Source organism: Malania oleifera, chromosome 8, assembly GCF_029873635.1.
Source record: "Malania oleifera isolate guangnan ecotype guangnan chromosome 8, ASM2987363v1, whole genome shotgun sequence".
Lineage (NCBI taxonomy): Eukaryota > Viridiplantae > Streptophyta > Magnoliopsida > Santalales > Ximeniaceae > Malania > Malania oleifera.
Window position 1 is genome coordinate 60,290,140 of NC_080424.1, and position 72,089 is coordinate 60,362,228.

Sequence of the window (72,089 nt, forward strand, 5' to 3'; positions counted from 1 at the left end):
TCAACAAGATGTGATAACAAGTATGCTCAAGAGTGTTCTAATCAAGCTATATCTTTGAAACAAGTTATATCAAATCTCAATAACAAATCAGAGTTCCAAAGATGCTAATCAAATATTCAAACTAACTCAAAATATTTTCCTTCAATGAAATAAGCACAAGAGTAGTTTGAAAATACTATACCTTTGAAAAATATTTGCACAAAATCAAAGCTATAGGAATCTTGCAATGACAATGCAAAGATCCTTAAGCTTGTTAGTTTATCCCAATACAAGACTTATAATATTCAAATTTTTGGGATAAACTCCCCAAAATCAATATCAATAATCAACCAAAGCAAAGGGAGTATTAGTAATATGTAATAAGCACTAGCACAATCAATAAGCTCTCACAATGCTAAGATGTATCAAGGGAATGAAGATATGAGAGTATTTGAGTAAATTAGGATTTTGAAATAGAGAGGATTTTTGCTAATGATGTTCTTAATCTTGTTGCTAATCCACCCAAATGAGGTCCTATATATAGGGAATTATTAGGAATTTTTTAAAAAACATTGGAAAAATTAACCCTATTTAAAGAATTTTAACCTCGGTAAATAATTTGCAACCCGAGAGGTTTTAGGTGGCTGAACTTTAGTTTGATCACCCGAATAGACTTAGCTTAAAAAGCCATTTTTAATGGTTTGGGTGCCCAAGTTCAAGTTCGGTTGGCTGAATAAAATTCAGAATCTTCTGTCCACGATTCAGGTGCCTGAATCTAAGTTCGGTTACTCAAATACAGGTATTCAGTCGCTCGAGGCCTGTTTTGAACTAAAATGTTTGATAGCTTGAGTTGGTGAAAAGTGTCCTTTTAAGGGTTCGGTCACCCAAGAGAGATATGATCATTTCTGGTTTGGTCGCCCAAAACCAAGTCAACCCGCTGACTTCTCAGCCTTTCGGGCGCCCGAAGTGTTTTAAACACAACGGGTTCGGTTGCCTGACATCTCACAAATTTGCCTATTAAGTTCATTTTCACTCCAATTAATTCCCCTAATATGTTAAGTGATTTTGGGAACATCTAATGTGCTTGTGCATGGACCTAAAGTCTTTCTAGGTTCATTTGAGGACATTAAAAAAATCTGGCGTCAATCGATCGAAGGGTGCCCTAAGGTCATTCGGTCCCTATGGTTAATCTACTGTCATTTTGAGCTTACAATAAACCTACATGCATGACATGCAGAGATTATTACATACTGATATAACTTATTACAGACCAAAATATCATAAATGCAGTTACAAATGAAGCATAAGCAGGTCTTCTTCTTTTGCCCTTCATTTTCCCTTTGAATATGTCAGGAGTATGATCTTTAAGACTTTCAGGCTTCCATCAATCCTTTCTTATGTGTGTGGGCTGAATTAATGACCTATTCAATTACTAGGCACACACATTAGTAATATGCAGTTTATCATAATCAAAACCAGAGATCGGACTCAAAAAGTCAATAGTATGTTTATGTGAGAGTATATGCCAAGAGATGATATATGGATATGCCAAATAATGAATATCTAAACTCCCTTCAAATTGTAATTGATTTGCAAATTAAGGAGAGTGAAGATGATGCTCTCTTTTTGAAATAATCAAGCAAACACAAATGAATGAAAGTACGTAAAATGTGCTTGAAATTTGAGAGTATGTAAGCAATAAGAGTATAAAAAATCTTAGAGAGAAGTTTTTCTAATCAAAATGCTAATCTTTACTGGATTTGAACAAATGAACTTGTATTTATAAACTTGGCCGAAATTATAGCCGTTGGGGACATGCTGGGTATTTTGGAAAAATATTAATTGAGTTTAATTAAAAATAATCTAGTTTAATCTCGGTTAAAATTCGAGCAACCTGAGAGGTTCGGTCGACCGGTTTGCTTAGTTCGGTCGACCAGAGTATATTTAAACTAAGGAGATGGTCAACCAAGCTTGAGGCGATTTTAGAACCTGTGAGGTTCGATCAACCAGATCAAGTTCAGTTGACCGAACTTCATGTGTTCGGTCGACAAGGCCATTTTTCTTCTTCAAGTACGGTCGACCAGGGCATTGGGATTTCCCATGTGCTAGTTTGGTCGACTAGGGCTTTGCAGTTCATTTTATGGATGGTCAACCAAGTGGTCAACTTTTTGACCCTTGGGAGGTTCGGTCAACCGAAGGTTCTCAGTGTGTTCAGGTACGATCGACCAAAGGTTCTCAGTGTGTTTAGGACCGAACACGTGAAATTTGTGCATTTGATTTCTAACCTTCTTTTGAAGTTACCCCTACTAATATGGATATTACATCTAAGATATGTGGGGGTTTTTTCATGTAATATATTGGGTCCTATGGCCAGTCTAAGGTAATTGAACTTTTTAATTAGTCCCAAATGTAACAACCTTCTTAATTTCTATATATATATATATATATATATATATATATATATATATATATTTCCATAATATAATAAAACCGATATAACACATCCAGCAGATCACGATCAACCTAAACCTGTGGGTACTAAGGATACATCAGAGATATAATACAGAAGCCTAAGCAACAGGAAACATAAAATCATATACATCCCCATGCATTATCTAACGCAATACCAGAGTTGTTATATTCATTATATACATCTCAAAACAGTCAAAAACCAGTCCTTGGGTCATTTCCCACAAGACCATCCAACCCTACCAAAATACGTACGCTTCAGAAAGGGCAGACCAACTGTAACTATCTCAGTGGAGCTTTATCCGCTCTCCTATCAAAGGTTCCTAAAATGATCATATAATTAGGGGTGAGACACCTCTCAGTAAGGCAAATGAACTAATACTAGTGTGTGGAAACATGAGCTTTTCTATGATATACATATAATCATATACATAAACATAACTAGTATAACTGTATATATCATTTTTGGGAAAAACATGTATAATCATAGCATAGCAGAACATACAGAATTTCTTTTAGCATAATCCATCTCATACAATAATAATAATAATAAGAAAACAACTCTAGTAGGTTAGCTGGCTGTTGTCATGTATTACCCCCACATGACTGGGTTGTGTACCCTACCAAAATACATACGCTTCAGAAAGGGCAGACCAACTGTAACTATCTCAGCGGAACTTTATCCGCTCTCCTATCAAGGGTTCCTAAAATGATCATATAATTAGGGGTGAGACACCTCTCAGTAAGGAAAATGAACTAATACTAGTGTGTGGAAACTTGAGCTTTCTGTGATATACATATAATCATATACATAAACAAAACCAGTAAAACTGTATATATCATTTCTGGGAAAAACATGTATAATCATAGCATAGTAGAACATACAGAATTTCTTTTAGCATAATCCATCTCATACAATAATAATAATAATAAGAAAACAACTCTGGTAGGTTAGCTGGCTGTTGTCATGTATTACCCCCACATGACTGGGTTGTGTGGCCCAAAGGCGGGACTTGACAATGATTGGTCGACCACTACCAAGTCAAAAGTATAGTCTATAAGTCTGATGGGTCTGCTAGACCTGGTCCGTACACCAGGGGCATCCACACTTCTTAAAACCACATCAACTATCCATCCTCACGCTACTCCGTACAGCAGCGTTAACACAATATCATGCTGATCATGAACACATAGCAGCGATATCGTGCAAGTGCTAGCCTAAACCAAGCCAACCAGGTTCTGATAACATATAACATATAATCAAACTATGATACATGGATATGTCATATGATTAACTTCCAAATCAATATCATCGCATCATTTTGTATATTTATATATCATGAAAATCATCAGCACGTACGCCGGCATTTCATATTTTACCATGGCTCGACCCGTACATTGGCAAATCATATCCATAGCTTGGCCCATACATCGACAAACCATATCCATAGCTAGGCCTGTACGCCAGCAAATCATATCCATAACTCGGCCCATACGCCAGCAAATCATATCGATAGTTCGGCCTGTACGCCAGCAAATCATATCCATAATATCATCATGTTCCTTGAAAAAAATAATTTATCATAAATTCTACTTATGCCACACGGAATGGGTTTTACAAATAATCTGAATATCTCTTCAGTTTTAGCAGTATTTTCCAACATAATACATATTTGTATACATACATTTTTATGAAATCAAATGCTATAAGATTGTACTTATATTTTGATAAACATCTAGCTTAGTTTATCCCCTTACCTGATTCTTGAAAAACCCCTAGGAAAAACACTCCTGCACCCACAGGGTTCCCCATTCAACACCCTGAAAATGATATTCCCCAAAACTAGACTTTAGTATTTCTACGCGTACTACGCTTCCTACAACTGTCAAGAAGTCAAATATTAAGTAGAAAGCCTTACCCTGGATTTGGGATGGATTCCAAACTAGCCCCTCCAACGATCCACTGCGGCAAAAATGCAGAGAACTTCCCCAGGAGAGTCATGGTGGCCTCGGATCGTTGAATCGGTAAAAGATCAGCCCGAAATCCTAGATAGAAAGAGGGAAAATTGAAAGGAGAGAGAGAGAGAGAATTTCTGCGGCCAAAATGAGCTGAAAAAATGTGTTTAGGCTACTTATACTATGGCATTCGTCGATGAGCCACGTCATCTCGTTGACGAGGTCATGAAGACAATTTGTTGACGAACTCAATCCTTATCGATGAAATTCAGAAATGCCCAAAACATCCTCTCAGCACTTTCTCATTGACGAATCACCACCTCGTCAAAGAGCCCCTCTTGTTCTCTCATCGACGAATTCCCTATATTCGTCGATGAGGACTTGTTTAATTATTCTATTAATTCCTTTTTTCACTCCTTCTTCCATTATTTAATTATTAATGTTTGGGTCACTACATTCTCCCCTACTTATAAAAATTTCATCCTCGAAATTTGTCATTCATCATCCCTTAAAAGCAAAAGGGTTTACTTATCTTATTACTTACCCTCACTTATGGCGGAGGAATACCATGGTTACATTCCGAATTTTGGGAGATAACATACACAAAAGAAATCTCCCCCAAAACTAAAATGCTACTTACTAAATATTACATGTACCGGCAAAAGAAATATTATCTAACTACTTAAATTTCTTGAAATAATTGTCGATACTTCTGCTTTATGCACTCCTCGGATTCCCAAGAAGCTTCTTCCACTGTGTGATTCTTCCATAAAACTTTTACCAAAGGAATCTTCTTATTCTGTAACTCCTGCACTTTCCTATCCAAGATCCGTACTGGTACCTCCTCATACATTAGTGAGTCACTGAACTCTAATCCGCCATAACTGATAATATGAGAAGGGTTAGGGACATATTTCCTCAACATAGAAACGTGGAATGCGTCGTGCATCCCGGATAATACAGGTGGCAATGCTAACTTGTAGGCAATCGACCCCACTTTATTTAGAATCTCAAATGGACTGATAAACTTAGGGCTAAGTTTACCTTTCCTCCCGAATCTCATAGCCCCTTTCAACGGAGCTATCTTCATAAATACATGATCACCGATGTCAAACTGCAATTTCCTATGGCCGGTATCAGCGTAACTTTTCTGTCGGCTTTGAGCTGCACTGATTCTATCTTTGTTAAGCCAAACCTTATCACGCTTGCTGAACAAGCTCCGGTCCCACAATTCGCAACTCACCCACTTCATCTCAAAATAAAGGAGAATGATATCTCCTACCATACAATGCTTTAAATGGTGCTATGCCAATGCTGGTCTAATAACTATTATTATACGCAAACTCCACTTGCGGCATGAACTGAGTTCAACTACCCCCAAAATCTAATACGCACGCTCGGAACATATCCTCTAATATCTGTATCCTCCTCTCAGTCTGCCCATCTAACTGAGGATGGAATGTCGTACTAAACAATAACTGAGACCCTAGAGCTTCCTGCAAGCTCCTCCAAAAATGTGATGTAAAGCGTGGGTCTCGATTTGACACAATAGATACTAGCAACCTATGTGAACGAACTATATCCTGAATGTAAATCTCCGCCAACCTGTTGAGGGAGTAGCTGATTTTGATAGGTAAAAAGTGGGCAGTCTTAGTCAAATGGTCAACAATCACCCAAATGGAATTCTAGTCGTGCAGCGCCATCGGCAGTCTTGACACAAAAACCATAGATATATGATCCCACTTCCACTTTAGGATAAATAACGGCTGCAACTATCCTGCCGGCCTCTAGTGCTTAGCTTTTACCTGCTGGCATGTTAAACACTAGGCTACATACTCAGCAATCTCTTTCTTCATACCACTCCACCAGTACGACTCTCGCTGATCCCTATACATCTTCGTACTTCCAGGATGAACCGTATACAATGATCCGTGGGGCCCCTCTAAAATAGTCTTCCTGATCTCAGTAATAGCAGGAACGCATAATCTAGAATGGAACCGCAAAGCACTATCATCTGCAATATTGAATTCCTCCCCCTGACCACTCTGCATTCTGTCCATCACCTCTACTAATTCTGGGTCTTCTTTTTAAGTAGCTTTAATTAATTTCCGCAGAGTAGGTTGCACTACAAAACTGGCGATACATACCTGAGGATCATTTCCAACTAATTCGATGTCGAGTCTCTCCAGATCCATCATAGTCGGATATTGGATCTCCATAGCCGCCAACATTGATTCCCTAGTTTTCCTACCCTACGCATCAGCTACCACGTTAGCCTTCCCTAAGTGATAACTAATAGTGCAATAGAAATACTTAGTAAGTTCCAACCACCTTCTCTGCCTCATATTCAGTTCCCTTTAAGTGAAAAAGTACTTTAAACTCTTGTGGTCAGAAAAGATCTCACGTCGCTCGCCATATAGGTAATGCTTCCAAATCTTCAACGCGTGTACTACTGCAGCCAATTCAAGATCATGAGTAGGGTAGTTCTTTTCATATTCTTTTAACTGTCTGGAAGCATACGCCACCACCCTGCCATGCTGCATCAATACATAACCAAGTCCTTTCAAGGACGCATCACTGTAAATGACATAACCCTCACCCCCTGACGGAATGACCTATACTGGTGCTGTGACTAACCTCTGCTTCAATTCTTGAAAACTTTGCTCACAATTGTCGTCCCACTCAAATATGACATTCTTCCTAGTCGGTCATGTCAGAGGCCCTGACAATGCTGAGAATCCCTCAACGAAATGACGGTAATACCTAGCTAGCCCCAAGAAACTCCTGATCTCCTGGACATCCCTCAGTCTAAAACAATTCACTACGGCCTCAACCTTACTAGAATCCACAAAAACACCATCTTCAGAAATAACATGCCCCAAAAACATGACCTTCTCAATCCAGAATTCACATTTACTGAACTTGGAGTACAACTTCTTTTCCCTGAGTGTCTGCAAAACCTGCCTCAAGTGCATCTCATACTCTTCATAACTCTTCGAATAAACCAGTACATCATTAATGAAAATAATAATGAATTGGTCTAAGTATTGGTGGAAGACTCTATTCATCAAGTCCATAAATATCGTAGGAGCATTCGTCAAACCAAACGACATAACAAGAAATTTGAAATGCCCGTACTTGGTCCTAAAGGCTATCTTTGAGACGCCTTCTTCTTTCACTTTCACTTGATGGTAGCCAGTTCTGAGGTAAATTTTCGAATACACCCGTGTACCCTAAAACTGGTCAAACCAATCATCTATACGGGGCAAAGGATACTTGTTCTTGATTGTCACCTTAATAATATCCCTATAATCGATACATATCCTCATAGTCCCATCCTTCTTCTTCACGAATAGAACTGGAGCTCCCCACGGAGATACACTAGGCCATATAAAGCCTTTATCGAGAAAATCTTGCAGCTGATTCTTCAATTTTTCCAACTCCGCTGGTGCCATTTGGTACGCTACTTTAGAAATCAGTTTTGTACCTAGAAGTAGATCTATAGGAAAATCTACCTCACGATTAGGCGGCAAACCTGGTAATTCATTTGGAAAAATATCTGTAAACTCCTTTACTACAAGCGTGCTAACAAGTTTCAATTCATTCTCTGACATCTCCTTCACAAAAGCCACAAACCCCTGATAACTGCTCAGCAGTAGTCTCCTTACCTGAACAACTGAAATTAACTGGGGCAAAGATTGCACTCGCGACCCTGCAAACCTGAATTTTGCTCTTCCTGGAGGTGTGAATATCACTTCTCGTGAATGACAATCTATTCTGGCAAAATTAGCTGCTAACCAATCCATGCCGAAGATTACATCGAACCCATGTATGTCTAGCACTATCAGATCAGTAGACAAAATTTCCCCTTGAATATCAACTAGCCATTCCCTGAGTACCTTATTACACCTCACTACTGACCCAGTCGGTGTAGATGCCAACAACTCAGTGTCTAACAACTGTGTTTTTGCCCCACATAGTCTAGCGCACTCCAAAGACACAAACGAGTGTGTGGCTCCTGAATCAAACAATGCAATAACTCTAAAAGAAAGCATACTAACCATACATGTCACCACGTCACCGGCCATCTCACCATCATCCGGCGTTAGAGCGAACACTCTAGTTGGAGCTATATTCCTCTTCTGGCCCCCATGTGGTGCCTGGTAGCCTCCCCGGTATAGTCTAGGAATAGGAGTTGCATCTGGTGGTGTAGGGCAGTCTCGCACCATATGCCCCGGTCCACTACAGCGATAGTAGACAACTCCACCTGCTCGACACTCTCCCTAGTGTCTCATTCCACAAGTCTGACAGACAAGAGGACCTTGCACTGCCCACACCTCGCATCCTCCAGTCTCCGACCTCCATCCTCTTCCATGGTTTCTACTCCTCCATTGATTCTGTTTATGACCCTGCCAGTAGCCTGAAGATGCAGATCTCTTCCTTTGTCCCTGCTCCCCTGCATCCAAATGCTCACCAATCTCTACTAAGGTTGCGCTATCAACTAACTCGGCAAAATCCTAGATCCGTAGCACTACCACCTGCTTAAATATGCTTCACCTCAAGCCTCTTTCAAACTGTCTCGCTTTCTTCACCTCATCAGGGACAATATACGAAGCAAAATAAGAGAGCTCTATAAATCGTGCCGCATACTGTTGAACCGATAACTATCCCTACTTCAGACTCAAGAACTCTTCTACTTTAACTTCCCTGAAAGTAGTTGGAAAATATTTATTCGAAGAAAAATTCTTTAAACTGATCCCAAGTCATGGCTATACGCATCGTCCTTTACTGCTCTAGAAGTCTCACAGCAGTCCACCACATCTTAGCCTCCCCCGTCAGTTTATAGGTGGCGAAGAGGACCCTCTCTTTTTTAGTACACTACAACACGACCAAGACTTTCTCGGTCTCTTGCATTCTGTTCTCGGTGGCAATAGGATTGACTCCTCCTGAGAATGCTGGAGGATTCATCTTCGTAAACTTCTCTATAGAACACCCATGGCCTGTAGATGGACCACCCTGCTCTCTAGAGCTCCTAGCGATCTCAGCCATAACGTACTGAGCCACACTGCATAGTACTGCGTTAGAGCCAGTCCCACCTACACTTGGGGGCCCTGCCCCATCATTGTCGCTCGCATGGGCACTACCTCCTCCTGGATCCATCCTGAAAAACAACAAACATAACTTAGAAATCCTATACTTTTAGCTTACACACCTAACATAGTTCTCCATTTTAACTTCCTCAACTCATTCCTAACCCCAGTTCTACATTCTAGGAACACAACCCGAAAATAGTTTACTATGGTTTTCCTGAAATTGTCACCCCAGGAAAAACATGGAAACCACCATCGAAGTCCTACCTTTAGATTGTAGAACAAAACCTTAAATTATTTTCCTAGACTTTGGTATCGTTTCTGCTGCATTCTAAAGTCTACAGAACCTAGCAACCTAGGCTCTGATACCAAATAGTAACGACCTGCTTAATTTTCATATATATATATATATATATATATTCCATAATATAATAAAACCGGTAAAACACATCTAGAAAATCACAATCAACCTGAACTCGTGGGTACTAGGGAAACATTAGAGATATAATACGGAAGCCTAAGCAGCAGAAAACATAAAATCATATACATCCCCACGTATTATCTAACACAATACCAAAGTTACTATATTCATTATATACATCTCAAAACACTCAAAGACTAGTCCTAGGGTCGTTTCCCACAAGACCATCCAACCCTACCAAAATACATACCCTTCAGAAAGGGTAGACGAGCTGTAACTATCTCAGCGAAACTTTATCCGCTCTCCTATCAAAGGCTCTTGAAATGATCATATAATTAGGGGTGAGACACCTCTTAATAAAGGGAAATAAACTAATACTAGTGTGCGGCAACATGAGCTTTCCTATGATCGACATATAATTATATACATAAACATACAAGATTTCTTTAAGCATAATCCATCTCATACAATAATAATAATAATAATAAGAAAACAACCCTAGTAGGTTAGCTGGCTGTTGTCATGTATTACCCCCATATGACTGGGTTGTGTGGCCCAAAGGCGAGACCTGACAATGGTTGGTCGACCACTACCAAGTCAAAAGTATAGTTTGTAAGTCCGATGGGTCTGCTAGACCTGGTCCGTACACCAGGGGCATTCACACTTCTTAAAACCACATCGACTATCCGTCCTCACGCTACTCCGTACAGCAGTGTTAACACAATATCATGTTGATCATGAAGACATAGCAGCGGTACCATGCAAGTGCTAGCCTAAACCAAGTCAACCAGGTTCTGATAACATATAACATATAATCAAACTGTGATACATGGATATTTCATATTATTAACTGCCAAATTAATATCATCGTATCATTTTGTATATTTATATATCATGAAAATCATCGGCCCGTACGCTGGCATTTCATATTTTACTATAGCTCAGTCCCAAGAGGGGGGTGAATTGGATTTTAAAAAATTTCTCTTAATTCCTTTTAAGACTTCTTAAGCTCTTTTATTTCTTTTAACCAATTATTGACTTGTTTGTTTAATTTGTCAATCACACAAGAACTTAATTTCTTTTATACAATCAACAACACAACTATTTAAACAATCAAGTAATCAATCAATCAATCAACCAAACCAATTATCGAAAACACGATATTCAAACCAAGATATATAAGATACAAGATTTCAGCTCTTGTTTATTTGCAACCTTGAAAATATGAAAGTTTGATTCAAGCCCTGTGGTTAATTGCAATCCTTTTGATAATGAATTAGCTTTTTCAAAGTGATTTTTAACAAAACATTCACACTCTTCCCAAAATTCAGAATTCAAATAAACTCTTAGTAAATTTATCTTTGTGTGTTAACCAAGTAACGTACTCTGTTGATTAAGGTGTAATCCCAAAAGGGGGGGTGAATTGGGTATTTTAAAAAATTCTTTGAACCTATTTACCACGTAATCCCTATTTGTATTTTTAACAAATCAATTTTTGGGATTTATGACTGAATTAAATTTATTTAATTAATGAGTTTCTTTTACCCAATTAATTGTGTGTAAAGTAATTCAACATCTACATGCAATGGAAATAATATAATATAATGCGGAAAGTAAAGAGTTAAGGGAAGAGAGGACAAATGCAATTTTTACGAGGTTCGGCCAACTCGACCTACTTCCTCGCCTTGAGTAACCCACTCAAGGATTTCAATAAAATCTTTGCTCCTTAAATTGGGACAGAACTTCCCTTACAATCCGCTGCTTACAAGAGGTACAACTCCCTCCTACTCCACTGCTTACAAGAGGTACAACTTCCTCCTAATCCGCTGTTTGCAAGAGGTATAGCTTCCTCCTCACACCCGGTTCACAAACCGAACCGTGAATACAATGAATTTTGTAAAACACTCAAAATTGCTTCCAATAAAAGCTGATGAGTACAATTCAAATTCCTGATACATTAACATATGATTAAACTTGAAGCTCAGAATGTATGAAACGATACAATCGTTTATGTATGATATGCTTCAATACACAAATCCCTTTTTATCAAAAACTCCCAAGTAAAGATATATTTGAAATGCTTTGGAGTGTATTAGGGTTCTAGTTCACTTTGTAAAGATGCAAAAATATATCTAATGTGAACTTATCAAAAGCTTTATCTTGAATATTTTATTAATCAAATCAAAAACTTTCTTTCAAATATTCAATCACAACACGATCTTTGTAAAATGCAAATATATATATGATATGTATTCCAAAGATCAAAAACCCAATGTCGTATCTTTTAGTAAAATATCCCTCAATAATAAATCCTTATGAACACTAAGGATATTCAAATAAGTAGATTTGTAATATTAAAAATATCAAGTCTTTGAATGGAAAAACTCACTTGAACACAAAGTATTCAATCAATAGTTTAAAGCTCTTTTCAAGTGATAGTCTTATCAAAGGGATTTAATATATGCATTCTCAAGATCAATTTCTTAACCAATATTTAAAAGTAGATCTTACAATGATAAGCTCAATGAAAAATTTATATATACTCTTGAATCAAAAAATATTCAACTTATAGCTAAAAACTTTCTCAAGTAATGATCTTGTCAAAAGCAATATTTATATGTATATGCACACTCAAGATCAATCTTTCTAATGATATTCAATAACAATTGATGAGATGAGAAACTCTTGAAAATATTAACTTGAATGACCAAACCTCAATACCAAGTTGCAATCAAAATGAACAAGAGAGATCCCTTTTTGGTTTTCTGAGTTGATTTGCCTAAGGAAGATGAATATAGGTTGAAGTGCAGGCAATCGTACAGCTTTACGCTCAGATTTCTTAACTTTCTTTCAAACAAAGTTCTCTTCTCTTCTCTTTGATCTTGGCTTTCTTTTTCATTGCGTACTAGGGTTTAGATATTCAGTGTATATAGTGTCTTACCCTTAGAATTGATCTCAACTGTTGGATCAAAAGATAACTCGCATGTTTGCTCAACAAAAAATTACATTTTTAATCTTTCCCGCAAGTTCAGATGACTGAGGTCAAGGGCCCAGATGACTGAAGTCATTTTTATCTTTCGAAAAAATAGCTTGGACACAGGGTTAGACGACTAAGGTCAAGGGTCAGACGACCGAAGTGTCGAGTTCAGACGACCAAGGTCAAGGTTCAGTCATCTGAGGTGCTTCTGCCAGTTTCTGTTTTTCACCCAAAAATCTTCAGACGACTGAGCTTATTCTTCAAACGTCTAAGGAAATTCTTCAGTCAACCGAACTTAAAGTTCAGTCATCTGAAGTTCCCAATTTTTGCATATTTACTTTCCAATTCAAAAATCTATTTTGCTTTCTTTCTTGGTTCTTTTATAAAAACATTTTCCAAGGTTTTGACATTATTTTTAAGTCCAAGAATGTCCCCTAATGTTGTTCATGAAATGCGTGAGTCCTAAAGTCATTCTAAGGTATATGTTGAGCCTCAAATTAAATCATACAAAAATGTAAATACATAAGGTCTAAGTACCCATTCCCAAGATGTTCTTGAACTTTGCCGCTTGCACCTTGATTCTCATGGATCTTGCCAAGATATGTATGCTTTACTTTAAGGTTTCCATGACTCGTAATCCTTGCGTGCATGCTTAATATAGTTCCTATTCACAAACTCAATGTACATATCAAATACCAAGTGATTTGTCATTATCAAAACCGGATTGGACTTGTAGAGTCAACATACTCCCTTATGGTTTTTGCAAAGTATGGTTTAACCATCGTACTCCCTTTCGATTTCCGCAACCTAAATCAAAATTAGACTTTAAGTTTACTTGATTTCCAAATATACGTAGTATATATGATTAAGAAATTAAATCATCCACGCGATTTATATATACTGAAAATAAAGAATAAGGGAAAGAGAGAATGAGACCGGGATTTTTACGAGGTTCGGCTTATACCTAGCCTACGTCCTTGCCTTTGGCAAACCACCCAAGGATTACTAAAATTAGTTTCTTTTCCGGGTGGAACAACACCGTTTACACACTCCTTCAGTAGGCTAGAGCCCGCCTCTCCAAGTGATATCCCCTCACTCGGTCACTCCTTCGATTTGGCTAGAGTCTGCCTCTCCAAACGATATACCCTCGTTCGGTCCAACAATTCAACACTCGTATCATCAATCAATATACTAAAGAGATTTGAAACAAGATGTACAAGAATTGCTCCTAAAAGAGCTAATTAGTACAATTCAAAACTATATACATCAATGAAATTCACAATATGAAATTCAGATTGAAGCTCTAAAAGTATTTCACCATATGATTCTTTTAATGGATGAAAGAATTAGTAGTTATAGCACAATATCAGTGAGTAGAATCAACAAGAACTCAGTAAGCTTCATGTAATTTGAGAGCAAGAAAAAGCTTTGAGAATTTAAGAACAATTGAGAGAGATTTTGAATGCTGAATTGAATTCTTGGGTGAAAAAACAATTAAACTCGGGTGTATTTATAGATGTAGAAAAGTATCTAACTTGTTCCCTAAGTTTACTTGGAGTAGGGTCCAAGATTTAAATAAGTTTGAGCCTCAAGTAATTGAATATTTGAAAATATGTCCATTATGTTTTTTTTAATTTTGTCGCGTGACTGTTGACTATGAGGACTCTGGCAATCGCATGTCAGTGTATTACACATATAAAATGCACAAGCAGTAAGATGGCAGTCGCCTGTTAACAAGGGAGTCAAGCGTCTATCACTCAACAACTAGGTTTTTAAATATGACAAGATAGTAACAGACGACTGTCAAAACACAATCAGTCGTATCAAGTTGCACTGACAGTCGCTTGTCAAGTTCTAGACAAATGACTGTCATGTTTCTGTCTGTTTATTTAAAACTTTTTAACATGGTAGTTGACTGTCCACGTGCAGTCAGTCGCCTATCAAACAATTTTTTCTTGTTTTAAAATATTTTTGTTCTCTCTCTTTTTTGCTTATTCAATCTTGAAATATCAATTTGTTTTTCCTTAAAAAATAGGTTCTAAGACTTAAAAACTAAGGTCTCTAAGTCTCGTTTACCTAATGAGCTTCAAAATGAAAAGTCATACTTGAAGTACTTACAAAGCTTGTTCTAAAAACTTATTTTGACTCTCCTTTACTTTGAGTTCTCTTTGTCGCTGATCTTTGATCTTTCAATCTTCTTTGAGCTTTCATTATGGATCATTACTTGATATGGGCCTTCCATGTTCCTTTGATCCTTGTGAGCTTTCAAGATATGTCATTTTGAGGTCTAAGCTTCATTTGATCTTTGAGCTTTCCATGTTGATCACTTAAGTTTTCATTCTTGAAGCTTTTTCTTTAATATCAATACTCTCATGATCTTCAAGTTTTAATACATACCTTAAGCTTGATATAATCATCCTTCTTTAAAGTACAAGCTTTCATGAATTCTTTAACCTTGCATTCATCATTGAGTCTTGAAAAGACATTACTAAATAAAGCATGTTAAGTTCTACTTGTTTGTTAGCATCAAAACAAGATGTTAAGCGTTGTAAGGCCAACGATCTTCCCATTTTTGATAATGACAAACAAGAAGCAAAAATTGGAGTGAGCCTTAAAAAGACTCCTCCTTTCAATAAGCATTATCTTAACAATATTCGCAAGATCAATTTTAATTTCAAAAACTCTTTTACAATCATGCTCATCACTTCATTCAAGTTCAAGTTTATCAATCAATATCAAATACTTCTCCTCATTTTGATATATGTTCATGCTTAATTTTTGCTTAAAACTTGTCCCCCTTTTGACATTGATCAAAAAGAGAAAAATGATTAAGTTCAAATAAAATCATATTCAGAGCATATCATCAAACATGCATATCAAACATATGTACACACTTAATTAATTATTTTTCAATATAGCATGTGTAGTGTGTTTTAATAGTCATGAATATGAGTTGTAACATCTTTACTAATAGCTTTTTCCCCCTTTGACATTATTCAAGATACCAATTTAAAATTTAACTCATGATATCAATTTAAAATTTTTATTAATTTATGATACCAATTGATTAATAGGGAAACAATCATAATAGATGAAATAAGTCATAACACTCCCCTTGAATTCAATACATTCAGTTTTGTTACCAATTATGCTTTTATCATCCCATGTTTCAAAACATTGATTTACATCATGTATCAAATATCAATATCATGCCAATATCATCAATGTCATACTATGCTCATAGATATAATCATACTTGTTATGCTAAAAAAAAAAAACAAAATTTAACTTTTAGATTGTGATACCAAGTAAGTTTTTAAATTTTGATATCAATTAAAATATTCATGGATACCAAAGTACTTTATACATACCAAAGTCATTGTCACATCATGCATAGCTCATGGATACCAATATAACTATTATATCTTTCATAGCTCATAGATATCAATATAAAGAACAGTAAGTTTTATCCATATGATTCATTAATAACATGCATGGTTAAGAATTAATCTCATATCAAAATTCATGTTTATGCTCAATAATCTCATGCTCAAATTTTTCAACATAGTGAGCCATAAATTTTCAATATTAGTCAAGTCAAGTCAAGTCATACATATGTAGCATATAGCATATCATATAGTTATGTAAGCATGTAGCATATAGGCTTTCATTCTCAAATATTTTTTTCTTAATCAAGGTACTTATGTAATAAGCTCAATTTGATATTTTCTTAATATTTTCTTAAGTTAAGCCTTGTAAAAATCATCCTATGATTTTGGTCAACAATGTTATTTGTGTTTGTTATAAAAAGCCCTTAAACTCATCTTTAAGTTTTTCTATTTCAACTAGTTCGTTTGTTGATCATGAATTAAGTTACTTTCTCAATTTTTAAAGGGGAATGACTTAATCCATGGAGTTTTTCATTTATGAACTAGTCTTTCATCTTGGTACTCATGCTTTCTTGGGTCCAATTGGTCAAATAAAGGATGTTTCCTTAATTCTCCATACTTGTTTAGTTTTCGCACCCTTTCTCTTAAATGGACATTCAAACTTTATATGCCTCTTTTTCTTACATTAATAGCATGTGGTGTTAGTGTAGGCATTAGAAGATGTGCTAGCATAATGTTTGGATGCTTTTGAAAAATAACCCATGTAAAGATTCTTTTTCTTTTTATTTTCAAGCCCATTAAATCCAATGCCTTCGTTGTTTAACGACATTCTTTGTGAGCCTATCATTTTGTCAAAGTTTTCCTTTCCTTTTGTGAAGTTGTAAATGATCTTTTCTTTATCTTCAATTTGATTTTTGAGATCATTTATCTCAATATCTTTCTTGTTATCAACCTTCTTTAGTGATTTCTCTAATTCTTGAGATAATTTTCTAATTTTATCCTTTAATTTAGAAATATATATATATATATATATATATATATATCTCATATTCCATAGAGGATAAGGATCGAAGGTCTTCTATCATCTTTTCATTCTTGTTTTCTAATTTCTTGATTTTCAAGTCTTTTTCTTTTTCAGTAAGATTTTTAACTTCTAATTCTTTTATTGCAGCGTCATACTTATTTTCTATTTTCTTGAATTTTGAATCTTTATCATTTTCAGCAATCTTACTTGATTCTAACTCTTTCATTATTCCATCGATCTTGTTTTTTAATGATGTGTTTTGTTTAGTTACTTTGATTAACATCTTATGTACTTTGAATAAATCATTTTATAATTCATCATAAGATGACATACACTCATCATTGGATTCATTTGATGAATCACCATAAGAATTATTTAAGGATTTGGATGAGGAGGTTTCCTCATCGTCCCATGCCATTAAGCAGGTATAAGCAACCTTCTGGTCACTTGTATCATATTCTAAACTACTTGTACTATCCCAAATAGTAGCTTTCATTGCTTTTTTATTTTTCTTTTTAGACTCTTTCTTTAGTAATGGACATTCCAGTTTTATATGTCCAACTTTGTTGCAATTATAACACGTAGGAGTTTTATTTTTAGATTTCTTTTTACTAATATCTTCTTCTTCTGATTCAGAGTCTTGGTTTCTTCCTTTGAATTTGTTTTTCCTTCTAAGGATTTTTGCAAGTTTCTTAGATATGAAGGGTAGTTCATCTTTATCCATTTCTTCTTCACTACTAGAGTTTTCTTTTGAGACTTTAAAGGCTATTGATTCTTGGGCTTTGGTTTTTCCACTCCTTTCATTCATTGTCATTTCATATGTGAGGAGAGAACCTATAAGTTCATCTAAAGAAGTATTTTTCAAATTTCTTCCTTCGGTTATTACAGTAGCTTTAGATTCCCATATAAGTGGAAGACCTCTAAATATTTTTCTAATCATTTCATAGTATAAGTTTTTCCTAAGGGATTTAGGAAATTTATTATGTGGGTGAACCTAGTGTACATGTTAGTTATAGATTCATCTGGATTCATCTTAAAAGTTTCATATTCACTTGTAAGCATATCAATCTTATTATCCCTAACATCTATAGTGCCTTCATAAGTGACTTCTAGCTTATCCCATATTTCCTTAGCTGATTTGCAAGTCATTACTCTATTAAATTCATTAGCATCTAAAACATAATATAAAGCATTCATGACACTAGAATTAACTTGCAGCATCTTATGATCTAAGTCTGTCATATCATTTTTCTCCTTAGGAACTTGTTTTCCTTCTACTAGTTTAAAGGGAATTAGGTCACCATCTATGACAATCTCCCAAGCTTTCCAATTCATAGTTTTAAGATAGATTTGCATTCATTTTTTTTCCAAAAAGTGTAGTTATGTCCACAAAAGATAGGATGCCAAGTTGAAAATTGTCCCTCTCCGAAGGGAGCTACGCCTATATAAGCCATTAAGATTTTTTTTATAGCTACCAATTAAGATTTGCTATAACCCCGCTCTGATACCAATTGGAAACTAAGGTGTAGTCCCAAGAGGGGGGTGAATTGGATTTTAAAAATTTCTCTTAATTCCTTTTAAGACTTCTTAAGCTCTTTTATTTCTTTTAACCAATTATTGACTTGTTTGTTTAATTTGTCAATCACACAAGAACTTAATTTCTTTTATACAAACAACAACACAACTATTTAAACAATCAAGTAATCAATCAATCAACCAAACCAATTATCCAAAACACAATATTCAAACCAAGAAATATAAGATGCAAGATTTCAGCTCTTATTTATTTGCAGCCTTGAAAATATGAAGGTTTGATTCAAGCCTTGTGGTTAATTGCAATCCTTTTGGTAATGAATTAGCTTTCTCAAAGTAATTTTTAACAAAACATTCACACTCTTCCCAAAATTTAGAATTCAAATAAACTCTTAGTAAATTTATCTTTGGGTGTTAACGAAGTATTGTACTCCTTTATGGTTTCCGCAAAGTATGACTTAACCAATATACTCTCTTTCAATTTCTGCAACCTAAATCAAAATTAAACTTTAAATTTACTTGATTTCCAAATATACGTAGTATATATGATTAAGAAATTAAATCATCCACGCAATTTATATGTACTGAAAATAAAGAATAAGGGAAAGAGAGAATGAGACTGGGATTTTTATGAGGTTCAGCTTATACCCAGCCTACGTCCTCACCTTTGGCAAAACACTAAAGGATTACTAATATCAGTTCCTTTTCTGGGTGAAACAACACCATTTACACACTCCTTCAGTAGGCTAAAGCCCACCTCTCCAAATGATATCCCCTCACTCGGTTACTCCTTCAATTAGGCTAGAGCTTGCCTCTCCAAACGATATAACCCTCATTCGGTCCAACGATTCAACACTCGAACCTTCAGTCAATCTACTAAAGAGATTTGAAACAAGATGTACAAGAATTGCTCCTAAAAGAGTTGATTAGTACAGTTCAAAACTATATACTTCAATGTAATTCACAATATGAAATTCATATTGAAGCTCTAGAAGTATTTCACCGTATGATTCTTTCAATGGATGAAAGAATTAGTAGTTGTAGCACAATATCAGTGAGTAGAATCAGCAAGAACTCAGTAAGCTTCGTGCAATTTGAGAGAAAGAAAGAGCTTTGAGAATTTAAGAACAATTGAGAGAGATTTTGAAAGCTGAATTGAATTCTTGGGTGAAAAATCAATTTAACTTGGGTGTATTTATAGATGTAGAAAAGTACCTAGCTTGTTCCCCAAGTTTACTTAGAGTAGGGTCCACGATTTAAATAAGTTTGAGCCTCAAGTAATTGAATATTTCAAAATATGTCTGTTATGTTTTTTCAAATTTTGCCGCGTGATAGTTGATTGTGAGGACTCTGGCAGTCGCCTGTCAGTGTATTACACGTATAAAATGCACAAGTAGTAAGATGGCAGTCGCTTGTCAATAGGGGAGTCAGGTGTCTGTCACTGAACAACTGGGTTTTTAAATATAACCAGACGGTGACAGACGACTTTCAAACCACAGTCAGTCATTACAAGTTGCACTGACAGTTGCCTATCAAGTTCTAGATAGCTGACTATCATGTTTCTGTCTATTTATTTAAAACCTTTTAACATGGTAGTTGATTATCCACGTGCAGTCAGTCGCCTATCAAGCAATTTTTTCTTGTTTTAAAATATTTTTGTTCTCTCTCTTCTTTGCTTATTCAATCTTGAAATATCAATTTGTTTTTCCTTTAAATATGTTCTAAGACTTAAAAACTAAGGTCTCTAAGTCTCGTTTGCCTAATGAGCTTCAAAATGAAAAGTCATACTTGAATCATACTTGAAGTACTTACAAAGCTAGTTCTAAAAACTTATTTTGACTCTTCTTTGCTTTGAGTTCTCTTTGTTACTGATCTTCGATCTTTCAATCTTCTTTGAGCTTTCATTATGGATCATTATTTGATATGGGCCTTCCATGTTCCTTGATCCTTGTGAGCTTTCAAGATATGTCATTTTGAGGTCTAAGCTTCATTTGATCTTTGAGCTTTCCATGTTGATCACTTGAGCTTTCATTCTTGAAGCTTTTTCTTTAATATCAAAACTCTCATGATCTTCAATTTTTAATACATACCTTAAGCTTGATATAATCATCCCTCTTTGAAGTACAAGCTTTCATGAATTCTTTAACCTTGCATTCATCATTGAGTCCTGAAAAGACATTACTAAACAAAGCATGTTAAGTTCTACTTGTTTGTTAGCATCAAAACAGGATGTTAAGCCTTGTAAGGCCAATATAAAGCATTAAGATTTAAATAACTGAGGAATACACCTTTGTCCATCGGAAGTAGATTTTCTAGAGCATGCTTCTAAGATTTTATTCAAATGTAGATGATCTTTATTATTCATCTAAGAAATACAAGGTTAAAAAAAATTCTTATTGTAATCCTTAAATAGGCTAGTTAAGCCCTTAACCTTTACTCTGGACATTTTAGAGGAATGATATCTTTTTGGATTTATGTGGAGACTAATGCCCGATTCAAGCAAATGTTGTTTCATTCATTTCTAGTCCAAATCAAGCATGATATCTCATCCCTTGAACTATAGCCAAATACTTTCATATATTAACCAATCAACAATGATATATATAGTTAAAAGATCATATTGGATTTATCATTTGAATTTTTCATATTGGCTTAATTCTCTAAAGTCCTCAATATTGTAAATGTGTATACTGGGGTTTGACATTTTGAGCACTATCCACCATTCACGTACTTAGTCATCACTATCCCTTTTTCTTTTAATTCTTATTAAATAACTATTCCCAACATCTAAGGAAGAACTATCCTAAGAATTATGTAATTCTTTTTTGTACCCATTCTTCCTTGGGTCCTAAGGGGTTTGTTTTCTTAACAACCCATACTAGCTTCCTATCTTTTCCTCTAGCACCTCTAAATTAGCAAATGTAACGAATGCACTCTTTTCTTTCATAATATAAGCATATTTTGTTTGAGGGATTTGGTTTGTTAATCCTATTTTTATAAAAATAATTATGACCATAGGATTTAGAGGAGGAACCCGAATCCTTTTTGAAAAAGCTGTTTCTTTTAACTCATTGGGATTTATTGGAGTTATCCTTTTCACTAGTAAATTTGGAAATTACTTTAGAATAATCTTCTACCTTTCTTTTTAAGCTAGTGATTTTCACATCCTTTTCCTCTTCAAGAGTGACATAAGATTCTTTTAAACTTTTTAATTCCTTTTCCAAGCTTTCATTTTTATTTTTCAAAATTGTGTTCTTTTTAGACATCTTAACCAGAGTCTTATAAACCTTTAATAAATCTTTATGAAAAACTTGAAGTTTTTCATAAGAAGACATGCTTTCATCACAAGAGTCATCACATGATTCATCACAAGATTTATCACGGGAATTATTACATGAATCATTAAATGAGGTAGACTAAGAGATGTGTACCTCTTTATCGACTAATGCTATTAAGCAACAATTTGCCTCTTCTTCATCACTTGAGCTTGAATCATTCCAAGTGGTAGCCTTCTTCTCTTTGGTTCCTTCATAAGTCATTTCTAACTCTTCCCAAATTTCCTTAGCACTTTGACAAGTCATGATCCTATTAAATTCATTAGTATCTAAAGCATAATACAATATATTCATGGCACTAAAATTAATTTGCATTAATCAATGTGGTTTTCATTCATCGCATTTTCTAGTTTGGGAATTTCTATATCATTTACAATTTTCATTGGCACATAATTCCCTTGAGCAATTACTCTCCAAGCTCTCCAATCCATTGCTTTGATAAAAATACTCATTCTTTGTTTCCAAGCGGTATAATTTACACCACAAAACATTGGAGGTCTTGTAGAGGTTTGTCCCAAAAAAACGAGGATACGCCAATATATTCCATTGAATTTTTATACAAAAATGGTTAAGCTTATTGTAACCAAACTCTAATACCAATTGTTAGAAATGGTTTAGTCCCAAGAGGTGGGGGGGGGTGAATTGGGTGTTTAAAAAATTTTATGCAAATGCTTAATAATTTTAATCACAATTTAGGCACGTGATCTAAGTGAGCAAACACAATCAATATTCACAACAAATATGAACAAATGTAAATGTGCTTAATTTAAAAAGATTGTGTGCGTTTTAAATATGTAAAAGCAATCTCAATATATAATCGTAAAAGTGCGGAAATTAAAAAGTATAGGGAAGAGAGAACAACACCGGGATTTTTACAACGTTTGGCTATACCCGCCTACGTCCTTTTCTTAAGAAAACCACTTGAGGATTTCCACTATCTGCTCCTTTCAACAAGGTGTAGCTTCCTCTACAATCCCTCCTTCACTCATGCGGAGATACCCTTACAATCCCTTCTTCACTTGGGCGAAGATACCCATACAATCCCTTCTTCACTTGGGCGAAGATACCCATACAATCCCTCCTTCTAGGCAGAGATACCTCTCCAAGCAATATCTCCTTGCTTGGCACGACTCAAACCTGAATCGTGAAAGTAGAATGAAGAAATAAAGGTTGTACAATGAATGCTCCTCAAATGAGTGAATACGTACAACAAACGTAGCAAGCTAATACATTCTCAATATGATTATGAAATGAAGCTCAAAGAGTATCTAGAAGGTCAGCACTTGAAAGATAAACAAGGAATTTTCAAAGTGCTTGAAAATATTTTTCAAATAAGGCTAAAAAACTTTGGATTTGTGTAATAGATGTATATGTCTTTCCTTCTCTTGCTGAAACAAGTTAAAAGCCTTGTATTTACAGCCAAAATGGCCTATTAGCTGTGTTATGGCCATCAGGGGTTGAAAATAAACAATTATTTTGAAAACTAGTTGTTTTTCAGCTATTATGGTGCTTTTTCCGAGAGGTTTCATTGACCAAGGCATAGATCTAGTCAACTAGATCCTGGATTCGCGATTTTTGGTCGCCCGAATTCTAGGTTTTCTACTGCATATTCCTTTCATTATTTCAAGCATAACTTTTTGTAGAAAAACTATAAATGGGACGTTCTTGAAATCAAAAGAAAGTTAAGTGAAATCCCACAACTTTCTTGATGAACTCTTTTTAATATGAGAACTGATTTGTTGAGAAAATCGCTCATCAATGCGGCGATAGAAACATGAAGGGAATTTTGAAAAACTTGTTTTGGGGTTTTCATTCCAAATATGATTTTAACACTTTGAAATAATTTTTGCACATTTGTAAAATTATTTTCAACACTTTGAAACAATTTTTTTACATCTTAAAAAAAATTTTCAATGGAATATAGAGTGCCTAGGGTCCAACTAAGGTCACCTATGAGCTTCTTCACATAATCAATGAAAGTGTACTTACATAGGTCCTATTTGCAAAATACATGAAATAGATTCATTAAATTCTTCAAGCCTGGACTTCATGAGCTCCATAAATATATTCATAGTCTTCAAGCTTGGTCTTAATATGCTCAATGTTCATAGCTAGATATCATCATCTTATACACTTCATGGCTCTCCAATTTGCATTTGTTATTGTGCTTAATACCTTAATACATGTGTAAACACTTAGTAGCACAATTAGATGTCTTTGTTTGTCATTATCAAAACGGGATGAAACCTACAAAAGCCAACATAACCTTCATTTAGTATATCTTCTATTGTTGCTACCAAGAGCAACTATGATGAGTGTTGTTCAAGGATGAAGTCCTCACTAGGTCATGTTTATCATATTTTTTCCTTTTATATTCAAAAAAAATCCAAATGGATATTATTCTTCCCAAAACTGAGTGAATTAGAAAATGGTAGAAATAGCTAGAAAAGATTTGAAGAAAGATAAAAGAAGTAATAAGAGAGAGGGAGATAAGGATAAAATGGCACTACGCTATTTAGCAATAGGATAATTGTATTTGTAAATTGAATTGATTGAAAAATATCCCCTTTACAAAATAAATTACACATATTTATATCTCTCTAGATAAAACCTACATTAATTCTATGGTTAGCAATCATAAATTCAAGATATTAATTGAAGTCATAAAAAAAAAACATTAATCATAAGTTCAATAAAGGTCCCTTTACAATTGAAATTACATATATTTATACCCTTTCTGGGTCAAACTTGCATTAACTTTACAGTTACAAATCATAAATCTAGGACAATAATCCTAATCATAAAAAACATTAATAATGAGTTCAAAAAGTTTGTAAACACTAAGGAAACTAATTATTATAATTGACTTATCCCATTTGGTCTCGCTTGGCCCCCTTGTAATTCCGCAGACATTTGTGCAATAAGTGGTTCACCTCTTAATTTTCTGTCTACCATGTGGGCGATGGTTGAGCCACTATCACCATATTCCAATTCCATGTAGTCTTGTAGCCTTTCTAGGCTATTCTTCAAAATATATTTTTTCTGCATTCAAATATATTAGAAATAGAATATCTCATTATATTATAATCAAGTTACCTAATATACACTTGTCAATGGCCTTTTTTCTCTAGCTTTGACCATGTTATCATATCCAATTTGTTTGTCATGCTTAAATGTAAAATACTAATTTTATATCTAAAATGCCAGAAAGAAATCATCCAATGTTGATGTCTTTGATTACATAGTCGCCTTGGAGTCGAGATACTCCCGTTTGGGGTTAATAGAGTTGCTTCCCCCCCCCGCCCCCAAAAAAATTTCCACCTAAGATGTTTTTGTCTTATTTAGTTTCTCTTGTATTCTCTGCTCGTCTCCAATTGTCAACATCTCATCCAAGTTTTATTTTTGTGCTTGAGTTATAAATTCACCAATATCTGTTGGAGGTTTCTTGCCTAGTGACACTAAGAACTCCCTATGATGAAGTGTTATTGTGAGGATTGGTGTAATCCCAAGAGGGGACTGAATTGGATTTTTAAAAACTTTAGCAAATAATTTTACCAAATTTGTTGACTTTATAGGTCACGCCCGGTTTTGATAATGACAAATACTCATTATATCTAATGGGTGTTTGAGGTTATGTGCAGGAACTCAATTTGACAGATCATAATGCACATGGAGAGAGTGAAGATTGAAGACCAAAATTCTATTGAAGAATCAATATTTTATACATTGTAATATATTTCATTCATGTAAAGGGTTTGTAATAGTAATTAGGGCTTTTGGTTTGTAATAATATCACACATATCACATGCATGGTCTAATAGGTAAGCTCAAATTGAATCATAAATAAAATTGGACTTAGAAAAGATCTTAGGACACTCACACACTCACTTGTATGTGTTAGACACTTGAATAGGGTGATTGTTGGATGAAACAAAACTGAAATGCACAAAATGTGCACCTTCGGTCAACCGGCACCTCATGTGTATTTTGCCCCCAGTCGATCGAACCTGGTCTGGGTCAACAAGTTGACCACGGCTCGGTCGACCGACCTATGTAGTTCATTCTGGCCCCGGTCGACCGAATCTGGTCTGGGTCAACAAGTTGACCACAACTCGGTCGACCAAACTATGTAGTTCATTTGGCCTCAGTCGACCGAACCTATTAGGAAGTCAACATTTTGACCTCTTGATCAACCGAGTTCCCACGTGTGGGAACCCAACAGTCTGGTCGACCAACCAGTTTAGTTGAAAATGACCCTAGTCGACCAAACCTCTGAAATATTGAAAAATCACCTAGGAAATACATGTCCAGTTGACCGAACAAGCAATTCATTTTTGGCCCGGTCAATCGAACCCCAAGAACTTGGGTCGACCGAACTTATCCTAGTTTACCGGTGTTCTCAGGTTGGACTTATTTTTTTATCATGGTTAACTCGGTAAAATAGGTTTAAAATAATTTAAAATCAATAAATTTTTTCTAATTATTCCAACCATGTCCCTAACGATTATAATTCAAGGGAAGTCTATATATACCCCTTCATTTGGAATAATTAGGAACTGGATCAGCCAACTTGATTAAGAAATTCTCTCTCAAGCTCAAAATTCCTACTACTCATTTTCACACTCCATTCACTCATACTTACCTTCTCCCATTGCCTAAACTCTTCGCAAGTTTAGTTTGAGTGATTATTAGAAAGGTTTGCTCTCCTTGATTTACTCGTGTGATATGATTTTCTTGAGAGCCAAACCTAAGTGTTCTTAGGGGACTTCGTTAATAAGTCTCTCCCAAGAAGACTTGTATTAAACTTCTGAGTATTATATATTTGTTGTAATATCTTGGGAAATTTGTATTTGTTTTTGGATTGCAAAAACTCTCTCAAAACATTATCAAATATCTTGGGTGATTTATCTTGACACACTTTTGAAAGGATATTTGTTTATATGATATTAATCTTTGTTGCAATATTCATTGACTTACATATCATTTGCTGAATACAAAGATTAAATATCTTTTGCAAACCAAGCATATACATTGTCTGATATTTACATGATTGAGACATTCTGCTGATTGGAATATTTAAGTCTTGATTGACATCTTTGTTTGAGCACGCTGATTGAATATCTTGTGATATAAAGATTATACGGGTTCCCACTTTCACGCACTAATTACATTGATAACAAATATATTTGAGAGTTGATATATTAAACCACACTGAGTTTAAATATTAAATTATTTTGTGGTGTATGTGATTGAGTGTATCTGGGTACATATCTGCTTTACACGAAAGCACAATCACTGTACCAATATTCTTTAATTGTAAAATCTGAATGTTTCCAGGCGTGGCCTGAGGGGGCGGTAATCCAACCCGGTAAGGATTGGTTGTAAAGGTTGAGGTTAACCTTGTGCTAATTGACTTGGTATGTTAGGTGCCGCTCCACCCGCTTAAGTGAGCAAATCATAGTGGTAATCCTTGTGTTTGTTAGCCGAGGCGGGGACGTAGGCAATTGGTCAAACCTCGATAACATTTCTGCGTGTCACCTTTACTTTATAGCTTTCTGGTGCATGTGTTCTTAATTAAACCGCTTTATTTAATTTATGGTATATATTTGTATTACTTGCACTATATTGACCATAGGGTTGTGAATATACCATTGTCAGGATACTTACCTAGGGATTAAATTTTAAAAGTACCAATTCACCCCCCCTCTTAGGATCACAGTAAAGCTAACACGATTCACAAACAATATCTCAATCAAAATAAAAGTGTGTATGTAAAACAATTACAACAATAAATATACAACCATAGACATGCAGAAATATAAAGAGTATAGGGAAAGAGAGAATGACACCGAGAATTTTACGAGGTTCAGCTATCCCCACCCACATCCTCGCCTCGAGCAAACCACCCGAGGATTTCCACTATAACACTCCTTTAAACCGGGTAGAGCCACCACTTACACACTCCTTATACGTGGAGCCACCTCTTCGAGCAATATCCCCTCACTTGGTCCACTCTTTAGAGGTGGAGCCACCTCTCCAAATGATATCCTCTCTCTTGGCTCACTCCTTATAGACGGAGCCACTTCTCCAAATGATATGCTCTCGTTTGGCACCGCTCACAACCCGAACCACAAATGCAAATTATTTGAAAAATAATTTTGTGTACAAAGAATGCTTCTTCAAGAGTTGATTAGTAAAATTAAAAACTTTCTATATGCACTCTTCAAATGATTATAAATATGGCGCGGTAGAGTTTTGGTATTCCTCTCAAAAAAATATTTTTCAAGCAAATGAGAGTAAGGAAAATGATTTTCTTAAGATTGACCTTTGAAATATCAAATGCAAGAAGGCTTTCAAGCAATATATATGAGTGTGAATATACGCTCAAACCTTTTCTAGAATAACCCAAAATATTTTCTTTAAAAGAGTTTTCAAAAAGAAAGTAGGAGAAATATGAATTTGATCTTCAAAATGGGTTTGAAATATGAGTAAGAATCAAAGAATATGTAGATAAGCTTTCAAAATAATTCTCTAGCCTTCTCCAAGTGAAATAGCTTGGTATTTATTGGCAAATTTAGAATATAGCCGTTTTATGGCTGTTGGGAAAGAAAATAATAGTTTATTTTGAAACTAGTCGTTTTTTGACCGTTGGCGTTCAGTTCTTGACGCAAATTGTTGACGAGTCATACCCATTCGTTGATGAGTCACCCTGAGTCGTCGACGAATCACCCTTATTCATCAATGAGTCACCTGGGCTAAGAACTCGTTATGGCTATTAGTCAACGATTCAATGCCATTCGTCAACGATTGGCCTGGGCAGAAACTCGATTAGGCTACTGGTTTACATTAGTCGACGATTCCCCTATTTTTTTTTTTTATACCAATGAGCCTTCTTTTAATTCAATAAACATTTCAAACCTTTTGTATAAGCTTAACTTTTCAAGTAAAAGATTTTCCATGAAAAAATTGAGTTCCTAGGGTCAATCTGAGGTTATATAAGAGTTTCAATTCAAATCAAATGATATGCATGCACAATTCAAACCTAATAACATTACAACTGAAAAACATAAGGTCTTCATGCTTTGCTCTTCGGTTTCCATGGAATGCACCAAGATATATGAGTGTGTAAGTGTTTTATGGCATCCATTTGCATCGGTCATTTGTGTTCTGAAACTTAAGCATGTTCATTCACTTAATGCATAAATAAGATGCTATGATTTGTCATTATCAAAATGGGATAGGATTAAAAAAGTCAACAGTTATTATTGAAGTTGCAACAACCACATGCATGGTCCAAATTTTTTACTTCTATAGTAGCATGAATAAACCAATGCATAAACTCCTTCAATGACTATTTCTCACCTTGGACCATAGATATGAAGTGGGCTAAGGTTTTGACTATCTTTTAGATTATAATGAAGTGACCCAAAAATCGTTGTTGCAAGTATGCAAAAGTTTCAATTTTGACCTTGGTTTTAATATTCGATACCAAAATCAAACATGCCCTTTCAATGTTACCGCAAAGGCTCTACACATAATAGCATTTCACGCACCCTGCAATTGGACTCACTTCTTGAGCATATCCAAATATCTACTAGATCTAAGGTACCATAATGCTTTTCTAAACTTGACATCTTTAATTTTGAAGGCAAAGGAATCTCCATCACCTCCTTAATGAAGGGAGGGTTTAAAACCCTCAAAGATTGCTTTTCTGTTGATGATTGATCTTGGACTTCTTTCATCATTTGCTCGAGTTGATCATCAATCTTCTTGAAATTTTCTTCAAACACCAAAGAACGATATTCATTGATATCAACCTAGTCAACCATCCTTTTTTGCATGTCTTGATTTTTGGGCTATATTTTTGCTCTGCATGGATTTCTTTTCCTTCCAGTGATATAACCAAAGGGGGTGATTTTCGATTCAGTGCTACTGAGAAACCTTTCTTTTGCTGCAAAATTTCCTCCAAGCATTTCCTTCATCTTCCTTTGAAAAGCTAAAAATTGTTCCATCAAAACTATTTTCTTTTGTGGTGAAATGCTAGGCTATGACAATTTGATTGATACAAAATTTAGAATAACTAGAATAGGAATTATGAGAGACCACCAAGATATTGTGTTGGGGCTATAGTTCTTCTAGCCCCACGGTAGACTCCCAACTATTGCTACTACAATTTGTTGTATGGATCTGCAACCTCGATTCCCTGGAAAGAGAGTACGAAGAGTTTGGAGGACCTAAGATACTCTGGGGGATCTCTATGATGGTTGACATAGGATTAAAGAAGTATGAAGAAGTAAACAACAATTGAGAATGTGTGTTATTATAGAACACTTTTGGTATTTAATACCAAGCACCCTTAATTCAAAGAGTATTACAAGGGTTACACTCTTTTATTTTCATACTTTACTAGGTTACGAGCCTTTTATTGTCCCCTCTTTATTTCAAGAGTTAACACATTTTAGGTTACATCCTTAATTTTAAGATGACTTTTAAATTTCCTTATTTTGAATATTATTTTATTCTTCATCACGGTATGACTAGATATTACTAATCACCTAACAAAGCAAGTTAAGCAAGAAGAGAGTGAAGTGCTCAAGGAGTTATAACATGTCTTGCTATCTTGCTAAATTGAGTTAGCGCAACAAAAGAGATTTTTAGTCTTTCCCAATATAGCATTAATATTAAAGCAAAAAAATGCTCCGATTTTGTCTAATAGCTATGCCATTTCATATTTCTAACCAAAGATATTTAGCTTGGAGTCTTCAAAGTCATAAGGTAAATAGCACAATAAAGTATTTTACTTAGCAATTTTGCTATAAATATTTTTAATTTATTAATAATTTATTATTTTAAATATAATAATAACGTGTAATAATACTATTTTATAGTGGTATATGTGTATCCAATTAGCTAAAATAGTGAGTGCAATTTGATTGTAAAAATAAGATTTTTGTGACATAAATATTTAAATAATAAGACATAAATATTTTTTTATATTTTTCAAACCAAGTAATATGCATGTAAATTCACATTAATGCTAATAATAATTATTTTAAATAACATTAATTTACCAAAAATAAGCCAAAAAAAAAAAACACTTCTTAACATGTTTTATAATTATTTTGTCCTATTTTTTTTACTAATAATTTTGGGTCTTTTCAATTTTTTATCTTCGAGGTGGAGGCAAACTAATATTTTTAGTAGGGATGGTGTAACAACCCAAAGAATAATGATAATTAAATAATGAAAAGGGAGAGAAATGGAAACAGAAACAAAAGGAGGCAGTAGCATTCATCGACAACATTGTATTTTGGATATAATAACCCAAGAAAATTTCCAAGCACTTGTCGACGAATACAGGGGTTTCGTTGACGAGAGTTTTTTAGGATATCGTTGACGAGAAGATAGCGAGAGAGGATTTTTGGGAAGTTTGAAATTCATCGACGAGGGTGCAGATTCATCGACGAACTTTCTATAGGACTCGACGACGAACTTTCTATAGGACTTGACGACGAACTTTCTATAGGACTCGTCGACGAGGTGACGTGGCTTGTCGACAAATCCCACAATATAAATAGCCCTAAACTCAATTTAATCACAAAAAAAATCAATGCAACTTTCCTCTCTCTCCTACGACCTCTCCTCCATCTCTCTTCGATTTCGGCCTTGTCAATCGCTAGATTGATGATCTGAGGCCACCACGACACTCTTGGAAAAGTTCTCTCCAAGTTTACCAGGGCAGATCGTCTGTAGGATCGAGTTGAATTTCTTCCCAAAATTAGGGTAAGACCTTTTATTTAGTTTTTGGCCTTCTAACAGTTGTAAGAAATGATGGAGGCAAAGAAATAATGATATTCTGTTCTGACGAATGTTGTTTTTAGGGTGTTGAATAGGAAGCCCTGTGGGTGTTATATCAGTATACCATAGGGGCTTTCAAGTAGTAAGGTAAGGAAAGTATGCTATGTTAAGAAACTCTTTTACGGTTTTAACATTAATTATATATTTTTATCAAATTATTATTCAGATTAAATATATATATACTGTTTCCAGAACTTGATAATATTAATATGTATTTGTGTGGCTTGAGTGGATAACCGAACAGTGCTATATTTATAGAATTTGTGAATACCATGTTTATAGTTATTAATAGAAATACCTGGATATTTGCATGTTATAGAATGACGAATCTTTCAGTGTACAATATACTTAGAAATATGCATTTTCAGTAATTTCTGAATAACATGTCTATTAGTTCCATAACGCCCCAATAAATAGATATTCAGACAGCAGTTCAGTTATACTGAAATCAGATTTTCAATCAGTTTATTTAGAATTTCAGATAAATTTTATGGGGTTATGGTTAATTTTAGAAACCACAGTAAAAATAGTATATTACAGATATCAGTTACCTATATAGTATCAGACCCTGATGGATCAGATAGCAGAGCACGGTACCGTAGCTACAGATATTCAGTTTAGAGTGCAACCACTTTACTCAGACAGTAAGTGGTATGAGGTCGATCGTGCTCACGTCGAGACAGGCTCTCCATCAGATATGGATTGAGGGGGTTGATCAGACTGTCGGAGTTCAGTTGACTTACCCTGGTCGGCTAGCCAGGATAGGTCTCGCCTTTAGGCCGCACAACCCTGTCATGAGAGTTTAAATCATGACATACAGCCATCCAGGGAAATTTCTCAGATATTATGAGTACTATTAGACTTTCAGAAATAGTAGTATTAATATGAAAAGTACTTTTATATAGATTGACATGTTCAGTTATGTAGTTAATGGTTTTATTATACGTTATCTAATATCAGCATTTTTAGATTCAATTATTCATATTATTCTTAAATCAGATTTTTTTTTACCAAACTATAGCTCAATAGCCACACCTTAGTAATAACATGTTTCGTTTTACCGAGCGTTGACTCATCCCAGTGTTGAATTGTTTTTCAGGTGAACCAGCTAGGCGAGCGGAGCAGGCTCGTAGGTAGAGGGGCTTGTACTGCCCTTTTTGAGAGTGAGTATTTTTGGGTAGCATGTTTTTGTAAACCCTTGGTATCAGTAAGGGTAGTTTTGGGAAAACAGTGGTAATTGTATATTGTGGGTTGGTTTGACACTTTGGTATTATATTATATGTGGATTTATTTTATACGATTGACTTTCTGCTATTTAGGTTATTGATTGAATTTAAAATTACGCAAAACTATTTTATTTTATTAGCAGGTCGTTTCAGATGGTCCTTTAATTTATTACCTTTTTATTTTTTAAATTTAGCACATTATAATATTTTATTACAGGTGCAATATTGTTCAATCATTCAAAATTGTAAGAACAACTTGATTCTAAAAATAAGATTTCCATAAGAATAACATTCTTATAAAACTTATCATGAGGGAAGCGTGGGAATGAGATGTCCACATTTTGTAAAAATCTTATTTTCCATAAATGTTAAAATATCTAAGATTACAATACTTAAATAAACATGAAAATGAAATATTATGAGCATTATATTTTGAAAATATTAAAAAAATTTAGTGAGATAAAATAAATATATGAATAATCAAATATAAATAATTTTCTAATGTTTTTCGAAACAAATAATATGCATATAATTTACACTTACGTTATAGTAGTATTTGAAAATATGATTTTGAATTTGTCCAAATTTGAAAGAAACTTAATATGACTTTATACATACCTTGCATTTGGAAACATATAATTTAAACTTTAAATTTAGATTCCAATAAATTTGCATAAAATGTAATATAAAATTTTATTGAATTTATTCTCAATCCACACAAATTCAAATTACATCTATGCTCCCAAGCCCTATCTCCTTACATTTGAGAACATATAATTGGGCTTAGATTTAAATTTATGAAAATTTGGACAAAATATTATTAGGGCAAAAGATACTTATATTTCTTGAAATTTGAAAAAAAACAAAGAACTCTTCTGAAAATTCAAAAATGCCAGAAACCTCCTCTGAAGATTAAAAAATGCCACGGATTCTCTTAACGTTTACAAAAAATACACAAACTTCCCTTTAAATTTTTTTTTTTCGCAAAAATATAAGAAAATATTTCTTTTTAACAAATCTTAGAGGGGGTCCTTGGTTTTTTTAAAACGAAAATTTGAAACGATAAGGGAAATTATTATTATTATTATTATTATTATTATTATTATTGTCAAATTTCAAGGGAGGCTAGTATCTTTTACCCTATAATATATACAAAATGTTTTGCAAATCTACATAAATCTAAATTTAAGGTTTAAAATCACACTTTTAAATTCTACTTATGTTTTGTTTAAGTAAAAATTACAATACAAAAACTATGCCCCAAACATTAATAATAAGTATTTTAAAAAACATTAATTTACCAAAAATAAGCTAAGAAAAAACACTTCCTAACATGTTAATTTGTCTTACTCTTTATTTACAAAAACATTCTGAGTGGAGTGAAAATAATATTTTTACTAGGGACAACTCTCAATTTATTTAAAACTTTTTTATTTTTAAATTTTCAAAATTTCAACCTATTAATTATATTTGAAATAACCAAAGGTGGGGATTTCCTGATCTGGATGACATGGCGAAATATGAGTGGCTGAGCCGAAGCGAGGGGCAACGGCTACCCAAGGCATTTTAATAATGGGTGCGCTGTAGTAGACACGCTCCTAAGTGACAGGACAAGGACAAAGAAAATGCAAATGCATCATCAGAATTTGAATTCAGCCGCCATTCTCGTTTTGATTTGAGGTCTCGATCGATCGGATTAGGGTTTCCTTCTCGAGGGGGTTTTGCTTTTCTTTGCGCAAGAACTAATCCGAACGACAGATCCTGTTTCTCGCCGAGAGAGATGAAGCGGTCCGCAAGAGCTGAATCCTCAAATCGTAAGCAACAAAATGCCAAGAGAGTTGAGGAGCTGGAGCAAGAGAAGAAATCTTTGCAGGTTCTTCTTTTATGTTCCTAATGTTGTTTTGTTTTGTGATCTGAACCGCATTTTGTTTTTCCTTTACCCTTTTCATTTCGATTGCTGCACAAAAAAAAAAAAAAAAAAAAAGAAGGGCGTGGAGGGTACCGCAAAATTTTGGATCTGATGTGGTATTTGTTTCCGAGAATAAATGACCTGATAAGCTCAGTTATTCTAGCTTGACGCATCAGGTATGGTTATCTGTTGACTCATGTTTTCTTTTGTCTCAAGCAGTGGAAGATCTTAGGTTTAGATTCTTGGTTTTCTTTTCTTTTCGCGCCCATTTTTTTGCTTCCAAACAGTCCGACACTATTTTTCTTACTTTTCCTGTGAACTGGCAGAAAGAAGTTGATGAGCTGAGGCACAAATTTGCAAATATGTCAGTCCCTTCTGATGGTGGAGCTCAAAATCTGGAAGATGGTTATCTTGAAAAATTGAATAAACTTGAAGCGCAGGTAAATCTCGAGGTTACTTTTTTCAATTACAATAGCATGTTCGATGACTCTGTTCTGCCTTATAGGTTTTGGAGTTGAGGAAGAAACTGGAAACTCAGTCTCAACTCTTAAAGCAAAAGCAAGCAAGCGATGAGGCAGCAAAACGGTTGCAAGTTGAGATTTGGAGGATTAGGTCTCAAAAGGTATCTTCTTGAGGTGGATGAAACCTCGTTGAGTCGATTTATATTTTCTTCTCTTGATGCAAATTTGCATGCTTTAGGCTCAACTGCAGCGTAAGATCAAGGAAGACTCTGTGCAGTTCAGATCATGGAAGGCATTACAGCAAAAAGAAGTTCTTCAGGTGTTGCATCATTTATTGGAACTAATGCATATTTTCGGATTTGATTTATTGTTGTATTGAGTAAAGTTTTGAAGGCGCTGCAAATTAATTATATCTCTTCGATGCTTCTGTTTTGGGTATTGCGTTCTTCATCTTTATCAATTGCTTCAAGTTTTATGTTTGATTTTTTTACACTTTTCTCTCTTAAATTTGGGACATCTTTGACATGTTTGGTTGCACGCATGCAGAGACATGAGTGTGCAAAAATATTATCTGTTTGCAATTTTTTTTAAAATCTGTCTTGACCTAATGTTTCCGTATTTGTTACATCTTTGCACAGGTGATCATGCTTGCTTTTGGAGCATGCTATTATTATTTTCATTTTTTATTTATTTACCTTTTTGGTTATCACAGGCATTAAGAATCATTTGATCATTTGAGCACTTCTTTTTGTATTTATAAAAAAGTAATGGCATTTATTTTATTTTTTATTTTGATCATTTGAGCATTTTGTTTTTCTCTTTAAGTTATACAATCCCCTTTTTTTTGGTGTGTGTGTTTTGAAAAAGGAATGGAAAAATCAACAATTTTAATGTTCTAGATTAGATTTTCATGAAGTTTGATTGGACTATAAGGTGTCTTTGTAGATGTTGCAAGATTGTGTGGCCAGAATAATCTTTCTATGATTCCTGGCATTTCCATTTTCACTAATTAAACTTTATCGAACCACTTGCTTTTCCTGATTGGCATATGTCTTGTTTTGTATTTATTTATACTTTCATTATGGCTTTGTGTTCTTTATCTGAAATACAATTTTCCTTCAATCAGCTTAAAAAAGAAGGAAGGAGGACCAACTATGGGATGCAAAAGCTTTTTGCTTTAAACCAGAGGCAGAAGATGGTAACTTAGATTCACGCTTCCCATTTTTATTGAATATTCTATTTTTTAAAAAGAAAAAATAAATAAATAACTTCTGTAGTTTTGTTAAAGGTTTTGCTGCGAAAGACAAAAGAAGCTTCAATGGCTACAAAATGGCTTAAAGAGCTATTGGCATCTCGAAAGGCTTCATCATGTAAGATTTTATTTTTTAGGGAGTGATTATAATTTCAAATCACCGATTTTATGTTTTTTCCCTTGTGCAGGTGGTAGCAATGCTAATGATTCCAGACTTCAGGTATTTACCTCTATGGATTTGGTTGTTATGTGCTACGGTGTTTGATTTTTATGTTATTGGTGTTATGCAAAATGCTTCCAAAAAATTCCAAAATGCTATCAGTTCACTGCAATTGACAAATAAAATCTAGAAATCCCAATAATTATATGTCAATCTTGAAGTTTTGTGACTTCTGCATAAAATGTGTTGGTTCCCATAGTTTGATTTGGGGTCTAGAAATAGTCTGACTATGAATGACACTTTAACTTCGCAAATTTAAAAAAAAAAAAAAAAAAAAAAAAAATCTCCATGAAGTTATGAAAAAATACAGAAAATAGAATGCTGTTTTTAATGTGGGATACTTCAGTCTTCTGAATTAAGATTTAAGGCAAACCATTATGTAATGTATTTTTTGAGTCCTTATATTCATAAAAAAGTTACAAATTTTGGATTAGATGCCACGAAATAGTTGTAGTTGTTGCATTTTGTGTATGTATACAAACTAAGTTGTGGGATTTTGGGACAATCCTTGCTTTTCATATATTATTATTGTATATTGATAAGCAACTGTTGCAGGCAATTGAGCAGAGGGTTGAAATCACAGAACGTTTAAACAAAGTACGTTTTGAATGTGAGCGTCAAATGGAAGAGTAAGTCCCATAATTTATTTGCCTATTTTTTGCATAATTTTCATTGTAGTTTTTCAAATTTCAGCATCAATCCTGCTAGTGATAAATAGAGTTGATACACAAAGCTGTAATGCATTTCTAATTGGTATTCATGTGTAGAATTGAATTGAATCAGGTAAGCTCTTTAGATGAAGAGAGACAGTCACTCTTGAGTTGAGCCTTTTGGATATGATGGTTTTAACCAACTTCTAATTAAAAAGAGAAGAGAAAGGTTATGGCTAGAGTTAGACTTTCTATTTTTTTTTTATCAGTAAAGTGTAAATGTATTAATCAAATAGGTATGTACAATTATACACTGGGCATACCAGGCCAAGGGGAGCCAAGCCTCATCACAATTGCAAAGCAATAAAGTCAATCAAGCTACACCAAACCTGGGCATACCCAGGGGCCAATAGGGCCAATAGGCCATACAACCAAATATCTAAGTACATCAAAATACCAAAAGGCTACACCATATCCACCCAACTCTACATTCACTCAAACTGCAAGAGATGGGGGAATTTGTCATAGAGAATCCTGAACGTATGAGTCTGGATAAGTTTAATTATAGCTTCCGGAGAAACAGTACAGTCTTCAAATTTCCTCTTGTTTTGAAAATGCCAAATGAAGTACACCATATTAGCAAGGCATACCTGCTTGGCTGTTGCTTGTATTCCAGTACCCTTAGCCTCCTTGTGCAACCATTTAAGGCCTGCTTTGATTGTTGTCATCGCCCAAGTCATTCCCAACCAGGCCTTCAAGGAACTCCAAACAGCATTTGACACTCTGCATTTAAACAGTAGATGGTCTAGAGTTTCATTTTCTGCACTACAAAAACAACAAAGCTGATTATCATTAGTAGGTAGTTTGCCTTTAGCACTTAGCCACAGAATAAAGGAGTACTTAGGAGTACACCCAGCTTTCCAAACCACAAAGTACCAGGGAACCTCCCCACTTTTAACCCTCCAGAACTGATAGGCCATTGAGCAGTTCCACTGATAACCCGAAGCCCACTGTCTGAGCAGATTCTCAGCTTCCCTTTGATCACTATACTATTGAAGCAGCAAATCCTTCATGTTTAGGACAAGCCTCCCAAATTCCCCCAACCCTCAAGTAAAAATGATTCACCCATTTGGACCACAGGGAGTCCTTTTTTTCATGAACATTCCAGAGTGCTTTAGAGAGTAAGGCCCTGCTCCAGATATTTAAATCAAAAACACCCAGCCCTCCTTCTTTCTTTGGCAAACAAACCTCTTTCCAGGCTACAGAGGGTCTCCTTTTACCACCCCAAAGGAAAGCTCGACATAGTTTGATAATAGGATTCAAAACAGCTTTTAGGGATAGGAAAAATGGCAAGCCAAAAACTTTCAACACCCTGAACCACTGAGTTGATCAACTCCAATTTACCAGCAAATGAAATTGTCTTACCAGGCCATGGGGCAAAGAGACCTGCAAGCTTGTTAATCAGAGGGGAAAAATGCATGGAGTTCAGCCTAGTTGAGGCCAGGGGAATACCCAAGTACCGAAAGGGAAACTCCCTTTCAGAAAACCCTGTAGCAATTTTAATATCAGACAAATCAGGATCCCTAATGCTAGCATGAAATAAATTAGACTTGAGACTGTTAACATTAAGACTTGAGCAATCCGAAAATTTGCTAATGCAATCCATTACAAGTTTAACTGATCTTAAGTCACCTCTAGAGAAAAGAACAAGATCGTCAGCAAAAGCCAAATGTGTAATCTTCAACTCACCACATTTTGGATGGAATTTGAAATCTGAATTATTTGCAAGGGCCATAAGCAGTCTTGAGAGATACTCCAAACAAATCACAAAAAGTAAAGGAGACAAGGGGTCCCTTTGTCTAAAGACCCTTCCTTCCTTAAAAAAAACCATGAAACCCACCATTCAAGGATAGTGAAAATGATATGGTTGACACACATTCCATCACCCAATTAACAAAGGAACTGGGAAAGTTAAGGTGCATCATCATGTCTTTAAGAAAACCCCAAGAGACTGAATCATAGGCCTTTTTTAAATCAATTTTCAACATGCATCTTGGAGAAATCCTCTTCCTTGCATACTTTCTTACCAATTCTTGGACCAGATAGATATTTTCTATCATACTTCTTTGACTCACAAAACCAGACTGAGCTGGGTTTATAAGCACATTGAGCCATGGCTTAATCCTATTAGCCAAGATTTTAGCAATGACCTTGTAAACCACATTGCAACATGAAATTGGCCTGAAGTCATGCACCGATGAGGCATGGTTTGACTTAGCAACAAGAGCAACAACAGTGTGGTTAATCTGCTTCAACAGTTTACCTCTGTTAAAAAATTCCTTCACAGTATCAGAGAACTCCCTCCCCACAATATTCGAAGCATTCTTAAAGAAACCAGAAGAAAACCCATCTTGTAAACCACATTGCAACATGAAATTGGCCTGAAGTCATGCACCGATGAGGCATGGTTTGACTTAGCAACAAGAGCAATAACAGTGTGGTTAATCTGCTTCAACAGTTTACCTCTGTTAAAAAATTCCTTCACAGCATCAGAGAACTCCCTCCCCACAATATTCCAAGCATTCTTAAAGAAACCAGAAGAAAGCCCATCTGGACCAGTGGATCTCTCCTCCCCAATACTGAATAACACCTCTTTAATTTCTTCATTTGTTACTGCAGTAAGCATCTGATTTGCCTGCTCATCACTCAAAACCTTGCGTCTTGCAATAAGCTGGGGTTCAAGAGGAGCACAAACCCCTTCTATGCCAAGCAACCCTTTATAAAATGAGAGAAATTCCTCCACAACCTGCAGTGGAGAAGTAGTTCTATCCTCATTCTCTTTTAAAATGGAAGCAATAAAATTTCTACTCGTGTGATGAGTGAAAAAAGGAGGTGTTCTTATCACAGTCTTTGAGGTATTTACTCTTGGCTTGTTGAGCCAAGAAAGACCTATTGGCTTCAGCAAGCTTGCCAGCCACTTCCTTCTTAATGGTCAACAGATTCTGCAACTCAACATCTTCTGGGTTGTCATGAAGCTTCTGCTGTAAATCCAAAAGGACAGCATTGGCCTTTTCGGATCTGGCAGAAATGTGAGAGAAGTGCTGAGCATTCAGAAGCCTTAAAGGCTTTTTTAAAGTTTTCAGCTTCCATACCAACCTGTATAATCTACATCCTTCAATCCTCACCTTCCAACATTCCTTAACCACTTCCTGGAAGTCACTGTGTTTAGCCCACGTATTAAAAATTTGAAAGGTCTTTTCACCTGCCCAGGATCCTGAAACAGAGAGACAATACAGGAGGAGTGATCTGAAAGAAGGCCAGGAAACTGGAAATGAGCATGTGCAGAAAAACCTTCCAGAAACCAATCATTATTAGCCAAAGCCCTATCCAATTTGCACAAAATTCTGCCATTCGACCCGGTGTGAAAGCACCCAGAGGAATTTAAATTTGTCAAACCAGCTTCAGCTAGACATTCTCTAAGGTCCCTGGACTCATAAGCTGTCACAGGGGAACCATTCCTCCTCTCATCAGCGATCACACTGTTAAAGTCCCCCATGACAATTCTAGGGCCTTGAAAAGAGCTACCATGCTGAATAATATCCATCCACAAGTCTCTTCTGGTAACAATTGTATGAAAGCCATAAACAAAGCTAACAGAAAAGCAAAAAGATGAAACCAAACACTTAACAGAACAGTGAATCACCTATGCACTGCATCCTTCCACCTGAACATGAGCTTTGGTAGGATTCCAAATCACAACAATCCTACCAGCTGCATGATGAGTGAAGTTGTTGACTTGACACCAGCCATGCAATTTCTTCTTCATTAACTCCTCCAATCTATCTGCAGATAGCTTAGTTTCTAAGATACCAAACACCTCCACATTTTTCTTACGAATGAGATAAAGGACCCCATTCTGTTTTAAGGGCCTGATAAAGTCCCTAACAATCCATGAGGCAATCTTCATTGGGGTTTAAAGGGACCAGAGCCCCCTTTCCTTCCTATTTGAATACTGCAACCAGACCCCTTACTCTTCTTCTTACTCTTTACAGGAGTAAATCCATCTGCATCAGTGTTGCCCTTCTGAACGTTAGGTCTAGAGCAAGCCAACCTGCCCTTATCCTTATGGATAACCACCTCAGCTTTTACTTATTACCGGCATTTATTCCCACAGCCTTTTCAATCCCATTGGTCTTCAGGTTAGGTTCCTGGGGAGAACCCGAAACCTCTTCAGGATCAGACTCAACATTGCCTGAGAGATTCTCATCTTCCACTCCGTCAAAGTGATCTCCTGAATCATTTACCACCTACTTCTCTTCATCCCCCTTCATTTGCAACCCCTGTAGAGAGCACCCCTTAGCAACAGAACCCTATGCAATGTTCATTTTCCCCTACAATAAGGCCCTCGGCTTAGAGCAAAACACCTCTTCAGGGCCCTTTGCAAGGTTTACATGTTAGGACTAGAGGAGCCCATGGGTGGGCTTGATACACATGGGCGAACACCAACTTGACCCAAAAGCTTAAGCCTATTGGGTCTTGGGTCCAACCATGTATATAAGGACCCATCATCCACTCTAATTTTTCAATGTGAGACAAGCTCACAAGTAGAATTCTCAACAATATCCCCCTCACTTATGAGTTCCAAGCGCTCCCCCTTGAACGGAAACAATCTCCCTTATGGGAGTAAGCCCAATTCTCCAACAATTGCTCAAGTGGGTCTTACCACTGGCGCCTTACGTGCGTTGGATTGCATTCCACGTGCCTCCGAACCAATCCTACCTCTCACATATTGACCCTATTCGGATATATCCGCAGCCTAGATGATCCTTATTGGCCTCAGCCACACACTTGATCACTGTTAGCACGTCAGGAGAATTAACTTCACGTCTTGATTTTTTACGATGTCGCTCACCCATAGTTACAAACCGTCAGCTCTGATACCACTTGTTAGGATCCTGTGAGCAATAAACAAGCACTAGAAATTGAGAGACACCAGAAATTTATGTGGTTCGGTCAAGATCAACCTACGTCCATGGAGCACACCACAATTTCACTATACAACCGGAAAAAATACAATCTCTCAGACGCAGCTCACTTCTCTCTTCTTTCTTCCTCACTCGTCTACACTCTCTCCTCTTCCTCTCTGTTCTGTATCTACCTCTATTTATAGATAGCTGGAGTAAATCACAATAAATAAAAATTGAGGAATTACATTTATCTACAATAAATGGCCGCGGATTACAGCTACGGACGCGTCTCCAGCTTGCATCTCCTTGCTCCAGTTACCGCGTCTCCAGCTTGCTTCTCCTGGCTCTAGCTACACAACAATCTCCCACTTGGAGACGGAGAAGCCTCCTCAACCAGTATCAATATATGAATAAATGATGTGCTCAAAATATCTCTTCAGGCATGAAGACCAACAGAAGTTGAACACAACTTCAGCTTTTCTGTAGTCACTACCTTTGTTAACATATTTTCCGGATTTCTGCTACCTTGGATTTTTTCAAGTGTCAACACATCGTCCTCTATTGGAGATCTAACGAAGTGATAACGCAGTCCAATATGTTTAGTTCTGGAATGAAATGTGGAGTTCTTTGCCAGATGTATCGCACTCTGACTGTCATTGTACAAAACATTCCTCTCCTGCTTTAATCCAAGCTCTGTTAACAAACCCTGAAGCCTAATCATCTCTTTACTGACTTCTGTCACTGCTACATACTTAGCTTCCTTAGTGGATAGAACAACAATCTTCTGTATTTGTGACATCCAACTAACAGTTGTGCCAACAGTGAATATATACCCAGTGGTGCTTTTGCAATGATCAATTTCACTTGCAAAATCAGCATCTACAAACCCTTGAATTTTCAAATCGCTTTTGCTGAAACATAGGCACTTATCAATAGTGCCATGTAGATATCTCAAAATCCACTTCACTGCTTCCCAGTGTGTCTTCCCTGGATTTGACATATATTTGCTGACAACTCCCACTGCTTGGCCAATATCTGGTTTGGTACCAACCATAACATACATTAGACTTCCAACGGCTGAGGCGTATGGTACCTTAGCCATGAAATCTTTTTCTTCATCTGTCTAGGGAGACTAGTTTGGAGCAGAAAGACTTAAGCTTTTGGGTCAAGTTGGTGTTCACCCATTTGTATCAAGCCCACCCATAGGCTCCTCTAGTCCTAACAAGTGGTCCCTGAGCCAATGGTTCGTAACTCTGGATGAGTGACATCATAAAAGTCGAGACATGAAGTTAATTCTCCTGACGCGCTAACAGGTGGAGGAGCAAGTGTGTGACCGAGGCGAATAAGGATCATCTAGCCTGGGGATGGATCCGAATAGGGTCAAGACGTGAGAGGTAGGATTGGTTTGGAGGCACGTGGAATGCAATACGAAGCACGTAAGGCGCCAGTGGTAAGACCCACTTGAGCAACTATTGGGGAATTGGGCTTACTCTCATAGGGGAGATGGTTTCTGTTCAAGGGGGAGCAGTTGGAACTCACAAGTGAGGGGGAGATTGTTGAGAATTCCACTTGTGAGTTTATACCACATTGGAAAATTAGAGTGGATGATGAGTGCTTATATACATGGTTGGGTCCAAGATCCAATAGGCTTTAAGCTTTTGGGTCAAGTTGGTGTTCACCCATGTGTATCAAGCCCACCCATAGGTTCCTCCGGTCCTAACATTACACACCCCATCGGGTCCTTTGCAAACTTCATTCGCCCCTGCAACATAGCCCTCAATTGAGAGCAAAAAAGGTCATCAGAGCCTCCCATCGAGGTCCACACATCTCTGGTCTACCACCATCCCAGAAACAGAGCCACCCTCATTATTCTCATCGACAATTTTCACAATTTTTACAGCTTCAATTTCTAACACCTTCTTATCATCCCTCTTAGTGTTTCCTTCCACTAACCCTTCCTTTTCCTTTTTCACACCACAGTAATTTTCCAAATGTCCCACAGTTTTACAATACTTGCAAAACCTAGGAAGATTCTCATAGAACACCTCTTGTACTATCAACATCTCATCAGGCAACCAAACTTTAATTCTATGTTTCACTTCCTTCGAAACATCAACTTCCACAAGGACCCTAGCATACGAGAGTCGATCCTTGTTGGTAGTAAGCTTATCCATGTACATTGGTTTACCAAATTGTGAACATGTCCTACCTATTGCCATGGGAGTCCACAGTTCAAGGGGCATGTCTCTCAATTGCACCCAAACAAGAAGAGTCGTCCTCTGCTCAGAGTCAAACTGAAAAAATTTTGGCATCTTCTTTAGAATCAAGGTCCTCCCATACACCATGTAAGGACCATTATGCAAAACACTACTGAGGTCCTCCTCCCTTTGATCTAACCTTTGTCATGCTGCATCGATTCAACTGGCACTTTCCAAGTGCTCACCAAAGAGTTAAAGGCACACCTTCCTGGAAATTTCCCAGTGAAGTACCCCACCAAATGCTTGTTCACAATCCCCCCAGAATCATTGAATTGCGAAGCAGGTATATGAGCCCCATCTTCACTTGCAGGGAATGCTGGAACTTCACCACAGCATGAAGGATTCCTATTGTTTGCAAACAATTCAGCCCAGGCCACCCTCTTATTCTTCCTCATGATCATTCTCTCCTCTTGGATCTCCGGTTGCATTTGGTTCCTCTCCACAGGTTCGTGCAACTATGGTTCAGATCCCATAACTTCAACCCCGTTCGAAGCTTCCACTTTTTCAATTGTGCCCTTGGGACCCCAGGGTTCTGAACCACTTTGTTCCTCTTCTCCCCATGACCGACCTTCCATAACCATCTTACCACATTTCTCATTTCCCATATGTGGACTCCTGTTTCCAACCATTCCTATTCCTTCGAGTATCCTTTGTTTAACACCATCGGGAGTTATTTTTCCTGGATACCAACACTGGTTCCCCCCTTCGAGCTGGAAGAGGAGGGACTTAAGAGATTCCCAACTGCTTCTGAAGCATGTCAAGAAGAACTGAGGGCCATTGCATGTCCTTCAATTTCTCTTGCGATTTCCAAAACACCTCCTTCAACAATCTCGCGAACTTGGCCAAGATTTCATAGTCCTTCTTTTTCATCCACAACCCTTTATTTTACCTCCTTTAATCTCTATGAACTTTAAAGCATCCTCAATCTCCTCTTTCATACCACATTTCATCCCCGATTTTCCATGTGCCCTAGCACCATCCTTACGACCCATAACAACATAGAAATTTTAAATTTCAAATTTTCCGATGAGCGGGAAACAGGAAAAAGGGTAACAGATCTCTTCACAATCTACCTTCGGCAAACCCCAATCGTTCAAAACCAGCAGCAAAAACCAAGAATTCAAAGGAAAATCAAACCACAAAGAGAAATCAGCCCCAAAGTCATGCGCCTCTCTAGAGAGAGGTGAGAGCTTCTCTCTCTAACATGACTTGGATAGATAATTCAAGTTTTTGATTGCTTTCCTTCAACACTTCTGCTTGTATACTTTTAATGATCTCTTAATTTTCAGTTTTGGAAAATCTTTTGGAGAACTAGGCAACTAACTCATTAGGGAGAGTTCGCAAGCTTGAGGGTGGCTAGGCTTAAACACTATATAGTCCATGTTTGGTGCAACCAAAACATATGGAATTAGACAAGCAGTCCATGCCACATGGGACAGAGCTGTGGTCTTAAACTCAAATCACCCAGCCCCACCACCCTCCCCTCCAAAAAAAAAAAAAAAAAAGAAGTTAGCTCAGGCTAAGCCATTGTGGGTATAAAATTGAAGAAGAAAGATAGAAAGTTTCATCCCTATCCTTATCTTGCCCCTAATTCTTATCCTTTGTGCGCAAGTTAAACACACCCTTATAAGAAAGGAGCAAACAAGTGCTTCTGGGAGCAACTAGTTCTCTTAGCCTGTTCAATTTTTTTTTTTCTGGATTTTCAAACTATTTAATTGTCATGCTTGTATATTAATGATCTCTTAATTTTCAGTTTTGGAAAATCTTTCTGTATAAAATTGATTCAAGTAAGACACTTTGTATTCCAGGAGGGTTAGGATGGCCGAGGAGGCTGCTAAGTTCAAGGAAGAAGCGGATGTGCTGATGCAAAAAAATTTATTGTGAGAAATTTGATGCTGAATTTTCTTGCTGTGCTAGGTTTACTTCAATTTTTCTAGTTAAAGACTGCAAAGCTTCTCCAACACCTCATTTGTACTGGTGTTTCTTTGACATTTTCAGGGATATGTTACAGGATAAAGAAGCTGACTGCAAGGAGAAGGATTTAGAAATAAGAGACCTGAGAGAAGAAGTAGCCAAGCTTAATGGTTTGGTGGGACAACTAAATATAAAAAATGAAGAATTCATGAATACTGAGAATTCAGAGGTGCTTTTGACTGTCTGGCCTACTTTCCTTAATCTTTAAATTGGTAGATATTTGGAAGGATCTTTGGTTCAGAAAAAAAAGAAATATAAACAAAGATTTGAAAGAAAGATTTTTTCATGGGACAGAAAATAGTACATGAAATATACTGATTACGGTTTGTAACATTATGTGTGATAAAAAAATACTATAAAATAATGTGTATTTTTTTGCTAAATTTTTTTCAGTGTTGCTATATCTCTTTTTTCAATTTTGACATTTGGTGGCCTGCAGAATACAGAGGATTGAACTTAAATGCATAGAAATGAATGTCACTTAATTTTTTCATATTCTCCATTCAATTCTTTCCAATATCATTCCTACGCCATTCCTTTCTGTAACACAAATATTGTGAGATCAATGTTTGTCCCAACATATATATAGTAAAATGATGGAGTTGGAGCCTGTCCCACAGATTGTAGAGTCACTGTTTTTTGAATAGCCACAGTTGTGGAGAAATAAAATGTTGACAAGATTCAAACTTGCAAATCATACCATTGTGCTTTTTGGATTTTATTGCATACAAAGTACAAATCATCTACTATGTAAATATTGGGCTTGATTAATAGTATGCTTGTAGTGTTGTCTGTATTGCTATTCAGTATAATCTCTCTCTCTCATACAAATTACAGCTGCAAAGTCTATAAGTCTCAAACTCTCAATTAGATGTACTGACTTGAATTACATTTTTTACCCTAGGGACCTGGGAGATCCCTAATGTTAGAATCTCTGGTGAGCAATGCTGAGTCTTTGGAGGGTATGTTTACATCTGAATTGGAACATTCAGGCATGGACACATCTAATAATGATTGGACAGATTCAGGTAAAAGGTCAGCTGAGAGATTGAATTCTCAGGATATAGATTTTTCTTCCGGTGAGGAAATTTTTGCTGCACCTGGGAAAACTGTATCGGAAGCATGCTGCTCATGTAGCAAAAAATCTTCATGCAAAACAATGAAATGCAAGTGCCGAGCTAGTGGGGGATTTTGCAGTACATCATGTGGGTGTGCATTGAAAAAGTGTGCCAATAGAGAAGCGTGTTTGGTCAAGGAGTTGAATAGTTCACAACATTCAGAAATGGCTGATAGCAGTGTTCGAAATAGTTCTGGCAATGCTGAAACAGAGAGGACTGGCATCCAAGCTTCTCATGGTGCAGCACTACTTCAGGGTGCATCACTTGAGAAACCTGCTGATATGAATGCTGATCATGGAACAAGACCTAAGCCATTGTCTGATATTGGTAACATCAAGGTATGGTCCATTTATGACTTTTTTAAGGTTATGAGAAATTATCTTTTAGTCATTGTTGAATATTTATATATTTATTGGGTGCTTGCAGCTATGTGTCAATGTATGCACTGTCTAAACATTCAATGTCCTTGTAATTCCTTAAGTGCTCTTGCCATTGTTGAGGGATTGCAAGCAGTGGAATCACAAAAACTACTGTTATTAATGAATTGGTTGCTTGCATCTATTTGTCAATGTATGAACTTTCTAAATATTCAATCTTCATGTAATTCCTTAACTGCTCTTACCATTGTTGAGAATTGCAAGCGACACTAACAAAAACTACTTTTACTGATGAAATATGAAATTCGGTTCCCATCACCTTACACTTGCACCCAAAATCAAAAACACATTTGCATACACTCAATCATATCCAAAAATTACAGTGTGGCACCTAACACCTACTCTCACTCTCACCTATGGTTCTAACAAACACATGCCCATAATTCACTCTTACATTTCTTGAGCACATAGTGTAATGGAGCTTTATGCTCCATTTATACTTGTTGGGGTCGATTAATGAACCTAGAAAAATGTTCTGGAGGAGGGAGAGAGAGAGAGAAAGAGAGAGAGTTGGTTCTCTTTGAACACTCCCTTCAATGACTACTCAATATTTTTGTTTTTCTCAAAGTTGTACCAAGCCCCTTTGACACCGCCAACTCCCTTAGTAAACATGTATGGAATTTGGTCTCATAGTTTAAACTGTATGACCTACAAAACAAGTCAAAACGAGCCAATGGTTTGTTTGTTGTCACAAACCAACTACCACTACCATACTCGTTAATAAAACAACACGTGGGAACTAAACCAGTGTCAAATGAGCCAACGTTTCCCATGTTTGTGCTGTATTTTACCTACAAAACAATACAAAATTGGGGTTCAAGGTGCCCAAATCATGCAATATGCATGTTCTTGTCAGAAACCAACTACCGCCACCGTTCTCATAAGTAAAAGGACTCGTCAGAATTATTCTTGCTTCAAATGAGCCAACGGTTCCCAAGTTTGAAACGTAGGACTTGCAAAACAAGTTAAAATAGGGTTCCAATTGCCTAAAACGTGAAATATGCATGTTTTTTGTCACAAATCAACTACCGCCACCATACTTGTAAATAAAATGACTCGTGGGTACTAAGCTTGCATCAAACGAGCCAATGGTTCCCATGTTTGAACCATAAGACTTACAAAACAAGTCCAAAATGGGGTTCTGAGGGCCCAAAATGTGAAATGTGCATGCTTTTGTCACAAACCAACTACAACCACCATACCTGTAAGTAAAATGACTCATGGGAACTAAACTTGCATCAAACGAGCCAACGGTTCCCATGTCTGTACCATATGACCTACAAAACAAGTCGAAAATGGGGTTTAAGGTGCCTAAAACGTGGAATATGCTTGTTCTTTTCACAAAAAAAAAAACTACCGCCACCATACTCGTAGGTAAAATGACCTATAGGGACTAAACCTGCATCAAACAAGAAAATGGTTGCAAAGTTTAAGCTGTATGACCTACAAAACATGTCAAAACGAGCCAATGGTTCGTTCCCATAGGTTCACCTAGAAATGAGTCAAAAATGGGGTTCCAAGCGCCAAAAACATGAAATATGCATACGTTGGCCACAAACCACATTTTTGACTCGTTTTTAGGTCCGACGGTTCAAACTTGGGAACCGTTGGCTCACTTTATGCAGAACTAGTTCCCATGGGTCGTTTTACTTGTGAGTATGGTGGAAGTAGTTGATTTGTGATAAAAACAAGCATATTTCATGTTTTGGGCACCTTGAACCCCATTTATGACTTGTTTTGTAAGTTCTTTGATTCAAACTTGGGAATTGTTGGCTCTTTTGTAGCAAGACTAGTTCTCATGGGTCATTTTACTTACGAGCGTTGTGGCGGTAGTTGGTTTGTGAAGAAAACAAGCATATTGCACGTTTTGGGCACCTTAGACCCCATTTTTGACTTGTTTTGTAGGTCATATGGTACAAACATGGTGACCGTTGGCCCGTTTGATGCAGGTTTAGTTCTCTCGCGTCATTTTGGTTTGGGGTATGGTGGTGGTAGTTGGTTTGTAAGAAAAACATGAATATTTCACGTTTTCAGTACTTGGAACTCTATTTTTTACTTGTTTTGTAGGTCTTACGATTCAAACATGAGAACCTTTGTCACCGTCAACTCCCATAGTAAACATGTATGGAATTTGGTCTTCACTCTCAATCTTTTTCATCTTGCAATACTTTATCTCGAAGGAAGTATAGTGCATCTCCATGGGCCTAGATCTTTTGTGGATTGACTAGCACTGCGTATTTGCACTATGTAATCATTTTGTTGTTGAATATCCTCCATAAGTTGCTTTTGACATCTGGATCCCTTGGTAAACAAATTGGCAACTTCATATCGACTCTTAATGTGCTTCATCTCAATCTCTCCTTGCAATACTCTTTCTCCTTGTGGAAGTCATAGTGCATCTCAACAGGCTTAGTTCTTGCATAGAATTCAAAATTCTTAACCAAATGTGTATTGATGATTGATTATCACAGTATTGCACTATATAATCAATGGTTGGTGAAATATCCTCCATAAGATGCATTAAGCAAGTACTTTTTTATGTTTCCATCATTGCCGCCTTGTACTTTGCAGTAGTTGATAGTGGCAATGTTTGTTATATCTTACCACACGGTCCACACCATAAAAAAACTCTGGAGGCTAAAGCCAAGATTAAACATGAACCTAGTTGTTGTATGTCATGGTCACCAACACAATTGGTATCGCGATGCCCTACCAACATGTTCCTCCTTTATCATATAAGAGCCTAAAATTGAGAATTCCTTGCACATACCTCAAAATTTTTTGTAATGCATCTAATTGGGTCTTTAGTTTTTGTACAAAACTCACCATGTTGAATGCAAAATGATATGGCTGGTCATGTCATCGTGAGGTGGAATAAACTACCTACTATTTTCTTGTACATTGTCCCATCTTCCATGTTCTTGCCTTTGACTAGAAAGCTTTTCATTGGCTTCGAGTGGAGGGAAGGATGGCTTGCTATCATCTCAAATTGTAAAGGGAATATTGCATACTTGTGTTCACATAAGAACATTACTTCATCAAGACACTCTAGCCCAATACAAACAAAAAGTTTAGGGTTTGTCGGTTAAGGTTTCAGATATAATTTTTTGTATCAAGAAACATGGGATATAAAGAATATTCAAATTTGCGTTTGAATAACTATTCTCAAAAAACCATTTTTGAAACATATCCAAAATCATCCCTAAAAAGCAACGACTTTTAGGAAACAATTTAAGGTGCGTCCCTTGTTTTTAAATATAGTTTTCCATATTCAATGAAGTCATAGTGTATGAAGTATAACTCTTTGTTTTTTTAATAATAATAATAGTAATAATAATAAATTCTAATAATGTTAATTACTATGCAAGAATGTGTTCTTCATGTCCATTTGCCAAAGCCTCCAAAATTTGCTAGTGAAAACGAGGAACATATGTAGTAATATTTTTGCCACTAGGATAAACATTTTGTTTGAGACTAGCCCATAATTTTAAGTGAATCTTTGAGCTTCCAATTCTTTACTTTGTAAACTCATTTGCAAGAGATGGGTTCACATCCTTATGCTTTGGCACCATGCCCAATGTCTTGTTATGCCTTAGTGCTAGAATTTATTTTTCTATAGCCTTCCCATATTCTATGCCTTGCAATGCCTCCTTGTATATAGTTAGCCCATGTACTCTTATCTTCTTTAGTTAAAGTTGCAGTTTGCATATTTTGGATTTGTGTTTCATTTTCTAGTTGACCTAAAAAGCTCGGCTTGGTGTGGTGCGGCCATTGTGGAGGAATCTATTTTATCTTCATTTTTTGTTTATAGTATTTTCATTAGGGTTATATCTTCAAGATTCTAGGTTATTTTTATTCAGGATACTAATTAGGTTTTAATTTAGTTTTCCTTATCTTTTAGGCATTATAAGCTTATGAAAGGCCTATCTTAAGTTTTATTTAGGTGGGAAATGAGAATTATTCCTACATCAAGTGGAATCAAGGTAGATGATAATTTGACATAACTATTAGTGTTATTTGACATCATTTGCAATTTCAACTCAAATTGCTATAGTTGTTAGTGTTTGACAAGATTGTTCGCGAATTTTGACTTAAACTTGTAGGGCTTATGATTTCAACTTAAACAAACTTGCGCCACCATTGCTCCCTTCACCATATCTATCTCTATTGATCCATCTTTTACAACAGTTATAGAATTTGGATGAAAATATGATGCCTCAGATATTCTTATCTTCTTTCTTGTTGATTAGGTGCATCATTGTTGTGAAGACATCGTGCTTCCTAAATATGAGAGTGCCCCATTTTCATTGTAGTTGTCGAGTTCTTTATTGTCATGAGCATCAAATCTTCCCATTGATGATTGTGGATTCTTCTCCAAAAAGTGCCTTGCCACAAACCTACAAGACTTTTGTCAAATTGACACCCTTCTTCATCTTTGTTGTCCACTTATTAACATTATAAGTTGCTTTTCGCCCTCACCCTCAATCAATAAGCTACGTGAACCTTTGCTGGCCAACAAGTGACCTTGCCATTGATCATCTTCACCAAATTTTCACCATCTAGGTACACCATCACAGCCAAAGTTGGATCGAAGGTCCATGCGTTTTGTCCAACAATAACTCTTGCTCTCATTCTTTATTGTCATGAGTTTCAAATCTTCCCATTGATGATTGCGGATTCTTCTCCAAAAAGTGCCTTGGCACAAACCTACAAGACTTTTGTCAAATTGACTCCCTTCTTCATCTTTATTGTCCACTTATTAACATTATAAGTTGCTTTTCGCCCTGAATCAATAAGCTACATGAACCTTTGCTGGTCAAGAAGTGACCTCACCATTGATGATCTTCACCAAAATTTTACCATCTAGGTACATCATCACAACCAAAGTTGGATCGAAGATCCTTGCGTTTCATCCAACAATAACTCCTCAACCTCCATTATCTGCCATACCAAGCCGCTTGATTCTATACGGGTTGAATTTTCCCAATGGATCGCTATAATTGTGAGCAAAAAAGGACACTTTTGTTGCCATTATCCTACAAAAACTCATGTTATTATTGTAGTAGAGACTACTAAAGATCTAGATATAGAGCCTACATCTTGTGAGATTGTGAATGCAGTCCATTTAGGGGTTGAAGATGAGGAGGGGTAACATTAGCTAGAGCATGTGTTTAGCCTAACTTGAGGTTGAGTTTTTTACCACTAGGGGAGATTGATGTAGCTGACATGGAGGTTTTATTTTTAGTTTTGTTCTTTATTTATGGTATTCTTAGTAGGGTTACATCTTCAAGACTTTAGGTTATTTTTATTTAGGAAAATGTTTTTTTTTTTTTCCTTGATCTATTTTCCTCTATCTTCCAACAACATAAAAGGCCCTTGTGTATTAAGTTTATTTAGAATGGGAATTGAGATTAATGTTGTTGGATGTTGTTCTTGCATCATGGGGATCTTATGCTTCTTGTGAGCTTATTCTTTGTGTACGGACTCTTTTAATCGACTTTATCCCATCTTCTTAAATAGTCATGCTTTGCATTCTAGTCTGCCATAACAATAGCTTTTTCTGGTTTGTTCTAGTTTCTTCTCTAGCTTGACTTTCCAGATTTTCAACTTCCTTGAATCATCTTTCTTAGCTTGGGTAGATATTTTCTCTTCTAGTATTGCTTGTGGTGATCACCATGATGATGCCTTATAAGAACACCACATTCCTAGAGGTGTAGCACTGACCAGCTGTAGGATAACATCTCCATCCATTCTTTTAATTACCATAGCTCACAAATATGCAATGGGATTTCTTCTGGTGAACTTTCTATGTAAATTTCACGTACAAATGCATAAAATTCTTCATATTTTAGCACTTCTACATATTTCTACAAGATGTCAATTCTTTCTTTCTCCTACTCATTCTATTGTGGCGTGTCTTGACAAGTCAATTGTCTGTGTGTATTGCATTCTTGCAGATGGTCTAAGAATTCATTTGATGTATACTCTTACTCTGCTCCATTGCCTGTGTGTAGACATCATATTTTTTGACCTATTTCTTTTTCTACCATCTTCTCGAACCCAAATTTTTGTAGTGCTTGATTTTTCTTTCATAAAATCAACTTGAACTGGAGATCATCTATGAAGATGAGTGAATTAGTTACGAGGCTTCTCTTAGCCCTGAACTTTGACTCCTTGTATGGCAATTAGTGTGCTTTCCCATAATGGCATCTAGCACACACAATGTCATTGTGGACATCTCCTGGGGAGGCCTTTGTGCATGGACTTCATCATTATCTTGAGCTTGTAATTAATACCTTAATATCCGAGTATGCTATCTAATTCCTTCTTGTCTTATCTATGAATTCTTATTGTGCTAACAATATGTAGATAGAGTTGAATTGTCGCCAATAGGTTGCAAACTCTTGTGCAAATCAACATCCATTGGGACAGAGGTGATGAATTGTGAAACAAGCAAAGGAATTTCTTCATTCCATGAACATGAAACACATTTGGAATTGCACCTAGTGTGGGCTTCAGTCTTGCCAATTAAAGTGCCAATTCAGAGATCTCACCACTACATGTCCTCACATATGGTCACTCTTTAATTGACATGTCCTCCATTATTGAAAAGAATGCTTCAGGGTCCCATTCTTCTTTGCTGTTGTTTTTATGGTAGTGGATGTTGCAAGTCTTATGACATTCCCTTCTACTCATTTGTTCATATTATCTCAAGCAAAGTGTCCTTTGTTGTGGTTATAACATTGGTTATTTTGCCACCAATATCTCTTATCTTCATTTTCTCTCAATATCACGGATTTTTAGGCTCCCCCTGGGAGCTCCTCTTGGATACCCTTTTCTTCTTGCTTCCTTCTTGATTTTCTTTCGCCGGTCTTTGATCTTTGTAGTTACTACGTCCTATTATCCTTTCCCTTAAAATCTCTCTTATTAAAGAGAGCCTTTTCCTCGGGGCTTATTGAGAATCCGAGTATCCATTGTCCAAAGCTTCTTGGTTAGCTAATGTATTTTCCAACTCTAATAAAGTTGCTTCTCTGAAGGGGAGCCTAGGCGCAATGGTAAAGTTGTCTCCGTGTGGGTTTGAGGTGTAGAAACAGCCTCTTGCAAAAATACAAGGTAAGGCTGCATACTATAGATCCATCGCAGTTTGCCCCTTCCCTGCATACACGGGAGTTTTGTGCACCAGGTTGCCCCTTTTTTTTTTTTTAAAGAGTTGCTTCTTTAAGACTGCTAGTGATGGGACAGTTATTATATTCAAGGTTATGAGTAATACCTCATTCCCATATCTGAAATTTTATTTTCAGGGTTTAATTTTTAAATTTCTTCACAAAAATATTTAAATTTTGCGAAATATTGACTTAAATGTTATATCTCATTGAGTGATTGAGAGAAGCTTGTTTTCTAAACTTTGGAGCCTTTGCTATTTGTTCTTTGTGAGTGGAGCTACTAGGTTGTCCCACACAACCTTCTGTTTTTTAATTTTGCATCCTTAATGTGTTGCAATAATTCAACTTCCACCATTACTGCCAACATGTACATGGCTTTGCCAACTCACTTTCCATTCTTAAACTCTTCAGCATCAATTGGTGGTGATGCACCACCAACAATGTCTTGTCCAAGCAATCTGAGGCCAACCGACTTCAGTCCCAGATTGTGCGTGCACTATTCACAGACTCTGGGACCACTTGTTGAGAATATCTAGAGATGTTCTGAAAAAACTACTTTAATAATGAAGTAAGAAATTTGGTGTCCTGCTGCTTGGACTCATACCAAAGTAATCAGGCCCAAACTCAAACATATGGACACTCAAAACTGATTCCACAATTACAATGTGGCACCCAGCACCTACACTCTCACAAATTAAAAGCCACACATGGCCCCACATTTCACTGGTGTATTTCCCGCACATGCACACCACACATTCAACTCCTATATTTCCTACAGACAGCATAATGGAGCTTTAGGCTCCTTATACTTGCCTCGAGTCAGTTACTAAACAGACTTAATATTCTAGAGGCTTATTACAGCAAGGCAGGCAGCAGCATGCATGAATTTTCCTTTTTTTTTTGGGGGGGGGGGGGGGTGGGGGAGAGAGAATTTCAGGAGACAGAATTGGTGCTCTTTCAACAACCATGGCAGAGATTTACTACTTGATTCATTCTACTCTGCAGCTTCTCCTGGGTACTAACAAAAAATTTGACATCTACAGGTAAAACCATGTCGGAGAAAGAAAAAGCAGAATCACTAGTTCAGTTTGCTCTACTAGTTCCCACCACCTTGGAATTGCTGATCACCAAATCACTGAACAGGTCTATCAAGCAGACCACCTTTTAAGGTTAAAAGAGGATTTTGATAAGCTAAATGGAACTCTACCATTGGTGGATGGGGAGGCCAGCGCTCAGGCGGCAAAAGCAACAAAATGAGAAGAGACCGTGAAGTTTTTGAATTGTTTTGGTTGCACAGTTTTAACAGTTGTGCTTTGAGATCTGGTTGATCTGTTGGACTTTGGGAATTTAACACAGGAAAGGTATTGTGACTTGTCAGGATTACATCAATCCTTCACCCAAATGAGTTTACCTAGCTATTAGAAGGTTACAAGTTCAAAGTTTCTGGTATGGACCGTGTTGACAAATGATGCTGTTTTGTTATTGCTTTTGGAATTTCTTTTTAAAGTGCAGATGGATTTCTTTGCACCTGCCAAGGCAAGAACTTCTGTCAATCATGAGAAATTGGAGTTTGGAATTTGGATTCTTCTTCTTCTTATTTTTTAAACCTCTGTTGTGGTGGAACCACGGTCTTAAAACATTTCTATTTGATCGACAACATTTCCATGGGTCATTTGCATTAAACAGATAATGGGATGTCCAGCTCCTCAACACTCCATGATTTTTTTTTAGGGGGAGGGGGGAGCGAACATACGAGAAAAAGGAAAGGAAAATATGAAGAAATTTACTTTCTCACGTTAGGTTATCAAGGGATAAGTAAAATATTTAGCAAATCAATGAGTAATAAATTTTCATTTTCATTAATATTTGATAAAAAGAGAAAATAACCAAACGTAGCAGAAAATGAATTTCTTATTTTTTCCCATATTTTTTTTATTCAAATCCAAAGGAACCTTAATGTCCACCTAAAACTTCCAATTAGTTTTCAAATTGCATCCCTTGAGCTTTTAAATTGGAGTTTACCATTAGCATTGTTTGGTTCACAAGATAGAATAGCTACGATATTAATAATTTTTTTATTTAAAAAAAACAAAAAGTGGTACTAAAGTGTCCTTGAAAAAAATATTTTGTCAAATTAGGATAAATTTCACTAACGTGCAATCTATCATAATTACACTAGTAATCACATTTCAAAAGTTAAACTAACATCTAGTGTCAATAAATTTTAATTAATATTGATGAATAAAGAAATGACTTTTATGAAATCTCTTTTTAAATGTCGTAAACAATTAATAAGCAATATTAAGTTGAATAAAATGAAAAAAAATAAAATAAAATAACTTAAATGTAATATTTTTTTCCCTTCCTTCACAATAATGTTGGAGACATGGATGAAATCACAACTATTTTTTGTTTATTTTCTTAATAGTCCAAGGGATGTGTATCATTGATTCATAAATCTCCTTGATTGTCCTTACAATCAAGAAGGGAAGCGATACATTCGGGAAACGAAAAATTCCAGAAAAATTCATAATCTTCATTTCAATTTAATTCGAGACAACTTCGTTCAATACCTTGATGAAAGTACAGTGTAGTCTTAAGAGGGTGATGAATTGGGTATTTTAAATTTTATTACACAAAAGCTTGATTTATTTTAAACCTTTTAAATAATCTCAATCAATACAAAAATAACTAATCATCCAACGGTTATACCAATAAACAATCCTAAGTATATATGTAATTTAAAACATAAGCTGTATTTTACTTTCAACAAATTCAAATATCAACTTTGAATTTAAACTATAAACAAGTATATATATAAATTCAACAATATTAATCAAGCAAGTATCCTTCTTATACTTGAACAATCAACTAACTAAAGTAACGTAATCTCAACCAATTAAATTTAATTCAGAATTTAAGCAATCGCCTGATTTTCAACCGGAAAATTAAATCATCCAAAGCATTCACAAATCAATTTGTTGACTTTTTGAGTTTGATCCCTAGTTTTGATAATGATAAACCGTAAGTTACTTATGTGTGTATTCAGTGCTTGAGCAGACTTAGTATTTTAGCGCATACATAAGGAAGAGATGGAAGCCAGGAGGAACATAAAGATCATATCATCCGGCATATTCTATGACAATCAAAGGAGTAAAATAAGAAGAAGAAGAAGAAGATATGTGCTCTATGTTGTAATAGCATTTAATTTTATATTTTGGTCTGTAATAATGCATGATATGCATGATGTGAATGAAAGCTCAGTGATGACCTTAGATGGACCATAGGGAAATCAAAAGACTATAGAAAAGACTTCGGTCGATTGACGCCAGATTTTTAGGTTTAATTAATAAGCTTGGGTCGTAGACTGACCATAGGTCCCCAAGTACTTCATGAAAAATTCCCTATATCTTCAAAAGTTATACATATGTGAACAGGAGTGATTTTTAAACAAAATCAGGACCTAACTTGAGCTTTGAAAGGGCTTTGAGCGATCGAACTCTCAGTTCAAAATAGGTTTAGGCGACTAAATGGGTAGAGAGTCAACATGTTGACTTGGCCCGGGTGACCAAACAGAAAATGAACTGATTATCCACGGTCGACCGAACTCATAAAGTAACTTTTCCTACTGTCCCAGGGCGACTGAACTTGTAGTTCAAAATAGGCCCGGGTGACCGAATTGAGGAGTTCAGCAACCCGAACCATGGACCAGACGCCTAAAGTCACGAATGATTGGAAAATGGCCTTGGCCTAGCCAACTGGACTCACCCTCGGGCCCCTGACCTCATGAATTCACCTTTTCTCTTTGTGTCTGTTCGAGCGATCGGCCCTAAGGATCGGGCGACCAAAACTCTTGGATTGCCAAAAATAAACCGCGGTAATTAGGATAAATTTTTAATTAAACATTTCTAAAAATCCCTATATGTCCCTAACAGTCAAAAAACATCTTAAGTCTATATATACCCCTCCATTACTCATTTTTAAATATAAGATTAGAGAGAAAAATCCTCCTAAATTATTTTTGAAATTTATTCATTATGGTTCTCCAACCCTTATTATTTTCGAAAATCTTTCAAGAGAACATTTTTTTTAGGCATTCATTTTTCATACTAAAAATCTATTACTCTCATTTTCTCCTTTCTTTCAAAATCATTTCTTGAGAGTAAAGTTGAGGTTCTCCCACATATTTTCACTTGATAAATATCTTAGGGAGTAAACTTTCTATGCTTGTGAATCTTACACATATATTGCAAGATTTCAAAGCTCATATTGTTTTATTGCAAAATCCTTTTTGAGCTTGAACCCTAGATCTCCTCTACTTTATTATATTTTGGAGATTTCATTTGAAGTTTTTTTTTGATCTTTGAAAAGCACATATTTCATATTTCTTTTGTATCCAAGATCATATATATTAATTTTGAGAAAAATCATTTGAAAGCAAAAACCTTAGGTTCTCTTGCACTTTATTTGAAAAATTGTTTTTGGGAGAAAATTATTTTTAGGGTTTAAATATTTGAAGTGCTTTATTATATACATTAGTATTCAAAGATTTCTAAATATTTTGAGAAGTTATCACATACTCACACTGAGCTTATTTTCATATCATATGTGAGTGTATTTTGAACTTTATTGTTGTACACATCTACTTTTGAGAAGCATTCTGATTGTACAAAAATTATTTCATTTGAATATCTGTTATATTCCCGATGGGTTGTCGGAAGAGGGAGACTAGCCCTGTGAATAGTCCCGGACTTGCTCAGACCTAGTTAGGAGAGCACCAGAGTGGTTCAGACTTGGTTAGGAGAACTAGGTGCACCATCCTACAAGGTGTTTTAAATGGTGTCGCTCCACCTGTGAAGTGAGCAACTAGTGGAATCCTTTAGCTGCAGCTTAAGGCGGGGACATAGGCAGTATTGGCCAAACCTCGATAACATTTCTTGTGCTTGATCTTAATTTTTGCAATTTAAATTTCTGCACTTGAATTTTAATGTTTTATTATTGTGAATGATTGATAAACTGAGCCCGCTATACTTGCTTTGATTATTTGCTCAGTTAAATTCGTGTTGGGTAATTGTTATTTGTTTAGGTTGTGTTTTACTACTGCTGGTTTAATTTGACCTAAGGAGAAATTTTTTAAATACCTAATTCACCCCCTCCTTGGAATACACCAATTCCAACAATTGGTAATAGAGCCTTGTTGCATTGACTTAAACATTTTTTGCAAAAGATTGCAATGACTCACATTGGTGTATTTCCATTTGGAGAGGGACAATCACCTACTAGTCCTCCATTGTTTTGTGGTGTTAACTACACCCACTGGAAAATTCAAATGAATATTTTTATAAAATCTATGAAATGGAGGGCCTGATAGGTGATTGATAAAGGATTTTGTATGCTAGAAGAAAATAATAATAGTTTAATTCATGCAAATTCACATGCCATGGATTTACTGTATTGCGTTTTAGATTCTAATATTCTTATTGAGATTATTGGATGTTCAAGTGCAAAGGATATTTGGGAAGAGCTAGATAGAAGGTATGGAGTATCTAGGAAAGAAGAGACCACCTCCTCTGAAGCTCCTTGCTCGAATGATAAAAAAGAAGATAGGCGCAGTCTTAATGCATTAACAAACAACGAGGTATACAAATCTAACCTTACCTCATCTATTACTTCATGCACTGATTTCCTTGATGATTCTCATATTAAATATTACAATATATCATGTAATGAATCATCTGATTGCCCTAGTGATACTTTTGTGGATGACACATGCAATGATTCATGTATTATTTGTGATATATCTTATGATGAATCATGTGATGAACTGAACATTAGAAGCATGCCCTCGTATGGAGAACTAGAAAAGGTTTCATTTAAAATTCATTAGTTTTTAGTTAGATTATCTAAGCAGGAAATAGTATTGAAAAATGAAAATAAAATATTGGCAAAACAATTAAGAGATTTGAAAAATTATCATGTGACCTTGGAAAAGAAAAAGATTGTGAAAGTATTGAAAACCATCTATTTAGAAAGAAAGATTGAAGATAATTCTGAAATGAATTTCAAATCCAAAGATGGGAAGTATAGTTCAAATAAACCCCTAGGAGTTGAAAAGAAAAATATTTTCAAAAGGGGTTCATGTTTTGTTTATCGAACCCATAGTCATGTCTCATATGGAAAAAACAGAATAAATAAGCATCATCCTTCACACATATACAAAACTTGCTTATTCTGTAAAGGGAAACGACACATCTGATATAAATATAAATCTAGAAGTGTCAGAGGCATAGATAAGGAAATGATATTGGTAATCATGAAAGCAAATCCCGTAGGACTTGAAGGAGAGTGGGATCAAATAAGAATTAAATATTCATTTTAAATTCTTCCTTAAGTTCCTAGGTTTAAGGGGTAGTGATGACCAAAAGGCTAGGAAGTTGTCTATGCTTAAAATTTCAAATCTTAATATGTGCATTCATTATACACTATCATTATATACTAAGATCATTAGAAAATCTAGCCAATATGAAGTCTCAAATAAAATATCCAATCTAAACTTGACACAAACATATATCATAATGATTGGATAAAATATTAAAACATTGGCTATAGCATACTTGAATGAAATCCACTTCCAAATGGACAACACATTCTTGCTTGGTAAATAATTCTAAATGCTTAATTCATGCTTAAAGATAAAACATCTTAAATTAAGCAACTGTTGTCCATTGCACAGATATAAGCTTTAGGGATCCATCCAATACTATATATCTTTAACCCTAATCTCATTAATCAAAATCCAGTCATCACTCAGGTATAAGCACAAATGATCATAAATTCCTATTCTATTAAGTGCTTATTACAAGACATCCTTCTTAGTCAAATTAGAGGCACCCTTGAAGGGATTCAAACTATTCATTGAATTATAATAAAATCCCTATGTGAGTAATTCATTAAATTCTCTATTTTTTGTCTCATCTCCTCCACAAGAATTCTTTACCAACCACGATCACATTAGGTAAAGAATTCATTTATTCATTGGTTCGTATCCTTGCTCTAAATTGTGATCATATTATCAAAAGGATACCTTCCAATTTCCAAAGAGCTAGTTCAAAATTAATTATGTACTTCTAAATGCTTTGTTGGCCTAACATGGCTTTCAAATCTTGTTTTGATGATAACAAATAAAGGTTAATTTAATAAGTGTTGATATTTCATGAAACCTTGTATAAAGATCAAAAGGATCAAAGAAATGAAAGTTCAAGATCACAAGTACCATAAAGCAATACTCCATCAACAAAGTGATTAAAAGAAATCACAAGAGGACTAAGATGTTCAAAAGATGTGGAAGCTTAAAGAAGACTCAAGCTCAAGTCTAAGAGGATTCAAAGCAAAGACATATATGAAGACTTCAAGCTTACAGTGTTTAAGTCTTTAGGATGACTTATTGATAAGTCCCTAAAATATATGATTTTAGACCCTCATTTACCCATGCTTATCCTCATTTTATTATATATTTACCCAGAGTTATCATTGTTCAGAGCTATGCAAGGTTTGTTTGTCTTTTCAGGAAAAACAGGTTAAAACTATGGAGTTAGGCATTACAAGAAGCCAAGGAGAATTTGGAGGATTCAAAGCTTGAATCTAGAAGTTCAATCAAGCTCCAAAAGCTTCAGATCATACATGGACAAGAAGATAATGCTCGACCATGGGGTGCGACCAGCAAACCACGGGGGCCACTTAGTCTTCTACTGCAAACTCCAAGGTTCAGACTGACTGAATGCAGCAAGATTCGACCAAGTGTTAGACCAAGTGATCCACTGGGGCGACCACATCGAGATGCTAAGATAGAACTAAAATTTACAAGTATTGAGAGTCTCGACGAAGTGTTCGACCAAGAGACCTTCAGGGGCAACTATGTCGAGATACTGAGATTTCTTGAAGATTGAGATACTGCAAGTCTCGGTCATCAACTTGACCATCAAGACCTTGAGGCGCAACAAAATTGAAGAACTTCATATGTCATTAAGAGCCAAGTTAGATTAGGAGTAGCATAGTTTTTAATTCTTGTTTCGGTATGTGCATGAAGTGTTTGACTGCCTATGACAACCGGCAACATTCATGAGCTATTCGTGTATATTACACGATCAATTTCTTGAATCTTCTGGAATTAGTGACAAACATTTTGAATACAAAAGGGATAATCTTTTTACCTGCTTTATCCTTTACTGCTTTTGATTTATTGCTTTCCATTTACTTGCTGTGTGTTTGATGAAAGATTGCAGATAAGGATAAGCACTACTATGTATCCATCAGAGAGAAGATGTTGGCTACGGAACCGCGGAGGTGTTCGTTATCATTAAGATAGGGTATACTCTGATTCCCAATCATGCTCCGGATGGTTGGTGCACCCTTGCTACCCTGTGCCCTGGATCGACCCTCTCCCACTTTGGCTCGCTTGGGTTAGTATTTCTATCGAAGTCTGAAGGAGCATAATTAGAGGCATGGCATCCAACGTCTGATTCAAACCTTAGCATCGCTTTTTAGGAGTAGGGTAACATAGAAATTTACTCACTTTCTAGTAGTATAAATTTACTTGCTTTCATTTCATTGCTTTCAAGTAGTTGGTTAGATTTCAACCATTAAAAAGTACCATATTTTACTTCTTTTTCATAATAAGGCTATAATAAACTAAATTGGAAGTAGTCTAATAATTGCGCTTCAAGTATCCATGGATCGATACCTGACTTACCCACTTTCTACTGAACTTGGGATAGTTAAGTTTATAAAAATTATTTTTGGTAGCTAAGGACCCAAGCCTTGGCGAGCCTACCACTTATGTAAGTACTTTATTATAAATATCATTTTGAAAAGCTTTGAAGCTCATTAGGAGTTGATATGGATTTAGAGACTTTATTTTGAAAATCCTGAAAAAAATATTTTTTAAGTAACAAAGCAAGATGGCTAAGAGTTTTTTAAACTAAACTGAAAAAACAGATTTTATAACTGTTCAGGTGACTAAACTTTAGACCTCAGGCTCCTAAGATTTTTTTGAACAAATTCTGAATAGGCAGTGTAGGTCCAAGTGCCTGACCCTTGAACCTTCAGGCGCCTGACCCTGTTTCAAGTTAAAAAATTTCACTATGTTCAGAATGCTTAGGTGACTGACCCCAAAGCCTCTTGCGCTTGACCATTGTTAACGGTTATAATTTTTAAAGTTTTTAAAATTCAAATTTATATTGCGTATTCCCCAAACTTTGTATAAATTTAGGAAACACTCCAAGTAACTTAGGCAACACAATTTAAACACTTTTTGAGCCTATAAATACATGATTTCTAAAATCAAATCAGTACCAAGAATTGAAAAATATGTTTTCAAGCCATATTGCTCTCTCTCTCTCTCAATGCTCTTTTGCTTACACATTCATACTGAGAATTGTTAAGATATATTGAGTCTCTCATCACTCTTTTCTGAGCTCAAACCTCTGAATTACTGATTCATATCAAGAGAAGAATTCCGATGATACATTCTTGAGCTTCAATTCAGTTTCTCTTTGATATTTGTTTTGAAGTATATTAGCTGAGCTATATTTTTACTAACCAGTTCTATCTGAGAGCATCTCTTGTACAAAAGAAATCTTTCTTGTTTCCTTTTTTTCTTTGACAGTTCAGGTTCATTGGATCGTTGTAACCGAGCATAGGATATAGCTTGGAGAGGGGGCCCCACCCTAAAGGAGGGATTGTAAATGGTTTGTTCCACCCGAAAAGGAATGTTCTTGTGGAATCCTTAGGTGGTCTTGCCTAAGGCGAGGACGTAGGCCAGGTAGAAGTTGAACCTCGTAAAAAACTTAGTCTCACTCTTAACCTTTACTCTTTAAATTTTCAGCATATATAAATTGTGTTTCTAAGTGCACGTAGCTAAAAATTGAGATTAAGAAAACTTTTAATTTAAGAAAGTACGTTGATTAATCTTTTGTGGAAACCTTAAAGGGAGTACGTTAATTAATCGTTTGTGGAAATCTTGGTTAAAAGAATTGCATCAATATTCATTCATAGAGGGCTTTATTTAAAACTCTAAGTTGAGTTTTTGCAAACACTAAATCGAGGAAGTGTTGCAGCTCTTACATTGGTTAAATATCGTGCGATTGGTTGATTGGCTGATTGATTGTTATTGTATAAGGTATTTGACTTGTGTTGATATTGAGTGTGGATTGTGGTTGGTTTAATTGAACATTTAAAATCAAAACATTCTTGTGTGTTCACTAAGTATACAAAAGGTTGTGAATTTGTAAAAAGACTTAAAAAGAATTTTATAAGCCCAATTCAGCCCCCTCTTGGGACTACACCTTAGTTTTCAATTAGTATCAGAGCTAAGTTATATAAAATATTAATTAGAAGCTATATAAAGTTCTAAATGGCACACCTAGGTGTATCTCCTTTTTCTAAAGGCCAATCCTCAATTAGACCACCTATTTTCTGTGGTTTAAACTACACTTTTTGGAAACAAAGAATGAGAATATATACATTCAAACTATGTATTGGAAAGCATGGAAAGTTGTCACACATGGTGACTACATTCCTACTAAATTAATAAATGGTAAAGAAGTTCCAAAATAATAACGAGACTTGATCGATAGTGACTATAAAAATGATGCAAGTAAATTCAAGTGCCATGAATGCACTATATTGTGCTTTAGACGTTAATGAATTCAATAGGGTCATGACATGTAAGTTAGCTAAATAAATATGGGATAAGTTAGAAGTAACTTATGAAGGAGCGATACATGTTAGAGATAGTAGAATCGACATGCTCACTAGTGAGTATGAAACCTTTAAGATGAATCCCAATGAAACTATCACTAGCATGTATACAAGGTTTACTCACATAATAAATTCCTTAAATGCTTTAGGGAAAAATTATTCAACATATGAAATGATTCGAAAAATCCTTAGAGAACTTCCTCCGATATGGGAACCTAAGGCCACAACAATCACCAGAAGGAAGAAACCTGAAAAATACCTCCCTTGATGAATTAATTGGATCCCTTCTCACATATAAGATGGCGATGAACGAAAAAATTTTAGAAAACAATAATAAAAATAAGAAATCAATAGCCCTTAAGGCTGACAAAGAAAGTTCTAGTGATGAAGACGAAGATAATGAATTAGATGATGAAGAACTAACCTTTATCACTAAAAGACTTGGAAAATTTTCCGGAAAGAATAGGAAATTCCCTCAGAAGTTTAAAGGATCAAAAACTAACAAAAGAGAAACAAACACAAAGGAAACTAAGAATGAACCACCTATATGTTATAACTGCAAGAAGGTCGAACACGTTAAACCTGATTGTCCACAATTAAAGAAAGACAAGAAGAAGAAAAAGAAGGCAATGAAAGCTACATGGGATGATACAAGCTCAAACAAATCGGAGAATGAATCAAGTGAACAAGAAGAAGCCAACATGTGTTTTATGGCACACAATGCTGAGGTAAACTCTTACTATAGTTCATTGGAAGAATCTAGTGGAGAGTTTTGTAATGATTCATGTGATAGTATGCCTTCATACAAGTAAATTCAAGCTGAATTATTCACGTTACACAATAGGTTCATTAAAGTGTCTAAAAGGAACAAAGCCTTGAAAGGACAAAATGAAAATCTTAAGAATCAATTAGAAAGTTCTAAAACAGCTGAAAAAGAAAAAGAATCTCATATTGATGATGTAATGAAAAAAATTAACAACATGTCTCAAAAGTTAGTAAAACTACAAGTAAATGGTGAAAGGAAGAAAGATCTATAAATAAGAAATCTTAAAAGTAAAATTGAAGATAAAGATAAAATCATTTACTACTTTACTAGAGTAAAAGAGAATTTTAAAAAGATGGTTGGACAACAAAGGATGATTAGTAACAAAGAAGGAATTTATTACAACAGAATTGAAAACAAAAAGAAGAAAAACTATTTATGGGATACTTTGTAAAAGAAGCAAAATACTAAGCAAGTAAATCCTCTACAAGTATACATGAAAACACTACTTGCTACTTGTGTAGGAATAAGGGACACATAAAGTTTAATTGTCCACTTAAAAAGAAGTAATAAAAATAAAAAATGAATGTAAAGTGAACACTAAAAATATACATGACTTAAAAAGAATTAAGAAGGTTTGGGTTCCAAAAGTAACACTGTAAATCCTTCCTTGCAGGTATGCTTTAGGACCACTCCATCAAAGGAAAAATGGTACTTGGATAGCAGGTGTTCAAGACATATGACCGGGGATAGAACAAAGTTCACCACCCTAGATAAAAAAGATGGAGGGTATGTGACCTTCGGTGACAACGCTGAAGGTAAAATCATCGGGATTGGTAAAATAGGTAAAGAACCCTCCCTTACAATTGATGATGTTTTGTTAGTTGATGGATTAAAGCACAACCTTTTAAGCATAAGTCAACTTAGTGACAAAGGGTTTGACATAATCTTTAAGCAATATAAGTGCATAGTTCAAAATCCAAGAAAACATGAAATTCTATTCACAACTTATAGAGTAAATAATATATGTTGTATAAACCTTGAAAACTTAATCTCTCAAGATGTAACATGCTTAGCTGCCATAAACGAAGCCAGTTGGCTTTGGCATAGAAGACTAGGGCATGCAAGCATGGATCTATTATCAAACTTATCTAGAAAGAAGTTAGTCAAAGGTTTACCAAATACAAAATTCATAAAAGACAAAATTTGTGATACTTGCCAACTTGGAAAGCAAATTAAAACAAGCTTTAAAAAGAAGAAACATATTTCTACTAGTAGACCCTTAGAACTTATCCATTTAGATTTGTTTGGTCCTACTAAAACTCAAAGCTTAAGAGGTAAGCAATATGCCTTTGTCATAGTTGATGACTACTGTAGGTTTACTTGGGTATTATTTTTAGCCTCCAAGGATGAACCTTGTAACATGTTAATAAATTTATGCAAGAAACTTCAAAATGAAAAAAGGGTATAGTGTTTCAAATATATAAGGAGTGATTAAGGAAGAGAATTCAACAACAAAGAAGTTGAATATTTTTGTAATGAATATGGAATTAATCATAATTTTTCAGCACCTAAAACTCCACAACAAAATGGAGTTGTTGTAAGAAAAAATAGAACTTTTCAAGAAATGGCAAGAACAATGCTAAATGAACATAATCTACCAAAATACTTTTCGGTTGAAGCGGTAAATACTGCATTGATGTGATAAATAGAGTTTCAATAAGATCAAGTTTAAATAAAACTCCCTAAGAACTTTGGAAAGGTAGAAGGCCTAACATTTCTTACTTTTATGTTTTTGGATGCAAATGTTTTGTATTAAATGATAAAGATGATTTAGGTAAATTTGATGCAAAAGCTGATGAAGGTATATTCTTAGGGTATGCATTAAAGAGCAAAGATTTTAGAATATACAATAAAGAACTCTTACAATCCTAGAATCAATTCATGTAACATTTGATGAAGAAAATCCATTCAATAAATCAATAAAAGGTGAAGAAGTTCAAACTACTCAAAAACTATAAGACTTAGACATAGTAGAAGCAAAAGAAGAAGAAAATGAAGTAAAATCAAATAATAATACTACTGAAAATACTGAATTAACCAAAGAATGGAAATATGTAAGAAATCATCTGAAAGATCAAATAATAGGAGAACCATCACGAGTTATAACTACAAGTTCTTCTTTGAAAAATCTATGTAATCATTATGCTTTCTTATCTTAAAATGAACCAAAGAATGTTGAAGAATTTCTAAGCGATGACTCATAGATAATAGCCAAGAAGAATTAAATCAATTTGAAAGAAATAAAGTATGGAAATTAGTTCCCAAACCGGATAACAATTCAATCATTGGAACTAAGTGGGTATTTAGAAATAAAAAGGATGAAAATGGAATTGTGGTAAGAAATAAAGTTAGACTTTTAGCACAAGGATACAACTAAGAAGAAGGAATAGATTATGATGAGACATTTGCTCCCATAGTTAGAATGGAAGTAATAAGAATGCTTTTAGCTTATGCATCTCGTAAGGAATTCAAATTGTATAAAATGGATGTAAAAAGTGTCTTTTTAAATGGTTTTATAAATGAAGAGGTATATGTAGCACAATCACCGGACTTTGAGGACATTCAAAACCTGATTATGTGTACAAGTTGACTAAGGATTTTTATGGTTTGAAACAAGCCCCTAGGGCTTGGTATAAAAGACTTAGTGGATTCTTACTAGAAAGGGGGTTTTCTAGAGGAAAGGTTGATAGTACCTTATTTATCAAAACTAAGAAGGATGACATGCTTATAATTCAAATTTATGAAGATTATATCATATTTGGTGCAACTACTATTGATATATGTAAGGAATTTGCTAAATGTATGCAAGAGGAATTTGAAATAAGCATGATGGGAGAATTGAACTACTTCCTAGGATTACAAATCAAACAAGCAAAGAATGGAACTTTTATAAATCAATCCAAATATATAAAAGATATGCTTAAGAAATTTGACATGGAAAGTAGCAAACCCATAGGAACTCCTATGAGTACTTCCATAAGCCTTGACAAAGATGAAAAAAGAAAACTAGTAGATATGAAATATTATAGAGGTATGATAGGAATTTTGTTATGCCTAATAGCTAGTAGGCCGGATATAATGTTTAGTGTATGCATGTGTGCACGGTTTCAATCAGCACCTAAAGAATCACATCAAATAGCAGTGAAAAGAATCTTAAGATACTTAATAGGTACAATTGATTTAGGACTTTGGTATCTTAAGGATACCAAATTCAAAATGATTAGTTATTCGGATGCCGATTATGCAGGTTGTAAGATTGATAGAAAAAGTACAAGCATGACTTGTCACTTTCTAGGATGGTCTCTTGTCTCTTGGTTTTCCAAAAAACAAAACTCCGTAGCCTTATCCACCACTGAAGCTGAGTATGTAGTAGATGAGAGTTGTTGTGCACAAACCTTGTACATGAAACAACAATTAAAGAATTATAATCTAGAATATTCAACCATACCAATTAAGTGTGATAAGACAAGTGCAATAAACATCTCTAAAAACCCAATATCACACTTAAGAACTAAATACATTGACATAAGACACCATTTTCTAAGAGACCACGTTAAAAAAGAAGATATACTACTTGAATTTATAAATACAAATGATCAATGGGAGGATATCTTCACAAAACCTCTTCCCGAAGAAAGATTTATATAAATTAGAAGAGAACTTGGGTTGTTACATGGTAGGGAAGTGATTTAAGAAGATTTCATGTTGAGTAAAAGAGAAATTTAAAAGATTAAGGGGGTCAGGCGACTGAGCAGTGTATTTTGGAGGCTTAGGTGCCTGAGCCATCAGACCTCAGGCTAATGAGGTGCTACTGCCTACTGAGAATTTAATTTCATAAAAAATCAGGCGACTGAGCCAAATCTTCAGGTGTCTGAACTCGTGGGTTCTATATATTTTTATGCACGAAAACTTTACTCCTCAGACTCCAGGCTACTGAACCCTACCCCATCACTCACACAAGGCTACTACCCTTGATTTCCCTCGACTCCTAACTCAAAATCCCTTAAATCAAAATCTCACAATCATTTTCCTACACCTTTTCCAACAAATTCTGGTGTTTTACTTGGCTGATTTGTTTCATCCTCCAAAATCAAAGATGCCTCGCACCAAAACTACAACAAATCGAGGACCTTCTTCTGGGAGAGATGATAATAACATTGAACAATGGCTCATTACTCCTCAATCGAAGCATCAATACCATTATCATCTTCGTTCTACGGACCCAATTTTCAGTAAGGTCATAGATACCACCTTCTTTGATTCAGAATTTTTGAAAATCCTACCTATGTTTAGGAATATCGGTTGGAAGAATTTTGTAGTTCATCAATCTAAAGGATTGTATCCCAACTTAGTAAAACTTTTCTATGCAAATATGATCCATGGAGAAAATGTATTAACCACTAAGGTTAGAGGAAATAAGATCATCTTAACTCCACAAACCTTGGCTCCTATTTTGCATATTACCCTGGGTGAATTTGATTGTCTAGCTTTTGCTCAAACATGGATTCTAGAGCAAGGTTTCACACCCGAAGAATTTTTGCCATTGATTATGGTAAGGGAACCTGTTTACTTTTGCCATCCTCCAATGTAAAAGCAACAGAATCTTCAAGCTCAAATACTTCAGAAAATCATCACAAGCAACATCCTACCAAAGGCCGATTCATATGATCTCCTTTCCTATGTAGATTGCTTTGTGTTATGGTGTTTGCTAAAAGGGAAGAAACTTGATCTCTCTAGCCTAATTTTGAAATGGATATAGGTTAAATTGGAAGCTACCCGAGTAACTCTTCCTTATGGTGGTATTCTAAACCTTATCTTTGCTCAACTCAACGTTACTAC

General features: G+C 35.5%; 1 protein-coding gene across 1 annotated transcript; it reads left to right on the forward strand.

Moving 5' to 3' along the window:
- The first annotated feature begins 34,855 nt into the window (after positions 1 to 34,855).
- On the forward strand, positions 34,856 to 57,262 carry LOC131161843 (kinesin-like protein KIN-4C). The gene is made up of 12 exons (XM_058117824.1): positions 34,856 to 35,130; positions 35,493 to 35,606; positions 35,672 to 35,788; positions 35,866 to 35,946; positions 36,754 to 36,825; positions 36,916 to 36,997; positions 37,068 to 37,099; positions 37,655 to 37,728; positions 46,783 to 46,854; positions 46,973 to 47,117; positions 47,853 to 48,404; positions 56,710 to 57,262. Exons 1-12 carry the CDS (start codon positions 35,038 to 35,040, stop codon positions 56,746 to 56,748), a joined length of 1,473 nt encoding a protein of 490 aa, XP_057973807.1. The 5' UTR covers positions 34,856 to 35,037; the 3' UTR covers positions 56,749 to 57,262.
- Positions 57,263 to 72,089: the final 14,827 nt, after the last annotated feature.

What these genes read in the sequence shown, in the direction of transcription:
- LOC131161843 (XM_058117824.1), top strand. Translation starts at nt 35,038, where the DNA reads ATGAAGCGGTCCGCAAGAGCTGAATCCTCAAATCGTAAGCAACAAAAT. An exon ending in GGAGGATTAGGTCTCAAAAG is followed by an intron (nt 35,789 to 35,865) that starts GTATCTTCTTGA and finishes TGCATGCTTTAG; the next exon opens with GCTCAACTGCAGCGTAAGAT. An exon ending in ATCTCGAAAGGCTTCATCAT is followed by an intron (nt 36,998 to 37,067) that starts GTAAGATTTTAT and finishes TCCCTTGTGCAG; the next exon opens with GTGGTAGCAATGCTAATGAT.